This window comes from Malania oleifera, chromosome 7 (assembly GCF_029873635.1).
Source record: "Malania oleifera isolate guangnan ecotype guangnan chromosome 7, ASM2987363v1, whole genome shotgun sequence".
In the NCBI taxonomy this organism is placed as follows: domain Eukaryota; kingdom Viridiplantae; phylum Streptophyta; class Magnoliopsida; order Santalales; family Ximeniaceae; genus Malania; species Malania oleifera.
Window position 1 is genome coordinate 78293654 of NC_080423.1, and position 72089 is coordinate 78365742.

General features: G+C 38.7%; 3 protein-coding genes across 5 annotated transcripts; 2 read left to right on the top strand and 1 right to left on the bottom strand.

Moving 5' to 3' along the window:
* Positions 1-3945: 3945 nt before the first annotated feature.
* On the top strand, positions 3946-12229 carry LOC131159500 (organelle RRM domain-containing protein 2, mitochondrial-like). The gene is made up of 4 exons (XM_058114461.1): positions 3946-4330; positions 4553-4621; positions 11637-11743; positions 11883-12229. The coding sequence occupies exons 1-4, from the start codon at positions 4192-4194 to the stop codon at positions 11988-11990; spliced, it is 423 nt and encodes a 140-aa protein (XP_057970444.1). The 5' UTR covers positions 3946-4191; the 3' UTR covers positions 11991-12229.
* Positions 12230-28071: 15842 nt separating this feature from the next.
* On the bottom strand, positions 28072-31482 carry LOC131160039 (uncharacterized). 3 transcript variants are annotated; one of them, XM_058115326.1, is made up of 5 exons: positions 30921-31482; positions 30123-30270; positions 29784-30007; positions 29486-29662; positions 28072-28326 (listed from the first exon to the last, which is right to left on the bottom strand). In XM_058115326.1, the coding sequence occupies exons 1-5, from the start codon at positions 31110-31112 to the stop codon at positions 28240-28242; spliced, it is 828 nt and encodes a 275-aa protein (XP_057971309.1). In that variant the 5' UTR covers positions 31113-31482; the 3' UTR covers positions 28072-28239. The 3 variants fall into 3 exon arrangements, with proteins under 3 accessions (XP_057971309.1, XP_057971310.1, XP_057971308.1); XM_058115327.1 differs by having other exon boundaries at positions 29784-29992; positions 30921-31467; XM_058115325.1 differs by having other exon boundaries at positions 28072-29662; positions 30921-31467.
* Positions 31483-46274: 14792 nt separating this feature from the next.
* On the top strand, positions 46275-47054 carry LOC131160903 (uncharacterized). The gene has a single exon (XM_058116778.1). The coding sequence runs from the start codon at positions 46275-46277 to the stop codon at positions 47052-47054; it is 780 nt and encodes a 259-aa protein (XP_057972761.1).
* The last annotated feature ends 25035 nt before the right edge of the window (positions 47055-72089 follow it).

Genomic DNA, 72089 nt, shown 5'->3' on the forward strand with positions numbered 1-72089 from the left:
AATTATATTATTGTTTTAACTTTCTTTTCATTTCATTCATTGCCTCAATGCTCTTCACAATATGAGATCTTAGGTGAATGTTTAATCAGGGACCCTTAATATTTTCTTTTTCTTTCTTCGTTTTTCATATTTGAATTCATATTTGCTCGTTGACATAATTAAATTTCAAAATTAACACTAACTCTAAATTGACAAATTATGTAAACAAATAAAAATAAATTTAATAAATTTATAGAAATAATAGATTGAAAAAATACAACCTAATTATTATTATTATTGCAAATCAATCGGCGAGCGAGACTTTAGAGATATCGGATTCTTGTCGGATACAATGCTCTAGCCTCAAAGCTTCCAAAATTTAATAAAAAATAAAAAAAAAAATTTCAGAGTGAAAATAATAGAAAAATAATGCACAAACATTGAAATCAAAATTAGGATTGATGAAAATTACAGAGAATCAGAAGCCCGAAGATGATGAACATAAGAGTCGGAGTAAAAATCATGAAGAGACTGAGAGATGAGAGTGAGAGAGTGTGAGAGATGGAAAGATTTTTTTAGAGAGGTTAAGAAAAAGATATGAGGGCAATAGAAAGTTAGAAACATAATAAAGCTGTTAGTTGGAAAGTCAGTGAAGCTTGAAAAAAAAAAGAATTAAATTGCATTTATTTTATATTTAAAATACAATTTCATTTATTTGTTGGTTGAGAAGTCAATATATGAGAAGAGAGCATAATAAATAATGTTAACATTATTTAATTAAAAAAAATTAAGGTCCCAAAAATATATTATTATATTAAAAAAAATTTGGGGGCGAACACCTCAGCCGCCTAATGATTAGGCCGGCCCTTACCTCAATTCAAAATTAACTTTTTTGCAATACAAAAGCATGAATTTAATTATTGTATCTTGATGATTTTATTGCAGGGAATAATCATTTTTGTCTTGAGTTTTTGAGTTTTTATAGGACATGTTGGTTAGTAAATGCTTACTACAACAACTAAATTATCCATAGTTTTATTAAGCATGGCTAATGGCACACTTTCCTAGATAGTGAGTGAGGCTCATCTGTCCACGGAATTGATTAGAGAATTTCGAGAACAAAATTGTTTTAAGGAAGGGAGAATGTAGTAATCCGAAAAAATAATAATAATCAAATAAATAAATAAATATTAATTATTAATGAATGAATGAATTAAACGTTATTAAGGAAATTAATTAAATGAAGAAATATGAGGGTTATTGTTGCTGGATAAACTCGATGATAACCAATGAGACTGCTCCCCGACCTCTGTTGACCTAAAATGGATAGAAACAAAAAGACTTAGAGGACTCGAGGTGTACTTTGGGGGATCACTCCGATGTCTAAATAAGAGGGATGCTCTAGAGAAGTTAAATGCAATAGTAGAATGGGTTGAATGACTTACCTTGGCCTTTTTCCCACATCCCTTTTTATAGGGGTTAGAGTTGACCCTTGGTTGATCCGTCTTTATTGCGCGAGAGTGTGAATCGCTCTCAAGTCATAAAGTGTCTAAGTGCATCACTCGGCTATTTAAGCTGTTGGCATGAATCTCTTCTCCTCTTTATTGGATTGGAGTTGATTGTTCTCGCCAGTAGGTTTGACTTGGGAGGGTGCGGGTTAGGTGTTGACTCGTTCTTATTGGTTGAGTTATTTTTGGGCATATCAATACTAATTATAAATGCATACTATTTATATGCTTTACAGTTCCAAACTTGTTTTTTTTTTAAGAATGAACAAAAATTATAGAGACAATTAAAGTTATAGAGTAGACTTAGTAAGGCGGATTAATTTGGATAATCTATCGCTGATTTGGTGAATTATCAAGTAAGGAAATTACAACATATATATCCAACTCAATTAAATGACAAATTTATGACAATTTAGATTGGATAATCCATGATAGATGACGAATAATTTGTCATTTCCATCCAAAGTATAATTTTTTTACCAATGAATAATTTATTTCGTAACATAATAATTGAAGTTATTTATAAAATTATAATTTGTTAAATTTTTAAACATTCAATAATCAACACAAAAGTAAAAACTTACATTACCTAATAATTATGACAAATTGTTAAATATGTAATAACCAATCACAAATGTGTGTGTGTGTATTATTTTCACATAATGAATTTGTAAATTTTGTTTTAATTATGAGAATTATATATTTGGACTTGAATTTAAGTAGAGACGTGGGATGGGCCTAGAAGCGCATATAGCATATAGGAGCGCAAAAATTAGGAGTGTGGGATTGGGCCTTAGCCAATTAAACTTATGTTGGCTGGGTTGATACTTGATGAACATGATCATATGAAATTATTTATGGTTTTGGGCATTATTTATTGATGAGTTGGTGGAAATCCATTGTTCAAAACTCAATATCCGCTAACTGTTCTCTTTAGGGACAAATAATTTTTTTAAACAATATCAGATTCATTTAATGTACATATGGTTATGAATCAATTAAGTGGGTCAGATTTAGTTCACATTGATGGATTTTTATTTTTTTTTAGGTCAATTCTAGATATTTTTTAAAATTTAAAATTAAATTCTTTTATTAAATAACTTATATGTACATAGTTAGGAATATTATAATTAAATAATAATTTATTAGATTTAGGACACTATGAGTATTGAGATAGTTGTTCACAAGCATAAATTTTGAAATTTGAATTTAAGCTATGTGAATTTTTTTTTTAAAAAAATAATACAATTATATGTTATATTTTATCTAAATTTGCACAAATTTAAATTTTTATGTTCCTAAAATTGAAATGCAAATAAATCAAAATGTTGTGAAGTCTTAGGGTGAGTTTGCCCTCCTTTTTTGTCTCAACTTCTCTTTTTTAAAAGTAAATGTGAATGTAATGTGTTTGGTAATAAACTTTTTCACCTTTTAAAAACTAACTTTCAATTTTTCTAGGGGCTTTTAAGGCTTTGTTTGGTTCCTTATAACCTTTAGAAAGGAATTAATGAAAAGGAGTGATGAGAAGTTATAGACCTGAAACATTTAAAAGTTAAAAGACATTTTTTAATAAATATTCTATTTCATTGTTGTCGTTAATTTTTAAAATATTTCAAAACTATCAAAGCATTAATTATATTTCCTAAAAGTACATGCCTTTTAGTTATTTTAATTACATGTAGTTACCTTATAATTTTTTAACCAAACACTTAAAGTTAACTTCCTCTTTCTAATAGTTTTTTTTTTTTTTTGTTTTTTTTAATATGGGATCAAATATTTTTAAGATAGTATCAATAAACTCTTTTATTTTTCAACTCATTTCAAAAATGCATCCCTGCGAAGCATGCCAGATGAGGGATCCACACCTATCTTGTTAGGTCTCCTGAGTAGACCTGACAAAATAGATAAAAATTCATTACCCTAAATCGAATCTGACATGCTTAAATTGATTCACAAACCATCTACGCATTAAATGAATTGAATATGATTTAAACTTTTCTTATCCATCTCTAAATCAGTCGATTGAAAATTTTAGGATTTTATCCAATGAATATCCACCTATCCGCTAATAATTAATGTCTAAATTCATTAATAATCTCATATGCCCATGCTAATTAGACATCAGTTCAATTAATATAAGTTTTATTGACGAATACCTACTCCCACACTCCGACTCTCACACTATCCTATGTATTTCTAGGTTTGCTCCATGCCCACATTCAAACTCAAGTCTACATATTCAATTTTCTCATGATCAAAACAAAAGCCCTTAAATTTATTATCTGAAAAATAAAAAAATTATAATTTTGTGATTGGTTCTTAAATATTTAATAATTACTAAATTATAATTTTAAAAATAATTTTACTTATATATGGATTATACTATCATCACCTAATAATTCGCCTAATTCACTATGATCTAACTCATTATAAATTATCCGACCCCTTTGTCATTTCTACTCATGAGATACCATTGTGGGAAAGCCTAGAATTTTCGCAGCCAAGTATTGGGGGTGAAACTGTCATATTTCATACTCGGCGAGGTCAAAAGAAAATTTTCACCAAAATAAGGGGTAAAGATCAAATTTCGCTAAAATTAGGAATCCGCAGTCACCCGAAATCCGAATGAAACTTGCGATTACTAGGCAGTAGGGTTTAAGGGTTTATGTTTTGCCTAAGGCTCTGAGGGACGGAGGGATCAGGCATGGCGATTAGGGCCGGGCTGGTGAGACGATTCCTATCCACGTCAATCTTTTCTTCCGAATTCAAACTGCCTGCTGCTGCAACTGCTGCCTCTGCTGATAAGCCTGAGCCTTCTCCTTCGCCGACCATCTTCGTCTCAGGTATTTGCTCCTGCGCCTGCTTTGTTTAGACTTTCTAATCAGATCTCCTGAACTATAATGCTAATTAAGTATAAGATGCTGAATCGTTGTTCAATCTTCTACATTACATAATTGAAATTTGCCAAGAGGGAAAAAATACGTAATCAAACAATTTATTTACCATTCATGTCAATTTTTTATTTCAAATGATCTAAAGGAATGTTTCGGCCTTTCTGATTTCAGGGCTGAATAAGAGAACCACATCAGAGAAACTTCGTGAAGCATTCTCTAAATTCGGTGACGTTATTAATGGTAATTGCGTTTTTCTTTTTTCTATGTGTCAGCTGCGTTACTTCGTATTATATGTTAGGGAAATACGACTTACTTATGGCTTCCTTTGGACGAAGGATATTGTTTGAGGAAAGGAAAGAAAAAGAACATGAGAAAGAGATCAATTTTTTATTATGTGTAAAATATGAGAAGCTGTATATTAACAAGCTTCAGGAAGAAAAATGGAAGAAAACAAGAATCAATATGTTTCCTTTCTTGAACGATTGAATTACAATGCCATACAATTGATCCACTTATTTAGGAACAATGACCAATTACAACTTGACATTTGGACCACTAAGATTATGAATCAAATAAACTAATTTAACTACCTATAACAGCCATAACAGACTTCAGACTTCTTGTAAACTCTGATTAACACCCCTCCTCAAGATGAGAATGGATATTAATCATTCCCATCTTGTGAATAAGATGATGAAAATTTAGTGAACCACGAGGCTTGGTTAATATGTCAGCTAATTGATGTTTAGAAGGAATATGTATGATTTGAATTAAGCCTTCTTGTAACTTTTCTCGAACCAAATAACAATCTAGTTGAATATGCTTAGTCCTCTCATGGTGCACAGGATTAGAAGTAATTTCAGAGGCTAGTTTACTGTCAGTGTATAACAGGGCAGCTTGAGAATGTTGAACATTTAAATCAGTTAGGAGATAGATAAGTCATTGAATTTCACAGGTGGTTGTAGCTAAAGCCTTGTATTCAGATTCAGCAGATGATCTGCTGATAGTAGCCTGTTTCTTTGATTTCCATGAAATAAGAGTCTCCAATAGAAACCGTGAAGCCAGTTACACTTCTTCTAGTGTCCAAGTAGCCACCCTGGTCACTATCTGAATAAGCTTTCAGGTGAAGAGACGAATTTGCAGACAAGAAAATTCCCTGACCTGGTGTAGCCTTAATATATCTGAGTATCCTTTCGGCAGCTCGAAGATGTATCATGCTTGGATTAGCCATAAACTGGCTTAGTGCCTGAATAGAGTATGCTATGTTTGGTCGAGTGATAGTCAAGTACAACAATCGACCTATGAGTTGTCTATATGATGCAGGATCATGTAGAGATGGTGAAGATTATGTTGCACCGAGTTTCAGATTTGATTCCATAGGAAAAGCTGTTGGTTTACAACCAGAAAACCCACTATCTTGTAAAATATCCAATGCATATTTTCGTTGAGAAAGAGTAATACCTTTAGCTGATCTAGCGATTTCCAAACCCAAAATGTATTTTAGCTCACCAAGATCCTTGATGGTAAAGGAATCATGGAGAAATTGCTTGACTGAATTAATTTGATCAAGGCTGTTAGATGCAAGGATTACATCATCAACATAAATGAGTAATGTAATAAAAGCTGAGGAGGTTTGTTTGATGAATAAAGAAAAATTTGATTTTCCTTGAGTGAAACCAAGTTGCATCAAAGAATGAGAAAGTTTGGAAAACCATTATCTTGATGCTTGTTTCAGTCCATAGAGACTCTTTTTAAGCTTGTAGACACGAGGGTCAGTAACTGAAGAATAGCCTGGTGGCAATTGCATATATACTTCTTCATTAAAATCTCCATGCAAAAAAGCATTATTAACATCTAATTGATGTAAATGCTCCTGTTTGATAGCAACAACAAGAAGTAAAACTCTCATAGTTATCATCTTCGCAACAGGAGAATAAGTATAAAAAAAAATCTAAATCCTCTTGTTGAGTGTAGCCCTTTGCCACTAGTCTTGCTTTATGCCTTGCAATTGTGCCATCAGCATTAAACTTGACACGATAAACCCATTTACAACCAATTGCAGTCTTGTTTGGAGGTAAAATAGCAAGATCCCAAGTTTTGTTTGATTCAAGAGCCTTTATTTCTTTTGCCATGGCATTTTGCCATTGAGGATGAGAAATGGCTTGTTTGAAAGTTTTCGGTTCAAAAGTTGATGTAATAGCAGCAAGAAAAGCTTTATATCTAGGGGATAATTGAGAAGTGGAAAGATAATGAAGAATGGAATGAGGCTCACCTTGAGTAGAAATGGGAGATGATTGATAAAGTGAAGTTGTTTGGGCCATATTACCACAATAGAAATTCTGTAAGTATGCAGGAGGATTTATGATCCTTTGATTTCTTTTGAGATTTTCAGATTGAGTGGTTTTAATTGCAGTGTTTTCTTCTTGAGGATTTGATGTAAGAGGAAGTAAAGAATTATTGGGTTATGAGGATTCAAAAAACTGAGGAAAATTGGGAAAGACAAAAGGTGTATGAATTTTATTTGGTATGGAAGGAAATATAGATTCATGGAAAACGACATTTTTGGAAATAAATGTTTTGAAAGTAACAAGATCCAAAAGTTTGTATCCTTTGATATTTGGTGGATATCCTAAAAAAATGCATTTTGAAGCTCTTGGTTGAAATTTTCCTCTATGAGCTGTAAGTGTGCTAGCAAAACATAAACACCCAAAAACTTTAAGATAATTGTAATCTGGATGTTTTTGGAATAAAAGGAAGTATGTTGTTTGATTATTGAGAATAGAAGAAGGGGTTCAATTTATAAGATGTGTTGCTGTCAGCACACAATCTGTCCAATAAGAGAGTGGCAGTTTTGACTGAAAAAGCAAAGACCTAGCAACGTTAAGAAGGTGTTGATGTTTTCTTTCAGCTCTACCATTCTGTTGGGGTGTTTCAACACAAGACAATTGATGTATTATGCCATGGTTATTATAGAAATCAGGCATGTTAAACTCTTGGCCATTATCAGTCCTTAGAATTTTAATAGTTGTTTGGAATTGAGTATGAACATAAGAAACAAATATTGTGAGAATGGTACAAGTTTCTGTTTTGGTTTTCATGAGGTAAAGCCAAGTAAATCTTGAATAGTCATCTACAATTGTTAAGAAATAATGAAAACCAGAATATGAAACAGTTGAAAAGGACCCCAAATATCACAATGTACTACTGAAATGCTTTATTTGAATAACTATTTGATACATGAAATGCAATCTTCTTTTGTTTTGCTAAAGGACAGACTTCACAGATATGATTCTAAGGTGCTGATACATTGGAATCTATTTCACTAATGATTTTTAATCTGGTAGGAGGAATATGTCCTAGTCGAAGATGCCAATTAATCAATGATCCATGGAGAATTATTTTTGTCAGTAGAGACGATATGACATGATATAATACCTGATGTAGAAGCAGCATTGCTGTGGAATTGGAACTTATGGGTGTATGAGACAAACTAGTTGCAAGTGACAGCAAGTTTTGAATTTGCTCTTGAGATTTATGTTTGAGATGCTTGAATTTGACTCCAAAGAAGAAACAACATTTGCATTGGGTAAATTGATGTTTGTATTTCCTTGTTGAACAGGAAAAATTTTCTTTCCTCGTGATCCTTTCCATCTAGGTGGGTATCCAATTAAGTGGAAGCACTTGTCTGCTAGATGACCAGTATATCCACAATGAGAACAAGTGACATTTCCTTTGGTTTTTGGTTTTGTGAAGCGAATACCACTCGTAGCAACAGGTCTCTGTGTTTGTGCAGCAACCATTGCATGAGAGTCTATGGAAATACCAACAACATTAGATAAAGACCTTTGACTTTCTTCTTGCAATAATAAGGAAAACACTTTGCTCATAGAAGGCAAAGGTGATTGAAGAAGTAACTGACTTCGCATCATAGAATAGGAATCATGCAAGCCAATGAGAAATTTCATCACAAAATCTGATTGCTGTCTGTCTAAAAAATTCTTTAAAAGATTGCAAGAACACTGGTTGAGAATTCCACATCTGCAGCTAGGAATTGGCCTGTAGCTGATATATTCATCCCAGAGGGTCTTGAACTCATTAAAATAGTCAGTAACTGATCTTGATCCTTGAGAAATTGAACTAAGAGACTTTTCTAAAATAAAGACTCTTGGACCATCACTTCAAAGATATCTTGTCTTGAGTTCTTCCCAAATATCATATGCGGTTGTGAAGTGCGGCAAACTCCCACGAATTTCTTTTGCTATAGAATTCATAAGCCAAGATAGAACAAGATTATTGGCTCGCAACCAAGCAATTTGAGTCCGAGAATCACTAAGATTAGATTGAGGCAGAGTACCATATATGAATGCAATCTTGTTTTTAACTGTGAGAGCAATAGAGATTGATCTACTCCATGCAACATAGTTTTCGCCAGTTAAAATTTCTGAAAATAGGAGAGCTCCAGGATTATCCGATGGATGCAAGTAATAAACACTTGAAGAATCATCCGATGAATTTCTTGAAGAATCATCAGCATTTGCCATAGAAACAAAATGTAAAGAAGATTCAGTTTCCACCATAGAGAAAAAAATGCAGAAAATTTGAAGAAGGCAGTAGAAATTGAATTAACCAATCTCTGAGATTCGAAAACCCCTTTGGCTAATCACAGCTGCTCTGTTTGTAATTATTTTTCTCTTCCCTGGTTTTCGGTAAGAGAATTGATGAGCTGTGATTACTTTTCTCTTCCCTGGTTTCCGACAAGAGAATTGATGAAGACGACAAGCTTACTGCCCTTACGCAGTGCTCTGATACCATGTAAAATATGAGAAGCTGTATATTAACAAGCTTCAGGAAGAAAAATGGAAGAAAACAAGAATCAATATATTTCCTTTCTTGAACGATTGAATTACAATGCCATACAATTGATCCTCTTATATAGGAACAATGACCAATTACAACTTGACATTTGGACCACTAAGATTATGAATAAAATAAACTAATTTAGCTACCAATAAGAGCCATAACAGACTTCAAACTTCTTGTAAACCCTAACAATATGTTCTCTATCAAATACTCTCAAGATTCAATAATGAAATTTGTTCCATATAAATAAAAGTTAAGGAAGTTTTGTTCATCAGCCATGGAAAAGTAGCTTCTTTTATATTTTTCTTCCTTTTTTCTACTATCTTTCAAGCTCAAATAGGGCCTATATTTTCATTTACATCCAGAATCCTCTTGGACCCCTCCTTCCTCTTCTCTGTAATAGAATGTGTGTTTTTTTATCTTCCTGAAATATTTGATATGTTGTGAAACTCATACCAATTCTTGTTGGCCTCAAACATACCTTTGAGGATCTCTTTGCTTTGGCAGAATATCAAAAGAAAAAATAAAAGGTAGAAAAAGGGATGAAAATGGAGAAATATAAAAAATCAGACGAGAATGCCTCAATTTTAAAAAGTTTAGTAGGCTTAGCTGAAATTTTTTTTGAATCTTCTCAATGTTGGATGGAACAAGGTTTATTGTGACCTTTCACTTTTCTTTAGAGGTCTACATGGGACAGTAAACTCAATAGAGTATGAAATATAAGTCTGAGATTTTTTTTCTTTGTTTTAAATATTTAGCATATGCTTTTGAACTTAAACCTGTGCATTTTCGTTTCGTGCATTAGCTCTATTTTAAGCTCTATTTGGATTGAGGATATATATTGAGGGAAAAGTAGAAGGGAAAAATAGGACAAATTTTTATTTTTATTTTTATTTTGAAAATGATATTAAAAAAAATAAATAGAAATGATAGTTCATCAAAATATACACAACAAATAACAACAACAGCAAGCCTCAAGTCCCATTGGGTGATGTTGGCTACATGAATACTTTTCTGCCAATTCACCTAACACAGAGCATTTTCCTCTATTAGATTAAGAGCTATTAAATCCTTCTTCACTATCTCATTCAAAGTAATTTTAGACCTACCCCTACCCGTTTTCATGCCAAAAATCATAACTAACTCACTCCTCATAAATGCTCTACTAGGTTTGCATTTTGAATGCCCAAACCATCTAAGTTGCTCTTCCCTTATCTTATTTTCAACCGGTGTTATGCCTAAATTTTGGCTAATATGTTCATTTTTTACTTTATCTTTTAATATTAAATCACTCATCCACCATCGGATACGCATTTCAGTAACTTTCATTCTTTGTATATGTTGTTTCTTAGTTGCCTAGTATTCTGAACCATAAAACATAGTTGGCCTTATAGCCATTTTATAAAACTTTCCTTTTAATTTTAAGGATATTCTACGATTACTCATCACACTTGACGCACTCCATTTTACCCAACCTGTCCTAATTTTATATACTACATCTTCTTCAATTTTCCCTTCACCTTGCATAATAGATCCAAGATATCTAAATCTATCAGTGCTATTAATTTCTTAATTATCCAGTTTGATCTTCTCTCTTTTGCTACTCCTTACATTACTGAAATTACATTTTATATATTTAGTCTTATTCCTACTTATCCTAAACCCTCTATACTCTAATGTGGCTCGTCGAAATTCGAACTTAGATTCTACTCTCCTTCTAATGTCATTAATCAATACGATATCATCTGCAAACAACATACAGCAAGGGATCTCATCCTGGATATTCTTAGTAATTTCATCAATTACTAAAGTAAAAAGATAAGAACTCAAATTTGAACCTTGATGAACATCTATTGAGATTGGGAACTCTACACTTTTCTCCTACGGTCCTAACGCTAGTCAAAATACGATTGAATAATTTTTTCCAAAAAAAATATAAGGTTGATGAATATTGAAAAAAATAATTCATTCATCTATTGGTCTGTTTTTCTCTTAATATTTTTCCCAATCCTGTAAAGAAATGTGGATTTCTTGCCTTTACTTCTTTTTTCCGCATGTTTTCCAAGTGCCAAAAAGAGCCTTATGATGAAGTGTTATAATTAACTAACAACATGGCATTGAATAAAATTGAATGGTTTTTTTTTAAACTGCAAGTTCAGCCAACATCAACTTGTTGGTGCTGTCATTAGATTATGTGTGGGTTATGTGCAGAGTGAACCAAAATACTGAATCTGATTTTAGTTTTTGTTATTCTTGCATTCATTGATTTTCTCAATATTATTGATGAATGAATATTCCTGGTGAAAGAAATGTATTGAAATAGCAAAATATGTGCTGATCTTATATGTATCTGCAAGAAAATTGTGCAATTGTTAACTGCTTGCGTATGTTTCAGCTAAGGTTGTGACAGATCGTGTTTCTGGGTATTCAAAAGGCTTTGGGTTTGTGACTTTTGCCAACTTAGAAGAAGCCATAGAAGGAAAGAAGGAAATGGATGCAAAAGTTGGTTACCTTCCAACTATCAACCGTCTTTTTAAATTTCGGTTCATGTAGTTTTACCTTTATGCAGTTTAGCCACTTCATTCTTTATTAATACGAAATAGCACATTCCACATGCGTTGTGGTTTTCATTTGCATGCAGTTCATCGATGGATGGGTAGTTTTCACAGAGTATGCGCGGCCTAAACCAACCCCAGGGCAGTCGGGACAGTCTGCAGTTCGAGATACTTTTCCATTTAACAGACGATGATGTCAAATTGAACTTAACAAGCAAATTTTAACGTGCTTGTGGTTGCATCTCAGAAAGGTGAAACTGCTCCCTGTTGTGAACATTGATACAGCTTAAAAGGATGCTCTGAATGGTATTGAAATGCCTCTTGTTGTTTCATTTTCTCAATTATACCCCTCTTATTCGTGGAATTCAATATTACATTTATTTGGGAGTAAATCCATTGTGCTATTTTAAATTATAAATTCTGCTTCTGGAAACAATCTTTGCCAACCTTCATGCGCTCTCTCTGGTGCCTGTTTGGTCTGAATGACTGGTTTATTGGATAGTTCTCTTATTAGTTTAGAGTTGCTAAAAGTGGACGTGTTTGGCAATACAATTTAACAATCATAATCCTATATTTGAGAGAGACATTGAATTTAAATTTGTATGAAAGTTACAATGAATTTGTAATCTTCGGATCTACTATGTGGATGACCTCCAACAATCTCTGTAAATATCCTTCCCATGTTCTCATTGTGCTGTTTGATGCAAAATTGGGAGGTGATGGTGTATCCTGCCACTGGGCCCACTAAAATATTGTTTTAAAAAATTTGTCAAAAATTAATTTTATTATATATAAATATTTTATTTATATATAAATATTTTATTTTATTTTTATTATATATAAATATTTAAACATTGTGATTCAACAAGAACTTGGAATATCGCTTTTTTTTTTAAAAAAAAAAGATCTATAGTACATAACAACAAAATCAAGCCGTAATCCCACTAAGTGGGGTGGGGTCGGCTATATGAATCACTTTTCGTCAATTTATGCAATTATGAACCATTTCTTTTGATAGATTTAAGGGTATTAAATCCTTACTCTATTCGGTAAGGATTCTATCTCAGTGATCTGATAAATTTTACGTTAGCTGTCAACTACCTAATGCAATCCTTCTCTTTTACTCGGGTTTGGGATCGGCTGTGTGAAAAAATTAGGACATTAAGTGCATCACAAGCGGAGTTAAAAGGTTCTATAATCTAAATACTATAATAAACCTATTTAGTAAATCGTGCATGGCAAGGTACAGGGTATGCTAATATCTATAGTAGGTGATTATATTATTGTATATGTGATTATTTATATATAATAAAATAATATGTATTATTATATTTATATTATATTACCACAATCATTAAATAACTATAGAATTATTATAAGTTAAACTAATATTTTGACATCATTGGAACTAATTTTAGCCTTTAAGTATATAAAATTATATTAGGAGTTGTTTCCTACTTTTTGTTTTTTGTTTTCATTGTTATATAATGAAATAAATAGGTTATGATAATGCATTTGATAAAAGCTGAAAATCAAATTTTATAATTTTCAGTTGTTGCGGCGATAAGTTATAATAATATTTTTTCATCCAAAATTAACTTTTGTCGATTATAAATCATTCATTTTCAATAAAAAAAACTTCTAATTAAGACCAAAATAAAATGACCATCCAAATTTAAAAATATAACTAAAACCAAATTATTCTAAAATTTTGATAAATATAATAAATCGTTCAAAAAATCAATTTTACCATTTCCAATCATTTTATAACACTAAAAATATTTAAAATATAATAGTTAAATAAAATAATCCTAACGAATTTATATTTATTATAATATTTTTTAAAATTTGTACCCTTTTTTTGTTTTTATTATTTTAATTATATTTAAAAAAAACTATTTAATCCAAGGGCAAAAAAAAAAAAAAAACTTTTGTTCAATTAGATTTTAGTTTTTAGTTTTCAATTTGTAATTCCTATTTTTAATTTTTAATTCCCATTTCTAATTTTCATTTCCATAAATATTAACCATACCAAACAATCCCACACTAGCATGTTTTGATTCAATGCTCGTCGTTCTGCAGCATAATGAAACCAATAAAGCCTCCCTGAGTATCAAATGAAAACCAATAAAACTCTCCAAGCTACTAAAAAGTGATCTAAATATTTTGTACTTCCATAACCTTTTATTTTTTTTGATAATGTCAGGTATTTTGGGCTTGCGCACCAGACTAATCCCACACCTACGCCAACAGTGCCCTCCACCAGCGTAGGAGGTAAATTACGGTTATGCAACACAAGTGATAGGATTCGAATTCAAGATTATACCGAAAGGTGACACTTCCGTAACTATTAAATTTACTTCAATGTTCTACCTTCATTGTTAATTTCCTTTAGCACATTGATTTTGTGCCCAACATGTGAGACAAATGACATTTTTCTTCTATTTTGTGTCAATTTCTTAATTTTCAATTTGTTGGACACATTTTATTTTGCAAGAGGATATATAATAATAATAATAATAATAATAATAATAATAATAATAATAATAATAATAATTGTTAACAATTATTTAGTATTTATCAGTACTACTATGTGTTAAGAGTTTTGTTAGTAATAAGTATGAATTAGTAAGGGTATTATGGTCTTTAGTAGTGTTCTTGACATATATTATAAATGGAGGGAAATACCTATCTTTAAGATTAGGTCTTTCATTTTATCCAATTATTTAACATGGTATCAAAGCATGATTCTGAAACCTAAACCCTAATTGTTACCACCACCATCAAAATAGAAGCCTAAAACCCAAATTTTGCTACATGTCTACAATTATAGAAGAATTTCCAGTAACACTATACTAGAAAATAGTTAGCGGCTATAGAAAGTCAGACAAGTTGCTAGAAATTTCTGGGTGACACTGCTAGTTCAGGAACACAAAATTTACTATAGGTTTTGCAAAAACAACACCATAGTCACCCCCTCCCCCCCCACTAGGATCTCATCTCTAGGAAGCGCCTCAAAGGCAGCCAGGGCCAACCCCATGCACTGGTGCATGAAGCTACTTTTAGGCATGTTTTTTTACCTAAAATCATCCAGTAGTGATCCAATCCCTCTATTATCATGTCGAGAGAGTTTTTTCGTGATGTTTTTTGTCTAAAGGTTTCACCCTTTTTAATTGCTCATGTGCGACACCCAGGTTGTTTGACGCTTCATGAAGCTATTTATCAATGATTATTGAATTTATTGGATCTGAAATAGTGGGATTTGTTGTTTTTTTTTTTTTTGACTCAATGTTCTAATTCCTTCTCTGTGCCAAAATATCAAGTTGTTGGACATGTGTTTTGCTCAAAGATCCAAACTTTGTTTTGACCATGCACTCGTGGTAATTCATTGGTTGTTGTTCGGTGTTAATAAAAGTCATTAATGACTATCTTAGAGCAGTGGGGTAGTGTTCATAAGCTGTTTGTTGCACGACTATGGCAGTCTTATAATAGTTTGTTGGTGATTTGTCCATGGTAGTTTCAATGGTTCATGTTAGTAAAAGTTATTAGTGACTCTCTTGGAGTGTGGTGGTATTTGTAGTAACCCGAAAAAAAAAATAATAAATAAATAAATAAATAAATATATTAATAAATATCTTGGAGGGATATTTTTAGATATTTATATATAAATATCTTGGAGGAAATATTTTAGTTACTTAAGAACTAAGTTATGTATTTTTTTTATATAACTCTCTCTCTCTCTCTCTCTAGAACCCACGCCCACTCTCTCTCTCTCTCTCTCTCTCTCTCTCTCACACACACACACACACACACACACACACACACACACACACTTCTATCTTTCGCTGATCATTGTCTGTTTCAACGATTGGAAGTTACCACGAGGATCAGGGAGTGAATATTTATAAGTCTAGCGGAGCAGATTCTCGAACTAAGGAAAAAGCTAAAGTTTGGTTTTCGAGCATCTCGAGTTGTTTTCAGGAAATAAGTAAGGGGATCAAGTTAAGTCAGTTTTTTTTAATGATTTTGAATCGTACGAAATGTTTATGGAGTAAGTGTATTTATGTTTTCAGTTGAGGTTTCAAAAATGACTGTTCGAAAGGTTATTTTTCAAACCTAGGATATATGGTATCCTACTTTAAGTACAAATGAACGGTGGGAAGGTCGATTTTATGTTTTTAAACCATAAATACTATGTTTTCATGGTTGCCTACGGGTTATGCTTTAAAGTACAAAATATTGTGTGGAAAGTGAATAGTATGTATGTATTATGTTATAACCGAAATGATGAATGTTTGTAAAATATTGAACTATTTGCGAAATATACTGGAACTGCTTGTGAAAATACAGGATGAGGTTTACGGTTGTGAGGGCCAGGTATATGTTTAACGGCTATGAGTCGGGTATGATATGACGGCCGAGGGCCGCAGGTTACATGTCAGGTTTTATATGAAATGATTATGAAATATGGTTTTATTACTTAAATTACACGATATGCTTTAGGAACCCTGATAGACCATTATGTCAGAAGCACGATATCGTTGTTAGGATTTATATATGTGACCATGTGCACCACACTGTACTGCGAGAGTGGTGTGGTGGTCTATGCCGATTAGCCTCGGTAAAGGGTGTACCATACTTTGAAGGTCAGACTTTCAGGACACGATAGGGCAATTGAGGCATGCAAGTACGTTGTAGATGCCTGCGTAGTCGGAGTTATGACTTTGTCTGGGTTGATCACTCTAGGCTTAGTCCAGCCTTTGGGTAGCACAACCCTGACCACGGGAGTTTGTACATGGTGTTAGTCCTAGGAGGTGTCTTTTATGTATATCTATACATTTATGTAAATGATGATATTATGAAATGAATGAAGTGTTTATGTTAGGAAAAAGAAACGAGTATTTCTAACTGTATATGTATGTATGATGTTAAGACATTTATTTTCGGTTATATGAAGAATGAATGTTTTATGTAAGCACAAAAAGCATGCTACCCACACACTGATATTAACTTGATCACCCTTATTGAGAAGTGTCTCACCCCAATATACAAATCATCTTTTTAGGAAACTACAGGTATCGTGCTTAGTAGGATCAGAGGGTGATAGTTAGATTAGTTCGTTTTTTAGAGTGTCTCTAAGAACTCTGGCATATGTAAGTTATGTTGTCAGGCTCAGGGCTTGTATTGTGGTCATATGGACCGAACTAGTTGTCCAGTTTTAGTCAGATTGTAATATGGCTGCATGGAAACCTTATGTATGAGCAAACTTAGAACTCTGGTAATGTATGTATGGAGAATGTTTCATTACTTCAGCTGCATTATTGTTAAATGAGTATTGTATCAAGTATGCAAACATCACTTTGGTAGCACCCCGGGCCCACGTGGTGGGTCGGAGCGTTACAAGTGGTATCAAAGCCTAGGTTTTTTAGGTTCTACAGACTTTGTCAATGATAATTTCCAGAGTACAGGTTGAGATAAGTTAAGGAGAAGATTGGGTAAGTTAGGCTGGGCTTTAGTTTGGGAGTTCTAGGACGATGATCTTTCGACGGTCTTTTGTGCTTTTCTTGGAATGAAGATTTCAGGAAAACCATAGTAAATCCATCGATGGTTTTGGTTCTAAATTGAAGGACTGGGGCTCAGAAATTTAGGTTGGGAACGATAGGATGGAAAAGTATATATGTAGTTTTAGCGTTATGATTAGGGACCCGTACCTTGGCAGTTCTGCAGTTGAAGTGCATAAATGATTTCTTTTAACTACAAAGTCATATGTTATGTTATTTAGTCATTCCATATTTGCATTAACCAAGATAAATGTGGAATTTCTAAGTTGGATTCTATCCTATCTTCAGAATGAATCCCAAGGGAAAAGAAGTTATGACAGGAGAGGACAATCATGTGGATGCCTCCAGCGAAAACAACGTTGAGGCCTTAGCTGTGCTGCGCAGTATAGCACCCCAGGATAAGAAGGAAATTCAAAGGGATTCTCGGGAACAGAGTCATTTAGCGGCTGATAGAGGCTACACATTCTAGTAGTTTTCTCGGATGAACCCGTTGGCATTCTTGGGGGGACCGAACCTGATTGCTGCGGAAGACTGGAATCAAGAAATAGAGGAACTGTTGGATGTGCTGGAATGCACAGAGGAGCTGAAGGTCCGATTTTCCACCTTTAAACTGTTGGGGGAAGCAAAGAGGTGGTGGAGATCGGGTAGGCTGGTGGAGGAGCAGCGTCTAAGGTATGTTTCTGTTACCTAGAGTTGTTTCAAGGAGATCTTCTTCAGCAGATATTTCCCTATTGCCACTCGAGAGATATAGCTAGAGGAGTTCTTACGCCTAACCCAGGGATCCATGACTGTTTAGCAGTATGCGACCCGAATTGTGGAGCTATCCCAATTCACTCTATATATGGTCCCGGATGAGCCGAAAAAAGCTCGGATGTTTGAGAGAGGGTTGAGACAGGTGATACGCGCTTAGGTGGCGGCGTTATTGGTTCAGAGCTTTATTAAGCTAGTGGACATAGCTATCATGGCAAAGGCTAGTATACAAGAAGGGAGAGAGAGGAAAACCAATAAAAGAGGCCCTTGCCCCATAGGTTTTTGGGTAGCATCCAACTACGTAAGTATAGACTGTCGCAGGAAGGATGTGGTATTCAGACCTCCAGGGGAGCAGGACTTTAGATTCATAGGGTCGTGTGTGCGCTCTGCACCACAGATCCTTTCGACGATTCAGGCAAGGAGATTACTTCTGGGGGGTTGTTAAGGGTACCTTGCGTATGTAAAAGAAGCACCAAAGGAAGGACTAAAGCTAGAGGATATTCTAGGGATACGGGAGTTCCCGGATGTTTTTCCCAAAGACTTACTGGGGTCACCTCTTGATCGTGAAGTGGAGTTCACCATTGAGTTGACTCCAGGGACAACGCCAATCTCCAAGGCTCCATACCAAATGGCTTTGACTAAACTAAAAGAGCTAAAGGAGCAACTACAAGAACTTCTGGATAATGGTTTTATCAAACCAAGCGTATCACCCTAGGGAGCGCCGATATTGTTCGTGAAGAAGAAAGATGGGTTGATGAGGATGTGCATCGACTACAGGGAGATTAACAACGTAACCGTAAAGAATAAATACCCATTACCACGTATCAACGACCTGTTTGACCAGCTGTAAGGTACTCAAGTTTTCTCTAAGATTGATCTGCGATCCGGGTATCATTAGTTGAAAGTGAAGTCAGATGAAGTGTCGAAGACATCCTTTCGAACCCGGTATGGCCATTATGAATTTTTGGTTATGTCGTTTGATTTGACGAATGCATCTGCAACATTCATGGACCTGATGGATATTGTGTTCCACGCATACTTAGACCGGCTCGTGGTGGTGTTCATTGTTGACATCTTGATTTATTCGAGGAGTTCTGTAGAGCATGAGACTCATTTAAGGCTAGTACTTTAGGTACTTAGAGAGAAGAGGTTATTTGCTAATTTCAAGAAATGTGAATTCTGGCTAGAATAGGTCGCATTTCTAGGACATGTGGTGTCCAAGGAAGGAATATCAATAGACCCAGGCAAAGTAGAGGCAGTAGTAAACCAGGTGAGACCGAAGAACATACATGAGATTAGAAGTTTCTTGGGTCTAGTAGGGTACTATCGTCGATTTATCGAGGGTTTTTCTAGGCTGTCATGTCCTTTGACACAGTTTACGAAATAGAACAGCAAGTTTGACTAGACTACTAAGTGTGAGCAGAGTTTTTAGGAGTTGAAGCAACGTTTAATCACAGCACCAGTGTTGACCATTCTATCAGGGGATGGTGATTACGTGATTTATAGTGACGCATCTTAGAAAGGGCTCGAGTGTGTTTTGATGCAACAGGGTAAAGTTATCACTTATGCTTCTCGCTAACTCAAGGAGTACGAGAAGAACTACCCTATGCATGACTTAGAGTTAGTAGTTGTGGTTTTTGCATTAAAAATATGGCGGCACTACCTATACAGTGAAAGGTGCGAGATCTTTACGGATCATAAGGGCCTCAAATACTTCTTCTCCTAGAAGGAGTTGAATATGAGGCAACGCAGATGGATTGAATTAATTAAAGACTATGATTGCACCATTAGTTACCACCCAGGAAAAGCTAATGTGGTAGCTGATGGATTGAGTCGAAAGTCAGTGAGTATGTCAATTTCAGTAGTTATGGTACAACATTAGATCATGATGGATCTGGAGAGGTTGGGAGTGGAGTTGGTGGACAAGGATCCACAGGTGTTCATTGCTAGTTTAGTTATTCAACCAACTTTGCAGGAGAGAATCAAAGTTGCTCAGAAGGAAGACGCAGAACTGGTAGAGGTTATGGAAGGGATTTAGGATGGTTTAAAGCTGGATTTCAATATCTCAAATGATGGGGTAATGAGATTCCACATCAATATTTGCGTTCTGAATGAAGCCGATATTAAGAGGATCATTCTAGAGGAGGCACATCGTTCACGCTACACAGTACATCCATGGAGTACGAAGATGTACAAGGATCTCCGAGAATCTTTCTGGTGGTCTAACATGAAATAGAGATTGTGTGTTTCGTAGAGCAGTGTCTGACATGTCAGCAAGTTAAGGTAAAACACCAGAGGCCAGTGGGACCGTTGCAACCACTCCTTATCCCTAAATGGAAGTGGGAGCACATCTTCATGTATTTTGTCATGGGGTTGCCATCAGCACTCCACGAACATAATGCGATTTGGGTTGTGGTTGAAAGATTGACAAAGATAGCCCATTTCATCCAGTGAAAGTCAGTTATTCCATGAATGCCTCCACGGCATCCTGATTTCTATCATTTTAGATCGAAACCCACGATTTACCTCTCGTTTCTGGAAGAGTTTGTAGGATGCTTTGGGATCGCAACTCACATTCAATATTTGCAGTCTGTTGGGCTTTTGTGGAGCCTAGTTATGTTTTGATTTGGATGACGACTCGACCTCTATTTAATTAGAGATTTCTATCCTAAGGCTTAGTCCATGGAGCGAAGGCTTGGGCCGTGAGGCCCAAGCCTTCGCTCCATGGACTAAGCGGTACAAGCCGTACTTGTGGGGGTCCGGGGGCAACGCCCCCAGGGAAAATTTTTTTGGAGCCCATTCGGAACGGAACCCTAGGCGCAACATATAAAATGGTGCTTTCGGGTGATTAGGGTTTTGGTGGTTGTATCCGCGAGAGAGCGAGAGCGAGAGAATTGTATCGCCGCACTCTCTGTGCTTTCTTCCTGATAATATTGAAATCCCTGCAACTCCGTGGACGTAGGCAAAATTGCCGAACCACGTAAATATTGTCTTGTGCGTGTGATTGAATTTTTCTTTGGCGTTATTCTTTCTCTATTTGTTTCTCACAGGTTTCGGGAATTTGTTCGTATATTCCTAACACAGTCCACCCACAAACAGATGGTCAATCAGAGAGGACTATCCAGATATTAAAAGATATGTTACGGGCATGCGTACTGGATTTCGGTAGCAGTTGGATTAAATATCTGCCATTGGTTGAGTTCGCCTACAACATCAGTTATCATGCCAGTATAGAGATGGCACCATATGAGGCTTTGTATGGTCGCCGGTGTCAGTTTCCGTTATACTGGGATGAGGTGGGCGAGCGGCAGATTTTGGGACCGTAACTGATTCAGCAGACCTCTACAAAGGTCGAGCTTATCAGGGAAAGGATCAGAGCAGCTCAGAATCGGCAGAAGAGCTACGCAAATACACGCCGGCGGGAGTTAGAGTTTGAGGTAGGTGATGTTATATTCTTGAGAATTTCTCTGATGAAAGGAGTAAGGAGGTTTGGTAGGAAGGGCAAACTGAGCCCTAGGTACGTCAAGCCATTTGAGATTTTGGAAAGCGTCGGTTCGGTGGCGTACAGGATAGTCTTACCTCCCCCATTGTCTAGGATTCACAACGTGTTCCATGTGTCCATGCTTAGGAGGTATATACCGGATCCTTCATATGTGATCAGTTACGAGTCATTGGAACTCGGGGACATGTTAGTATATGAGGAGATAGCAGTTCAAGTCCTAGATCATAGAGAGCAAGAGTTACGTACGAAAAATATTCCTCTAGTAAAAGTATTATGGCGTAATCACGTAGTAGAAGAGGCCTCATGGGAGTTAGAATCAGAGATACATCAGAAGTATTCTCATCTTTTTAGAGACACTCAGAGCTAGTCAGATAAGTAGAGCAGTAGGTAAGTGCTTTTATGTATGTATGTTTTGTTCATGTTTAGAGTATGTATGGTCTCCAGGAGAGTTTTGTATGAATATTATAATCTCCTGAGACATGGTATGTAACCACAGTATTCTTTCGCCATAAGTGAGGGTAGGTAACAAACTTGGGACGGGGCTACTATGTGGGTGGCCACCGACTCTTGCTAAAGTCGGCCTAGCAGATCAGTAGTAATCTAGTGGATGTAATAGGAGTTAGTCGGCAAATTTCGAGGACGAAATTTTTTATAAAGAGAGGAGAATGTAGTAACCCGAACAAAAAAATAAAATAATAAATAAATAAATATAATAATAAATATATTGGAGGAGATATTTTTAGATATTTATATATAAATATCTTAGAGGAGATATTTTAGCTGCTTAAGAGTTAAGTTATGTATTTTTTTTATATAACTCTCTCTCTCTCTCTCTCTCTCTCTCTCTTCGATCTTTCGTCGATCATTGCCTATTTCAATGATCGGAAATTACCATGAGGATCAGGGAGTTAATATCTACAAGTCTAGCGGAGCGGATTCTCGAACTCGGAAAAAAGTTAGGGTTCGATTTTCGAGCGTCTTGAGTTATTTTTCAGGAAATAGGTAAGAGGATCTAGTTAAGTAAGCTTTTTAATGATTTTGAATCATGTGAAATGTTTATGGAGTAAGTGTACTTATGTTTTCAATTGAGGTTTCAAAAATCGACCGTTCAAAAGGTCATTTTTCAAACCTAGGATATATGGTATCCTACTTTAAGTACAAATGAATGGTGGGAAGGGTGGTTTTATGTTTTTAAACCATAAATACTATGTTTTCATGGTTGCCTATAGGTTATGCTTTAAAGTATAGGAGATTGTGTGGTAGGTGAATAGTATGTATGTATTATGTTATAACCGAAATGATGAATATTTGTGAAATACTAAACTGTTTGCAAAATATACTAGAACTACTTGTGAAAATATAGGATGAGGTTTATGGTCATGAAGGCCAGGTATATGTTTAACGGCTGTGAGCCGAGTATGATATGACGGCCGAAGGCCACAAGTTACATGTCAGGTTTTATATGAAATGATTATGAATTATGGTTTTATTACTTAAATTATACGATATGCTTTAGGAACCCTGATGGACCATTATGTCAGGAGCACGGTACCGTTGCTAGGATTTATATATGTGACCATGTGCGCCACACTGTACTGCGAGAGTGGTGTGGTGGTCTATGCCAATTAGCATCGGTAGAGGGTGTACCATACCTGGAAGGCCAGACTTTCAGGAGACGGTAGGGCAATCGAGGCACGCAAGTACGTTGCGGATGCCTGCGTAGTCAGAGTTATGATGCAGATGAATGTTGACTTTGTCTGGGTTGATCACCCTAGGCTTAGTCCAGCCTTCGGATAGCACAACCCTAGCCATGAGGGTTTGTACATGGCGTTAGTCACAGGAGGTGTCTTTTATGCATATATGTACATTTATATAAATGATGATGTTATGAAATGAATGAAGTGTTTATGTCAGGAAAACGAAACGAGTATTTCCAACTGTATATGTATGTATGATGTTTAAACAACTATTTTCGGTTATATGAAGAATGAATGTTTTCTGTAAGCACTAAAAGCATGCTACCCACACACTGATATTAACTTGATCACTCTTACTCAGAAGTGTCTCACCCCAATATACAAATCATATTTTCAGGAAATTACAGGTATCGTGCGTAGCAGGATCAGAGGGTGAAAGTTAGATTAGTTCTTTTTTGAGAGTGTCTGTAAGAACTCTGGCGTATGTAAGTTATGTTGTTAGGCTCAGGGCTTGTATTATGGTCGTATGGACCAAACTAGTTGTCCAGTTTTGGTCAGATTGTAATATGGATGCATGGAAACCTTTATGTATGAACGAACTTAGAACTCTGGTAACGTATGTATGGAGAATGTTTCATTACGTTCGCTGTGTTATTGTTAAAGATTATGGTATCAGGTATGCAAACATCACTTTAGTAGCACCCCGAGCCCACGTGGCAGGTCGGGGTGTTTCACTATTCATAAGCTGTTTTTTGCATGGTTATGGGTGTGTTATATAAGTTTGTTGGTGATTTGTCCATGGTAATTTTGGTGGTTCACCTCTCCAATTGTTCCAGTGTTGTGTGTTGCTTTCTTAGGGTTGTGCTTGAGTTTCTTGGTGTTATGGTAGTCTTATACTGATTTATTTGTGACTTGTCCATGGTGGTTCACCTTGTTCGTGATTGTTCTAATTATTCTAGCAATTAATATCGTTATCATTGGTCTGAGTTTGTAAGTGTTAGGATGAAGTTTACGAATCTCAAAAGTATGGTCCCTCATTAGTCACTTGTTTGAGTGAATTACATACTATGACTATATTACAGGAGGATTATTCAAGATTTTTACAATATCAATTGATCCAACAAGCATCTTATCACATTGCATCTTTTTCCCAAAAAAGTAATTTTATAGTTTGTATGTCATCTGGTAATTTTTCCGCTAGTTCTTAGATTATTGATTCTGCTACCATTGACCATATAACATGTGCAACCAACTTCTTTTTTAACCTCCACAAGTTACCTTTGTTAATGGACCCATTATTGCTATTAAAGGGATTAGAACAGTAAATCATACTCCTTCTATCTCTCTTTCTTCTACTATATATATATTCTTAAATCTCTTTTCAATCTCATGACAGTTAGTAAGCTTACAAAGTCACTAAATTATTTTGTCGCTTTCTTTCCTGATTCTATGGTTATTCAGGATCTGAAGACAAGAAAGACAATTGGCATAGGATGTGAGGCTTGTAGACTTTACTAATTTAAGTTGCCTTCTTCTCCCATTGCCTGTACAATCGCAACTACACCACTTCAAATCCATTGTCACCTTAGTCATCCGTCCTTGGACAAGTTGAAACAGCTAGTTCTTAGATTGAATTATGTGTCTAATCTTAAGTGTGAGTCTTGTCAATTGGGAAGACATCATCACCTTCCATTTGCTTCCAGGGGTCAACAAACAAGTGGTTAGTCCTTTCATGCGAGTCAATTCCGATATTTGGTAATCTAGTCGTGTTACATTGAAGTTGGGGTTTCGGTACTCCATTTCGATATTTAGGGTTCTAGTCGTGTCACATCAAAGTTAGGGTTTCACTACTTTGTTACATTTGTTGATGACTACTCTAGGATGACATGATTATATTTAATGAAAGACCGTTCCGAGTTTAATATCTTTTGTGTCTTCTATTCCCAAATAAAGACTCAATTGATATGCTAGTTAGGATACTTCATATTGATAATGCTAAGGAGTACTTTAGTACCCAATTTAGTACCTATATGACTAATTCTTGTACGATCAATTAGTTCTCTTGTGCCCAAACTCCACAACAATATAAAGTTGTATAGCAAAAAAATAAACATATTCTTGAAGTCACATCTACCTTATTATATAAAATAAATTTCTCAAAAGTTTTGGGAGTGATGTTTTGCTCACAACTTGCTCTCTCATCAATAAAAATGTGATCCTCTGTCTTTGGTGGTGAAATCCCATATTCAGTTATCTTCCCTAAAGCTCTTTTGTTCTCCCTTCCTGAGGGTATATTCGGTTGCATGTCCTTTGTCCATAAGTTAACTCCAGGAATGGGTTGGTTCCTCGTGCTATAAAATGTATTTTTTTAGGTTATTCCTATTCTCAAAAGGGACATAGATGTTATAGTCCTACTTTACATTGATTCTTTGTCTTTACTAATGTCGCGTTTTTTGAGTCTACACCTTACTACTTTGATTCCTTGAGTTTTGTTGACCTTGATAAGCCCCTTCCTTTGCCTTGCCTTCCAGATCAATCCTATTATCTATGCCTAATCCTCCTACATCTTCATCCAGTTTGAGTCCTTCTTATCGCTTATATCATCCTAATTTGCAAGTATATACATGGTGACTCAAGGGAGGAGAGTCTCCTCTAACTTCTACTATTGAGCCTCTAGTTCCCTTGTTAGATGATCTTATTTCCCATGATGTTGATCTTCCTATATTGTACCCAACATCCAATCTCTAATTTTGGTTGTTATGATTTCTTATCACCCTCGTATTACTGTTTTGTTAGTACTCTATCTTATATTTCTCTTCCAAAATCTATTTTTGAAGCCCTATTGCATGGTGGAGGATTGTAGTGGTTAAAAAAATGCATGCACTACGTGATAATGATACTTAGGATTTGGTACCTTTTTTTCCTAATAAATCTATGGTTGGTTGTCGTTGGGTGTACAATGTGAAAGTCAATCCTGATGGTTCTATGGCTCATTTGAAGGCTCACTTTGTTGCTAAGAGATATACTCAGGTGTATGGTTTGGATTATTCAAGCATATTCTCTCCATTCGCTAACTTGTCTCAGTACATTTGTTCATCTCTTTAGCCACCACTTGTCATGGGCCCCTACATTAGATAGATGTGAAGAATGCTTTCCTACTTGGTGATCTTAATGTGGAAGTATATATGGAGCAACCACCTAGGGTTTTTGCTCAAGGGGAGTCAGAGTCAGTATATTGACTTAAGAAATGATTATATGGGTAAAACAATCTCCAAAAGCATGGTTTGGTTGTTTTAGTGTTGTAGTACTTGAGTTTGGCCTCCATTGGAGTGCAGTAGAACACTTTGTATTTTATTGTCATACTCCATCTGATAGGATTTTGCTTATTATGTATGTGGGTGACATTGTGATCATTGGTGATTATGATTGAAGCATCCAAGACCTAAAGCTTTTCCTACATAGTAAATTTTAGACCGAACTTGAGACCATTGAAGTACTTATTGGGTATAAAAGTATCAAAATCTCGTACAAGAACTGTCTTGTCACAAAGGAAACACGTTTTAAATCTTTTAGATAAGATGGGGTTGTTGGGATCCAAACCTATTAATACACCTATGGATCCCAATAGTAAGTTAGTGCTAGATATGGGTGGGTGATTTGTTGCCTAACTCAACTTGGAGCCGGAGACTTCTTGGAAAGTTGAATTATCTCAGTCACTCGGCTAGATATATCCCTTGCAACAAATGTTGTAAGTTAGTTTCTCGATTCCTTAAGAATAAATCACTAAGATGCAGTAATTCACATTTTGAGATATCTCAAAGGTGAACTAGGAAGATGTCTCTTATATTAGGATTAGAGTCACACTCATATTCAGGGAGATACAGATCCAAATTGGCCTAGGTCGCCTTTCGACCAAAGTTCCACAACCGAGTATTGTATCTTTGTTAGTGGTAATTTGATGTCTTAAAAAAGTAAAAAACAAACTATGGTGACCAAGTCAAGTGCTAGTCAGAGTATAAAATTATGACACACACTATTTGTGAACTTGTTTGGTTGAAAAACATGTTGAAAGAAATAGGTTTTCTACATTATGTGTGTGATAATGGAGTTGTTATTCATATTTCATTCAAATTGGTCTTCCATAAGCGGACAAAACACATTGAAGTTGATTGTCACTTTATTTTAAGAGAAACTTGTATAGAAGTTCATTATAACTACTCATGAAGTCTTGAGTTCCAACTTGCTGATTTATTCACTAAAATCTTGGGAGTTGCTTATGTAAAATTCATTTGTAACAAGCTAGGAGCATATGATGCTCCAGCTTGAAGGAGAGTGTTAATGATTATTTAGGCATTTAGCATTATTATTAAGTATTAAAGTTTTGTTAGTAATAAGTGTGAGCTAGTAAGAGTATTATAGTCTTAGTATTGTACTTGACATATATTGTAAATAAAGGGAGAGACCTATCATTGAGGTTAGGTCTTGCATTTTACCCAATTATTCAATATAATAATAATAATAATAATTAATTAATTATGAATAATTAAACATCACAGCACAACACATTTGCCTATTGAAATCTCTTACCATAGCAGAAGCTGCAGTTTTGCTCCAATTCTTCACCAGTAGGGCTTAAATCCACATAAATCAGCTGCTTAACCAAATTTACATCATTCACACACTGGAAATTGCAACAGTTAATAAGAATGCATTCAAAAAAGGTAATTGTCATGGGCGAGCGGGTGGACAGTGGCCTGAGAAGAGATTTTTCTGGGAAGTTTTTTAAGTGCATTAGCTTGCTTTATCAAGCAATTGTCAATATTGTACAATACTGTCTTTTAACTGATATTGGTCATTACTCATTGCAATTTAAACAAATAAATGGTAAATCGCGTTTTGAGAACCAAATGAAGTGATGGAACTCAAAATGAGCTCAAAATATATCGGGGTGAAATTGCCCAGGAATGCAGCTGCTCTCTTGCGCCCGCTGGAGATGGAGCTTTAGCGTGTAGTTGCTCAGCTGCATCAAAAACAAGAATAAAAAGTCAAGAACGGGCATTGTTCATTTTTCAAGTTTCATTATTGTTATTGTGGAGCTACAGAACTTAGAACCTGTAACTAATCCACAGCAAAACAGGCATCCTAAACTAGGAGACACAATAATTAAACCATATTCAGTCAGATGGTAAATGTCGTGGAAGAATGGTTTGTGAATGGCACACACCATTGCAATGCTAAAAACCAAGTAGTTTGGTATGAATATCCTCTCGTTATATTTTCCATTCACTGTATTGCAAGTTGCAACTGTACAATACCAAACAGAGTTTGTACTATACAGCACCTAGGAGAGGAAGAAAACCTCCAGACACTAGCCTTTGTACACTAGATTTTACTTTTTAATCTTCTTGATTTGTTTTGGGTGCTCTTTCAATGAATGGAAAACTAAACACAATGGCTATGTGTTACTAGATTATCATAGAAATGGACATTCAAGCAGTTTGAGAAGAGCTTCAGACAAACCAACAAAAGAACCCCTAGACTGCCTGGTGCACAAGGTTCACACCACTAAATACCCCAACTCACCTTGACTCTCATCCTCCAGCTTCACTGTATCATACTGGCAAAAAGACCATGGAATGTTTGGAAGCCCTTCTGAGATATTTAAGTTAGTAGTTTGGGTCTTCCTCTTACACAAGTCCTGCAGGATATGCCTGATTTTCTTTGAATGCTCAGACTGGAACCCAAACCAGCATTTTTCGGGTTACTTGGGAAAAAATTGCATTCACTGAAACTCATTCCAAAGTTCCCTTGTTTTCCAATTACAATTACATGGTTATTGCGTAGAAAAGGTCCAGTCTCCAATTCCAAAACCATCTAATCAAGTAGATCATATTCATGCCCTCCAAGAACAGAAATGTGCACCCAAAACACACATCAACCCCTTGGTTACCAATTTGAAGTACAGCAGGAGGCACAAAAGTGAAATGCCTACTTAAGCCACAAGCACAAGTAAATATTATTAGAGCACAGGTTGGCAATGGTTAGGGACTTGCCTGAACAAATAAATACATAAAAAAAAAAAACAGAAATATAACACATCCATTGTACCAATGTTCCACAGCTTCTTTAAAATATAGCCAAAAACAATAATAAAAACCACAACAAAGCAAAGACATTACCTCTAAATTTCGGAGTTGTTCTTGATATTGGCAGAGCATATGCTTTAATTGTTGTACTTCCTTCGTCTTCTCCTCTTGCTCCAAATTGCGCTCATGCTGGATGGCAACTGCTCTCTTTAAAATCTGGTTGTCTCTTAACAAGCTCTGCAGATGCTCCCTCAGAGAAACATGCTCCAGCTGCTCCATTCACATCATACATTAAGCAAACTGTTGATTGGATGATTAAGATAATGCAAGTCTCCACTTAGTAATTTCTCAGCCATGAGATATGAATTAGAAAAAGTAAATGTTTGATTACCTCCTTTGATGCCCTTGAGTTGGCAGTTACACTCCTTTCAAAAGCTTCTAACATCCTAGCAGCCCGTCCCCTAGCATCATCAAGATCTGCTGCATTCATCATCTCTTGTACGAAAATATCTACCCATTTTGACCCATCCATTATATCAGAATCAATGGTTGATTTACTGTCCTCTTCATCTCCAATTTGCGGCTGTGACATTTGACCACCTGGTTGGCACAAATCTGAAGGAAAGTGAAAAACCCAAACATATCATCAAACAGTGACATTTCTTAGCTTCTACACTAGGAACTAATGACAAAATTAAAAGCACCCAAATACATCCAAATTCCCTCTGACCTGGAACAGTAGCACAGTTTCCCATCATTGTAGAATCAAAGCTTTGTGACTCATTTCTTAAATTGCCATCACCAATGCAAAGTGCTTTGAGACTCCGAATTGCATCTTCAATATTGTCCTTATGAGTTCTAAGAACTGTTTCCACCAACTAAACACGAAAAGATCCTAAATCAGAAGATTGAAAAGACAAACAACCAGAATTTTCTATCATCCATAGTGAATATGCAGCATAATTCAAATTCAACATTCACGACATCTTACAATGTGTTACAGAAGATGCCACAAACACTCGTAATATTTTGTTTCATTGTTGAACTTGCAGTCGGCGCATCCTTCTTTTACATTATGCATGACATTCAACTAAGTTACTAGTTATATGCTATGCCTTTTATTTTTTATAAGATAAATTCAATTTCAATATTTCAATGTACAACATATAATTTTAACGACACATACCAATCATGTGACGAATTGAGCATAAAATTCCCAATAAAATTCAGATATAAATGAATCACAATTTAGGAGTATTGTTTAAATTGTGTTTTCTTTGAAGGAAAAGAGAAAAGAGAATTGGATGAAAAATTGCCCCCTGCACACACAAAATAAATCAAATAGCAAGATTTTCAAGATGGGATTATTTCCCAAGAACTTCAAAATTCAAGAAAAAATCAACTTCATGAAAATTAAAATTCTGATAATATCATAAATATTTGTATATAAGTTTTGAACTACAACTACATTGCGAAATCAAGAAGTTCACCGTATACAACAGAAACAAGAACCGCTACAGAAACGAACCTCACGATCCAAGGCAGGGAACATTTGAAGCAAGGTCAAGACCCTGTCCTCCGACCCGCAACCCAATTCGGAAGAACGGATCGGCGACCCGAAACTCGAATACCTGGATCTCTTCGCTGCCGAGCACGGCGTCGAAGAAGATCCGAAGATTTCTTCGAAACCCACCCGCTTCCCACAAACCCCAGCAGACATCGCCTCCAAAAACCCTAGGCTTTGATTTTTCAAATCCGATTTACGCCTTCAAAAATTCCGATTTGTTTTTTTGAAAAAAAAAAAAGAAAAAAGGTATGATATGATGAAACTGGAGCTATGAATTAATGGGTTTGCTGGTTTTTCACCAGTTTCTACGTATTTTAATTTTGAATAATTTTTAAAATTATTGCGAGTGTTTAATGTAGTTTGGATTAAACAGAGCCATATTGGGGTTTTGATGGAGACGACCTCTTGCTCTTGCTACTGTGGGGGGTTTTGGAATCTGAGATTTATCTACCATAGAAGTTAACAGTTACTGTAGAAGGAAGAAAACTGCGAGACATGCAGTTGGTCTTCCTTTTGGGCGCCAATCCACTGTGTCTCTTCCTACTTTTACACTCTGGATCTCACGATCGACGGCTGTGATTTACTTATTGGATACAGTGCAGAGCAAATTATTTTTCCAAAAGCAGGGTATGCAGCGTGTTTATTTATTTATTTTAATATTATTTAATTATTTTATATTCTTATTTATTTTCATACGCAATTAATTTAGCTTTTTTTTTTTTGTCTTTAATATTGGTTATTTTATCCCCTTATAAATTATTATTATTATTATTATTATTATTATTATTAATTATTGGGTAAAATATAATCAAGCCAAAACATTAATTTTTTAATAAGAAAAATTTAAAGTGTTGAAACATAAGTGTTAAAAGAAAGAATTGTAGTTAAGAACTAATAATAAATTCCACAAATTATAAATAAACGGGCTAACTTTATATTTTCTTACATCTTACAATTTAACATATATTTATATAGATTATTTTAAAAATAAAAAGTGAGAATTAAATTTTAAAAAAAAGACAAAAATTGAGCTAAAAGGAATTCTCTTTATATGCACGTTTATGTGTTATGTGTTTTTGAAGTTAAAAAATAATGTAAATCTCCTATGACGTTTGAGTTTAGTTACCCTTATATTTTTTTTCTATTATTTCATTACCTGCCCGGAAAAGAAAATTTATTGATAAATCAAAATTGACATTCTTTAATCTTTTTTTTTTTTTTTAACACCTTTAACACCATTTTTGGAGTGAGGGTTCTTCAATTTAGGAAAAAAAAAATAGAGCAAAAACTATTATTATAAATATCTTGCACTGTAACAAGAGTCATTATTTTTTATCATCATTCATGCATGACATAGAGGTTCAAGATCATTTAAAATTTAAAATATTTTTAATTTCTAAGATTTTTATTAAAAAAAATAATCCACAAAAAATCTTCATCATTTTCAATTTTATGCAAAATAGGATGATTGTTGTCTGGAATATTAATTAGTGAGTAATGAATGTGCTAATTACTGATGAAATATAAAATAAAGTTAAATTCTATCAAACTAGATGAATAGAATTTAAGATTTATTGGAATATAGATATTATGATAACACTTTTAATGAGATTAAATTCATCTTTTATAACTTGCATGTTGGGAATCGCTTGGATGACCAGATTTTTATGTCACAAAATGAATAATTAGTTCCTTCGTGATCGCCTATAATTAATTTTGCTGAACAGATATATTAATAAGATATCTTGTGATTGGTATAATTCTTTTTTCCAATTGATTTATAGACTCTAATGTTTAGGGTTTGGGGTTTTGTATTATGCAAAGATATTCTTAGGTTTGTTTCAGCCAAATTCAATTAATTAACCGAAATTTTCAGCTAACAATAGTTTCTAACCGAAATAGGTGTTGTAACCGAACCATACCCCGACCAAATCAACTTTTAGGGTAATTCCATTAACCGAATTTGACTGAAATAATTTAAAATTAATTATACAAATAAAATATGATTGCAAACTATAAAATTAATGTTTACCCTTTCTTTTAATTGTAAGAGCTGAATTAGAAAAATGACATCGATTTAATAAATAAATTAAGAAAATCGAACAATTATATAATATATAATATATCAGTTATATTTAATATTACTAATTCACATTTAATTTTTAATTAATTAGTAATTTGAGTAATTTCGGTTAACCCAATTAAAATTCACCATACTAAAACCAAAAACTGAAAATCCAAAATTATCCAAATCTGTAACCGAATCAAACCGAACCTCTATATTAACCGAACCAAATCGACCAAACTCGATCGATTAATTTAGTTAAACTCGAACTATGCTCATCCCTAGATATTCTCAAAATTAAAGATTAAGATTTCTATAATCAATATTTTGGGTTCGAATTTTTAAGAAAATAGAAAGAGAAATCAGATGAGAGATGGTTATGTTTGGTTGTATAGTCACGAAACCGATGCAGAGTTCCATTGAGTTCAGTGGTCGGAAGGGTTTGCTCATTCCATGCCCTATGCTTCCTTTGCCTTTCGTAGAAGCAAGCTACTCCTTTCTGAATACTTGGGTAAAATTTTTGATAATATTTTTAAATTTATTTAAATATGACACTTCACCTATTATATTTTTAAAAATTATTAAATCTTTTTTTTGAGATTTAAATGTATTAATAATATAAACCTTTCTCTGAACAATTTACTGGTCCGATCGCTTTGCATCAATTAATTGACATAAGCATGACAAAATAATTTTAATATTATTTTTTTTAAAAAAAATATTAAAATAAAAATTACTAATAAATCATAAAAAAATCATAGTAATTGTAGTATTACAAAATATTTATTAGATGTAATTTCATAAAAAATTAATTACTAAACACGTCATAGAACAAATAAAACATAATTCAATATTTTTAAATTCAAGTAACCTACCAAACATAACGCTAAAAAAAATATAAACTAAAATTTCAAAATTCATACTTCATAAATTAAAATTATAAAATTGAATGTTAGTTATTATTCTTCATGTGACATAAGAGTGCTGAGTACATAAAAACACCAAAATTTATAATAATTTGTTGACATTTGATTTAACCAATTTACCATTCTTTTAAAATTTTATCAAAGTTGTTATGTTATTAAATATGAAATTCAACTAAACTCAGAAAACAAGTGACAATTCGACCAATCAGTTGATATGAGTCAATTTTTAAACTATATTTTAATTTTAAAGATGTATTTAGTCATATAATTTGCATGTAAATTGTATAAAACAAATTTTCGAACAATAAAATTATTTAAAATATTTTTTCTGAATTATTAAATTATTTATTTTACATATATTTTAAATATTTTTAAAATAATACTTTAATTATGTTATCATACTTATTTCAACTGGTTGATCCGAACTAGTCAAGCAGTTAATTCAAGAAATAGGTGTCTAGTTTATTTACAAATTCAATTTTTAAAACATATTCTAAATGATTGAATAATTTTTTCAACTTAATTTATTAAATTAATGTCATTTTCTTAAGTTATTAGATCACAAGTGAATAAAAATGGACAAAATTATCATTTTATTCATTTTTTCACATATACTTAACAGTTGACTAACAGTTAACTAATAGAAAGTTCAGTTGTCACTAAATTTAAATCTTAATGGGTTTTTTTTTTTTTTTTTTTGTAGTTTTAAAAGCATAGGGGGTGGAGTGTCATTTTCAAAAAATTTAGGTGTGTCGCTAGATTTTTCCCTTCAAATTTAAAACTTTGGGTAAAAGTAAAACCTAGAGATATTTCTATATTTTATGGAGTGATAAATATAAAAGAAAAAATTAAAAAAAATATTGTTATCAAAGATTTTGCTTGAGGAAAAATATTTATTATTTTATATTTTTCTTTTACATTAAATACTATTAGAATTTATTTTAATAAGATTAAAAACTAAAAAAATTATATGCTCAAAACTTTTGTTCATTGATTTGATATAATTTTTTTATTTTTTTATGATCAAATATAAAAAATAGATTTCTTCATATTTTATTTTCTTTTTCTTAATACTTTTCAATTCTTAAATAGGCCAGAATGATGTGTAGTATGAAAGATTAAGTTGGAGATTATTTTGGCAAATATAAAATTCTATATAAGGTTTCTTTTTTTTTTTTTTTTGGTATTTTAAAAAACTCAAGTTCTTTTGTACGGGTGTGGGTTTAGAGTTTATTGTTAAACTTCAAAAGGTATGTTTAATTATTTTATAATTATATTTTTAAAATATCGTAAAATTTACTTTATTTTTTAATGTATATGATTTTTTTTAAAAAAATAAAAATTATAGAAACACTATTTCTAGTTTTATAATTATTTAGAATTTTAAAAATATTAGTGTTGCATTTGCGAGCATGGATTTCAAATCTTGAATTTAGATTTGAGTGAATTTGAACAAATTTTAATATAATTTTGTATTACACCTTATCCAAATCCAATAATACAACTTTAAATCTAATACTTCTCCAAACATAGGGTAAGGAAAATAAGAAAGAATCCATACTTTTTGGTTGACATGAAAAGTAAAAAATAAAAATAAAAAATAAAAAATATATCAAATCAATAAACAAAATTTTAATTTTACACAACATCAACATTTCTTTTTTATTAATATATATTTAAAAAAATTTAATAGTATTTAACGCAGAGAAAAAATATAATAATTTTTTTATTTTTTTCCTTTTTTTTATAAAAATTTTCAAACAAAATATTAGATCCCAGTGATCCTAAAATAATAATAAAAAAAATATTTTTGACAACTACTATGCTCTAGGTCTTGATTTAAATGAGGGGCAAATTTCTTAGGCTCTTTAAATCATGTATTAGGTTTTCTTTGCGTCAAAAGATAATCTTAAGATCGTGCTTTGTTCTCTTATAAACATATTTTGAGGCGAAAAGACAAATGATTAACTACAAATAAAGATTACCTATGTGCATGAAATTTTTTATTTTTAGTTATTTATAGTTCACATGTGTCATTTATTAAGACGTTTATAATTGTAACCTCATGGTTAAAAATGAAGGGATAACCGTGTTTTTTATAAGTTCATTTTCTCAAACTTTTGATTTGAATGATATTGTTAAATTTTTATTAATTATATTCTTTCTAAGATACATAATAAATTGAATAGTATTATCGTGATTAGCTTTCCGTTTTAGTAACTTTGTGATTTATGAAAGTGTGTGAAAAGAATCAACATAGGAATAAAATTAAGGTGAGGATAAAATTGTTTTAGGAATGTATCTATTCTTTTTAGTTACTAATATAATTATAGGGATCATTGTTTCTATTTCTTCTTTTAGTATATATTATTTTCAATAATGACTATAGTAAAAGCAAAATAAATCATTTTTAAAAAATACCCCTTGTTGCGGGATAAAATCAGTGATGACCAATAAGACTGCTCCTAATCTTTGGGGAGGCCTGAAAAAGATGGAAACCAAAAGACTTAGAGGACCAGGGGTGTACTCCGAGGGATCACTCCGATGCCTAAGTGAGAGGAATGCTCTGTAGAGACAAAATGCAATAATAGAATAAGTTGAATGACTTACCTTGGCTTCTTCCCCACATCCCTTCTTATAGGGGTTCGAGTTGACCCTTGGTTGATTCGTCTTTATTGCGTGGGGGCGTGAATCGCTCTCAGGTCATAAAGTGTTTGCGCCCATCACTCGGCTATTTAAGCTGCTAGCGTGGATCTCTCCTCCTCTTTATTGGGTTGAAGTTGATTACTCTCATCAGAATGTTTGACTTGGGGGGAGGCGCAGGTTAGGTGTTGACTTGCTCTTATTGGCTAGTTTATTTTGGGCATATTAGTTGTCCCCCCCTCCCTCAGTTTCAAATTTCTAGATAGAATTTGAAAAATTGGTGTATCTGCACTTTCCCCCTTGTCTCCAGAATATATAATGCTCCTTTTTTTTCTTTTTTTTTTTCCAAGCCGGTGTTCCAAGCTGGGTAGATCTTGTTGAGCCAATGTTCTGGGCTGCTTCATGGAACACTTTTCCCGAGCTGATGTTCCGAGCCGAGCTGATTTTCCAAGCTGACTGGTAGAGCACTTTTGTCAAGCTGGTGTTTCGAGCCGGGCAGATCTTGCCGAGCTGATGTTCCCAGCTGCGTCGTGGAGCAATTTTCCCCGAGCTGATGTTCCGAGTTGAGCTGATTTGCCGAGCTAACTGGTGGAGCACTTTTGCCGAGCTGGTGTTTGAGTCGGGCAGATCTTGCCGAGCTAATGTTCCGAGCTGCTCCGTGGAGCACTTTTCCCGAGTTTATGTTCCGAGCTGCTTCATGGAGTGCTTTTGTCGAACTGCTCTGAGCCAAGCAATCTTACCGAGATGATTCATTGGGCAATTTCGGGCAAGCAGATCTTGCCGAACTGCCCTAAGGAACCACTTTGCTGAGCTATCTCATTGAGCCCCTGTTGCCAAGAATTTTTTGCTAAGCTGTTTTTTTGAGCAATTTTGGCCAGGCATATCTTGCCAAATTGCCTCAAGGAACCAATTTATCGAGCTGTCTCATTAAGCCCCTATGGCCGAGCATATTTTGTCGAACTATTTCATTGAGCAATTTTGGCTGAGCAGATTTTTCCGAACTGCCTCAAGGAACCAATTTGCCGAACTGTCTCCTTAAGCCCTTGTGGTCGAGCATATTTTGCTGAGCTGTTTCCTTGAGCAATTTTGGTCGAGCAGATCTTGCCGAACTGCCATAAGGAACCAATTTTTCGGGCTGTCTCATTAAGTCCCTGTGGCCGAGCATATTTTGCTGAGCTATTTCCTTAAGCAATTTTGGCTGGGCAGATCTTGCTTAACTGCCTCAAGGAACCAATTTGCTAGGCTGTATCATTAAGCCCCTGTGGCCGCGCATATTTTGCCAAACTATTTCATTGAGCAATTTTGGTCGAGTAGATTTTGCCAAACTGCCTCAAGGAACCAATTTGCTGAGTCGGTCTTACTGCCTTTGGCTTTATGAGTCGTGCTCGTCGGTTGGGTCTGTTTTTCCTATTGAGTCGTGCTCATCTTCTGGATTGTTGTTGGCCTCACGAGTTGTGCTCGTCATTTGGGCCGGTACTGCCTAATGAGTCGTGCTTATTTTTGGGCAATTTTTGGCCTCACGAGTTGTGCTTTTCAGTTGGGCAGATTTTGCCTAATGACTCGTGCTCATTTTTGGGCAGTTTTTGGCCTTACGAGCTGTGCTTGTCAGTTGAGTCGATTCTGCCTAATGAGTCGTGCTCATTTTTGGGCGGCTCTTGGCCTCACGAGTCGTGCTCGTCAATTGGGCCGATTCAGCCCAATGAGTCGTGCTTATTTTTGGGCGGTTTTTGGCCTCATGAGCCGTACTCGTTAGTTAGGCATGTTCAGTCAAAATGATCTTCCCCTCTGATGAGACATTCTCATTTATGGTGAGTGTCAGGCGCTCTTTCGAAGGTGATATCACCCTCTTTTCGAGGTGTCATTCTTCCTGCAAAAGTCTAATGAATGCATGTTTATATTAAGCGTACCTTGGGAAGCCGCAAATTCTTGGTTTCGGTGCCATGTCAGGGTGAGTGAATGGATTTTCATACGTACGAGGGATTTCTTGTGTCCTTTCTCTCGAGACGTAACCCCCTTTCTGCATCCGGGCTCTTTCAAGATTCTCACACTCTCGGGGATTTGTGCAGCCTTTTCTCTATAAAGGCAGTGACCTCCTTTCTTCGCTTTCTCATCCCATTCCAAGGGGTTCCTACTTTTCATTAGGTACGCTCTCCCTCGGCCCCTCTCCTTGCTTTTTCCCATCTTTGTGTTGAATTGCATGTTTGTTTGTTGTTTGTTCTTCATGTTCTTCACTGTTCTTGCTAGAACGTTGCCTGTTTCATCTTCTTTTGTATGGTTGCTTTGCTGTTTTCACGCAAAATTTATCCGCTTGAATATATTTTGGCATCTTGTCTTCCTTATTTGTGGGAGGCTTTATCTGTTTGATCTGTTTTGGCCTTTTATATTCCTTGTTTTTGTATGGAGTCTTCCTCGTAGCCTTTGCTAGCTCCGACTATAGTGAGGAGCGCTCGTTGTGACCTGACCCCGTCCGATTTACAAAAATGTTCGGTACTTTTTTGCCATCCCCTATAATATTACTATTAGGTTGCCAGCCGGCTCAGAAACAGTCCTTGATCCAGGCTCCGAGGAGCTCTGCCTATATACCGATTACTTGGACCTAGGTTTTAGACTCCCTTTTCCCCACTTTATCTCTAGCGTACTGCGCTTTTACCGAATAGCCCCATCACAATTGGTTCTGAACTCCTACCTTTCACTTACCTATTTTGCCGTCCTCCTACTTCGTCTGGGCCATCAGCCTACAATGCCTCTCTTTCGGAGTTGCTTCCAGATGCGAACGCACTCTATAGAGAATGAGCTGTATTATTTCAACTCTTTGTTAGGTTATAATCTTTTTACGCTGGGTAGCTCTTCCATACACAATTGGAAGTTCCTGTACTTCTTTGCTTCGGGAGAGTTGAACTATGCAAGCTCTCTTGTTTGGTCTGCTCCTCTGTATGGTAAAGTTATTTATCCCTATCTCTCCCTTTTTACGCAGAGCTGCATGCAGGTTATCTGTTGACTTACTTGTTTCCCTCTCTCTTTTTTACAGTACGGGTGCGCTACATTCTTCCGAGACTCTCTCCCGATGAGCAGGCCATCTTAAAAGAATTGTGAGCCCTTGGCAAGCAGGGGATTGTCCCTCACGAGGAGCTGCTCTAGGAGCAAGTCCTCATGCAGTGGGGGATCAGTCCCATTTCCCCAAGTCTTATCTTGCCTTTGATTTCTATATATGTGCTCGGCTATTCCCGCTATTGTTGGTGTTTTTATCCTTTCTCTATATCTTTGTAGATATGAATTTTAACATATACCAATCTCTCATGGGAGAAGCTAAGAAGTAGAGGGCAAGTAGAAGCAGGAAGAATAGAATGGAGCTCGAAGGGGAATTCTCTCAAAGGACGCGCCTGCTATAGGCGATGGCGAAGCCCCTGCTAGTGAGAACGTCACGGCTCCTCCTTCCCTCCGCTCTACGTTGGGCGGTCCATGTGGAGGACTATGTGTAGGCTCAATGTTCTCTTCCTAATGTTCTTTCGGCGAAGATCCGCCACACCTCCTACTAGGTATCGATTTAGTTTATGCTTTTCTAGGTTATTCTTCCTCCTAAGGTGGAGTTTTACTAATCCGTTCTCCTCTGTTTCTCTCTTCAGCTGGTGATAATGGCCTTGGTACAGGAAGAAAAGGTGGTCGAGATGTACCTCCAGACCTTGGATGCAAGGAAAAAATACATAATTTCAACGAACTTCATGCCGAGAATAGGGAACGGGCCCTCTAGGTGGAAATCAATTGGATCCGCAGAGAGGAAATTCCTGCGGCTACCACGGCTGCTGCTGCTGACGCTACCTGAGCCGCAGTAAGGAAGTATAAAGACTCTTCAAAGTTCATCCTGGACATCGCAAAGACCTATCGAGTAGGGTTTAGGAGGTGCCGGGAACAAGTGAGAACTAAATACCCGGATCTTCCTCTAAAGGGCGTGTGTTCGCACGGTTATGGAGGTGAGAGTCCAAACTCTGTAGAGGAGATAGACGAGGAGGAAAAGGGGGAAGAGGAGGAAGTGGGAGAGGGGAGCAAAGCGAGCTAGACCGCTGAAATTTCGTTTGTAGCTTTGCTTAACTTTATTGAAGTAATACAATTGCTGTAATTGAAAATTTATTACTACGTGGTATGAAACACTTATGAATAATATTTTTTCAACATATTAGAGTTCCACGTATTATGAATCTTCTTTCCTCATATCTCCTCCAATTTGTATGTCCTCGATTTTATCTCTGCTGTAACTCGGTATGGACCTTCCTAGTTTGGCTTTAGCTTGTGCGAGCCTAACTCTTGTGTGCCAGTTCAGTTCTTCCTAAGGACCAAGTCTCTAGGCTGGTAGTTGCGCATTCTTACTCGAGTGTTGTAGTATTTCACCATCCTTTGTTGGTAAGCGGCGATTTTTATGCTAGCCTGATCCTGTCTCTCCTCCAGCAAGTCTATTTCCGCCCTGAGTCCTTTGTTGTTGTCTTGCTCATTGAAGTATTGCCTCCTTCAAGAGGGAATCCCCACCTCTGCAGGGATGACTTCTTCTACACCAAAGGTGAGCATGAAAGGGGTTTCCCCTGTCGCGGCTCGCTGGGTTGTGTGGTATGCCCAGATGACGGAGGGGAGTTCTTCTGCCCACCTGCCCTTCATAGATTCGAGCCTTGTCCTTAAGCCATATAGTATGGTACGATTCATATTTTCTACCTGTCCATTGCTTTGGGGGTTTGCTACTAACGCAAAGAGTAGTTTAATGGATAAGTCCGAACAGAATTTTCTAAACCACTCGTTGTCGAACTGTCTCCCGTGATCGGTGACTATGGCCCATGGAATTCCGAACTGGCAGACCACTGACGTCCAGACAAATCGCGTGATGTTTCACTCAGTTATGTGGGTTTGGGCTTCGACCTCTATCCATTTAGTGAAGTAATCGATCGCCACTAGCAAGAATTTCTTTTGACCAGTTGCTGGAGGCAGAGGTCCCAAGATATCTATTCCCCATTAGGCAAAGGCACAGGGGCTGCCAAGAGGAGAGAGGGGATTGGAGGGTGAGTGTGGTATTCCCCTGCAACGCTGGCAGCTGTCACATCGTTTAACGAGCTCGATCGTGTCCTTCCTCATCGTGGGCCAGTAAAACCCTTGCCATAAGGTTTTGTGAGCCAAGGCCCTGCCTGCTAAATGGTTTCCACATATCCCTTCGTGGATTTCTCTTAGCACGTAGTCTCCCTCTTCTTTACTCAAGCAACAAAGGTACGACAACGATAAAGATCATCGGTATAGCTCCTGGTTTATCTGTGTGTATCTCGCCGCCTTCCTTCTTACCTTAAGAGACTCTTTGTTATCCCCTGGTAGGGATCCTTCGCAGAGGTATTGCAATAGAGGTGTCCTTCAATCCTCCTATTTGACTTTAGAACGCAACGAGTTAATACCGTATTCCTCGTATGAGGGTTTTACAATCCGCTCTAGGTAAATTGCATCCCTCCACTCCGAGCTGGTTGTTGAGGCCAATTTTGCCAGCGCGTCAGCCTTTGTATTCTCGATTCTTGGCACGCGCTCTATATTGAAGTGGATGAAGGCCCTTGTGTATTCTTGGGCCTTGGCCAGGTACTTCTTCATTTTCTGATCCCTCGCTTCAAATTCTCTTTTCAGCTGCTCTACTACCAACTGGGAATCACTCGACACCTTCATCTGTGCTACCCCCAATGCTTCTGCTAGGCGTAGACCTGCTAACGAAGCTTCGTACTCGGTGTCATTATTCGTTGCTGAGAATTCTAGTTTTAGGGCATAAAGTGTCTTGGTACCATTCGGTGCTGTGAGGATAAATCATGCGCCTCCTCCGGCTGCGTTTGATGACCCATCAACGTGTAGCACCCATACATCTGATCTTCCCGTTACTTTGGGGGGTCTCTCTGCTATGAAATCAGCGAACACAACACCTAGGCCTTGACAGTAGGCCTTGGAAGGTACTGTATGTTGAACTCACCTAGTTCGATGGACCACTTCGTCATCCTCCCCGAACTTTCTAGCCGTTGGAGGATCTATCTCAGCGGCAGGTTGGTCAGCACAATTATCTTGTGAGCCTAAAAGTAGGGCCTTAATTTTTGTGCAGCACAGATGATGGAGAAGGCTGCCTTTTCAGTTGTGCTATAATTCTTTTCGACTCCACTCAACACCTTGCTAGTGTAATATATGGGTTGGTGCTGCCTGCCTTCTTCTCGGATTAGGACTGAACTGACTGCATTTTCTGTGGAGGCTATGTACAAGTATAGATCTTCTCTTGTCTTTGCCTTCTTTAAAAAAAGGTGGGGAGCCGAGGTACTGCTTAAGCTGTTTGAAGGCTTTGCTCTGCTCCTCCCCCCCTATTCGAATCCTTCTTTCTTCCTTAGCGCTTTGAAGAAGGGTAAGCCTTTGTCTCCTGAGCAGGAGACAAACCTGCTAAGTGAGGCTATCCTCCCTGTTAAGACTTGGATCTCCTTTTTCTTCCACGGAGCCTTCATTTCTAGAAGTGCTCTTATTTTGTTTGGGTTGGCCTCTATGCCTCGGTGTGTCACCATGAAACCAAGGAACTTTCTTGTCGAAACACCAAACACGCATTTTGATGGGTTTAGTTTCATGTGGTAACTGCGTAATAGTTCAAATGTCTCTCTTAGATCCTCGCAATGCTTATCTGCTCTTAAGATTTTTACCAGCATGTTGTCTACATATGCATCCATAGTTTTTCCGAGCTGATCTTTAGATATCTTGTTCACCAACCTTTGATACATGGCTCATGCATTTTTTAATCCGAAGGGCATCACTCGGTAACAGTATAACCCCCTTTCCGTGATAAAAGACGTTTTCTCTTTGTCAGCTCGATGCATGGGGATTTGATTGTATCCCAAATATGCGTCCATAAAGCAGAGAAGTTCGTGACCGAAAGTTGAATCTACCAATTGACCGATTCAGGGGAAAGGGAAGCTATCCTTCAGACACACCTTATTCAGATCTATGAAGTTTATGCAGGTGCGCCATTTTCCGTTAGGTTTCCTTACCAGAACCATATTGCTCAGCCACTTCGGGTAGTTCACCTCCCCGATGAAGTTGCCTTGCACCAGCTTTGTTGCATCCTCATCAATTACCTTTATTCACTCCATCGTGAAACTCCTTTTCTTCTGCTTCGTAGGTCGGTGGCTAGGGTCAACCTGCAACCTATGTTCTTTGATGGTAGGATCAATACCCGGCATGTCGTCAGAAAACCAAGCGAACACGTCCGCGAATTCGTTCAATAGCTAGCTTAGCTATGCTCTCAGGGTGACAGGTAGGTGACTCCCGATCTGCACAGATCTCTTTTGGTGGCCATTTAGAGGTATGCGGGCAATATCTTCATCTACTGTACTGATTTGGGGATATTTCCCCCTTACTTCTAAATCTTCCAAGGTTAGGGTTTCTTTTGCCTCCATTTTCCCTTTTAGGGCCATAACCTAGCAGTTTCGAGCTGCTGCTGGTGTTAGGGTTAAAAAGGCGCACAAAGCAAATTGAGAAATTGAGAAATTTTTCTCAATGGAGACAAAAAAAATATCTATAAATAATAATATATAAATATTTTTTTTTCATATTTCCCAAAATAAGTATAAAAATAATACACATACATTTAATTCAACACTACTAATGATTATTTTAAATAACATTCATTTACCAAAAAATCTTGGTATTTCATATTTTTGTTACTTTGAGAGTGAAGGAACATGAGTATTTTAAATCGGACATCCCCCAAAGGGGGTTTTGGTGAATTAAGGGGACACACATAGGTCTCGCACCTTTTGGAAAGATGAAATTAGCAAGATTTCACTCTTTGATAACAATATCTTCACAAATGTTAGCATGATAGTTTTGGCTACCCTATATATTGTCCCAATCCAAGAGGGGGTGGATTGGATTTAATTAAACTTAAGTACTTGATTAACAAATTTCAAATCAAATAACACAAGCAAGTTCATACAAATATTAAAACAATTAAATACAAAGAGTAAAGAAGATATCATATGCAAACATAGTCTTTATAGTTGTTCAATTATCATTAGGCTATGTCCACTCTCTCAAAACCGAAGCACCTTGAGGTTCTACTAATATATGACTTAATTTTTTACAATAGCAAGGTACTATCAATGGTCATTTTGATTGAGTGACAGAAATCAAGATTGGCAAAGTGTAATTCCCACTATTTAGTCTTTTCTATTACTTTTCTGCTTTTTTTTTTTTGTCATTTTTTGGCCCTCCCTAGTGATACGAGACAATCTAACATAGTAAGGAAAGGTCTAATAGAGCTTTAAACCTTGTGGATGAAAAATGACACAAAACCTTGAGTGTTTTTACATGTTCAACTCTCTTTTCACTTTTTTTTTTTTTTTAATCTGTAAAAGTGAATTTATAAATCTACTCCTTTTTTTTTTTTTTTTTTTACATTTTCTACTCTTTTTTTTTTGGGTCATTTTGACTATTCTACATTATCCAAGACAATATGAAAAATGATAAGAAGATGTATGATACTATTTTTGACCTCATGCACAAAAACCAAGGCAAAAACCAATCTTTTTTGCTTATTCTGCTCTTTTTATCATTTTTTGCTATATTAGGTGATTTGAGATTGATACGCCCAAAATAACCTTACCAATGAGGGCGGGTCAACGCCCATCTTGCACCTTCTCCGGGTTTGACATCCAGACGAGTAATCAGCTCCAACCCAATAAAGAGGAGGAGAGATCCACGCCAGTGGCTTTAATAGCCGAGTAATAGGTGCATGCACTTATGGTTGGAGAGTGATTCACGCCCCCGTGCAGTAAATTCGAGCCAACCTACGGTCAACTCGAGCCCCTATAAGAAGAGATTCAGAGAAAAGGCCAAGATAAGTCATTGAATACCATTCTACTGTTGCATTCAGCCTCTCCAAAAGCGTTCCTCTTACTTAGGCATCGGAGTGATCCCCCGGAGTACACCCCGGGTCCTCCAAGCCTTTCTTTTCTTCCCCTTTCAGGTCAACGAAATTCGAAGGAGAATCCTAGCAAATTTTACCCCGCAACAGTTGGTGCTGTCTGTGGGAACCAGCTTTTAAGAGGCGATCATATCTTGCTCTCGACTTTCGACATTCCAACAATGCCGACCTCACTCAGTTCTACCTCCCTCCCTGCTGCAAAAGAATCATCCCAATCCATTCATTCCGCGCTTGCGGAGTCACCTGGTGTCAATAGGGAGGAGTTCCTCGCTTTCCAAAAGGAAATGAAGGGCATGCTTAATCGACTCTTACAACAAAAGAGTCAAGAAGGGCACGTCCTCCACCAGCCGCAAGAGAACCCCAGCACAGACAAACAGGCTAACAAACCAGTGGAGAATAAGGAGAAAACCTACCTCAACAAGAAGGTAGAAGATGCAAACAGTGTGGGCGTCAACCAACAAAGATCTACGGAACTCGAAGAAAGAATCAAAAAGATAGATCATATAGAGAAGATGATGAAAGAGGGCAGAACCAAACCCTACTACGGGGAAGCATCCCTGAGGTCTTCAGAGCTACCATTCAATAAAGAAATCATGGAGGCTCCATTGCCGAGTAGGTTCAAGATGCCCAGCTTTGACAGGTACAAAGGTTTATCTGACCCAATTGATTATCTGGATAATTTTAAAATGTTGATGTAGTTGCAAGGGGCTCTAGACGCAATCATGTGTCGAGCTTTTGCAACTACCCTTAAGGGTACTGCTAGAGATTGGTACCGAACACTGCGACCCGGATCCATTGGTTCCTTCTCAGACATGGAACAACTCTTCACCGGTCACTTCCTTAGCAGCAGGAGAATTGCTAAAACAACCGACCATCTCATGAGTATGGCGCAAGGAGAGCAGGAGACTCTAAAAGATTTTATGCATCGCTTCAACACGGTAACCCTAGAAATCCGCAACTTAGACATGGGGGTGGCCTTAGCAGCCCTGACAACGGCTCTCCAGCCTGGAAGCTTCTTATACTCGCTGGGGAAAAAGTCACCGGTAGATATGGGGGAGCTGATGGTCCGAGTGCAGAAATACATCAATCTGGAGGAGATGATGGATACGAGAGGAAGTCGCATAGAGCGGAAAAGGAAAAACAGTAGCAGGGAAACAAGAGATTCCTATAGATCTGCAAAAAGACACGAGACTAGTGCGCTGCACGTGGGTCAAAAGATGAGAGGACAGCACAATAAGTTCTCCACCTACACACCCCTGAACATACCGCGCTCGGAATTACTGATGCAAATCAGAAAGAAAGATTACATCTTGTGGCCTGATCCCATGCGAATGCCTCTTCATAAGTGGGACATGTCCAAGTTCTGCGCATTCCACGGGGATCACGGCCACGACACAAAAGAATGCATTCAATTAAAGAAAGAAATCGAAGTCCTAATAAGAAGAGAACACCTGTCAAAGTTTGTAAAGAGAGAAGATCCCTCGCGGGAACCTCTCGAGTAGAGGAGGCATGGCACAAAAGAAAAAGAAGAGCAGGTCATAAGGAAGATCGTGGTGATCTTCGAAGGATCCACTAATGGAGGAGATAGCGGGAGTGCCCGCAAAAGATATGCTAAACAGGTGCTATCAATGGAGAATGGGGAAACCAGTAGCAAACGAAACAAAAAAGATGACATCATAACCTTTGACAGCGGAGACGAAGAAGGGATGCAGCAGTCACATGATGACACCCTGGTGCTATCCCTACTTGTGGCCAATTACATGGTTAGACGCATATTGATAGACAATGGGAGCTCGGCTAACATCATGTTCTGGTCGGTCCTGGTCGGGATGAAGATCGGCAAGGAACGACTCAAATCGATCTCGACCCCCCTAGTAGGATTCGAGGGAGACATTGTTCACCCCTTGGGAACAATCACGTTACTGATGATAACAGGGACGAACCCGCAGCAAGTCACGACGTTGACGGAATTCCTTGTGGTTGACCGACCTACAGTGTACAATGTCATCTTGGGTCACCCTTTCCTTAATGCAGTTCGCGCTATAACGTCAACATACCACCTCAAAATCAAATTCCCTACACCACAAGGGATAAGATTTGCCAAGGGAGATCAGGCCGCTGCTCGGAGCTGCTATGTAATGGCCTTGAAAGGGAAGATGGAGGCTAAAGAAACTCTAACGGTGGAAGATCTAGAAGTAAGGGGAGAATATCCCCAAATTAGTACAGTAGATGAAGACATCAGGCATATACCCTTGAAAGACCACTAGGAGAGAAGTGTACAAATTGGTAGTCACCTGCCCGACACCTTGAAAGCAAAGCTGAGCGAATTGTTGGATGAATTTGCTGATTTGTTCGCCTGGTCGGCCGCAGATATACCCGACATTGACCCTACAGTCATAGAGCACAGGCTGCAGGTTGACCCCAATCGCTGACCTGTGAAACAGAAAAAAAAAGGAGCTTCGCGATGGAGCGGATCAAAATAATCGATAAGGAAGTGACGAAACTGGTGCAGGCCAACTTCATCTGGGAGGTAGACTACCCGGAGTGGCTGAGCAATGTGGTTCTAGTAAGGAAGCCGAACGGAAAATGGCGCACTTGCATAGACTTCACAGACCTGAATAAGGCGTGCCTGAAGGACAGCTTCTCTCTTCCTCGAATTGACCAGCTAGTGGACTCAACCTCGAGGCACGAGCTCCTCAGTTTCATGGATGCCTACTCAAGGTACAACCAAATCCTTATGAGTCGAGCTGAAGAGGAAAAAACTTCTTTTATCACTGAAAGGGGTTTATATTGTTATTGGGTGATGCCCTTCAGCTTAAAAAATGCAGGGGCCACATATCAGAGATTGGTGAACAAGATCTTTAAAGATCAGCTCGGAAAAACAATGGAGGCGTACGTAGACGATATGTTAGTAAAAAGCATGGAAGCAGGGCAACATTGTAAAGACTTGAGGGAAACGTTCGAGCTCCTTCACCGGTACCACATGAAGCTGAACCTATTGAAGTGTGTATTCGGCGTTTCTGCAGGAAAATTCTTGGGCTTTACGGTGACTCATAGAGGTATACAAGCAAACCCGGATAAAATACGAGAACTGCTAGAAATGGAAGCTCCGAGGACTAAAAAGGAGATCTAAGTTTTGACTAGGAGGATAGCCTCCCTCAGCAGGTTTGTCTCCTACTAAGGGGACAAAGGCTTACCTTTCTTCAGAGCACTACGGAAGAAGGGAGGATTCAAATGGGGGGAGGAGCAGGCTAAAGCCTTCGAACAGCTTAAGCAATACCTCGGATCTCCTCCTCTCTTGACGAAGGCAAAGAATGGGGAAGACCTCTATCTATATATAGCATTCACAGAAAATGCCGTCAGCTCGGTCTTGGTCCGGGAAGAAGGCAGGAAGCATCAGCCCATATATTACACTAGCAAGGTGTTGAGTGGAGCCGAAAAGAACTATTGCACGGTGGAAAAAGCCGCCTTCTCCATCATCTGTGCAGCACGAAAATTAAGGCCCTATTTTCAAGCCCACAAGGTAGTTGTGTTAACAAACCTACAAATGAGACAAATTCTGCAGCGGCCGGAGAGTTCGGGAAGGATGACGAAGTGGTCAATCGAATTAAGTGAGTTCAACATACAGTATCAACCAAGGCCCGCTGTCAAGGCCCAGGTACTCGCTGATTTTAGAGCAAAAAGGCTTTCGAGTCATCCACTAAGTCGGACGTATGGACACTGCATGTTGATGGGTCCTTTAACGCTGCTGGAGGGGAAGCTGGATTCATCCTTTCAGCCCCGGACGGCAGTAAAACTCTTTTCGCACTAAAGCTGGAGTTCACAGAAACCAACAACGAGGCGGAGTATAAAGCTTTGTTAGCAGACCTACGCCTGGCAGAAGCATTAGGGGTGGCACAGATCAAAGTATTGAGTGATTCCCAGCTGGTGGTAGAGCAGCTGAAAGGAAATTTGAGGCTAGGTGTCAAAGAATGAAGAAATATCTCGTTAAGGCCCGAGAATACACAAAAGCGTTCGTTCAGTTCGACATAGAACATGTACCAAGGGAAGAGAACAAAAAGGCCGACGCACTCGAGAAATTGGCCTCAGCAACTAGTTCGAAATGGAAAGATGCTATTTATCTTGAACGAATAGGGAAATCCTCATACGAGGAGGACTGAATTAACTTAGTAGAGTTCGAAATCAGCAAGGACGACTGGAGAGCGTCTCTATTCCTATACCTTCAGGACGGATCCCTACTAGAGGACAATAAGGAAACTCTAAAGGTGAGGAGGAAAGCTGCAAGATATACGTTGACTGGCCGGAAGCTCTACAGGCGATCCCTAACACTGTCCTACCTTCGGTGTCTAAGCAACGAGGAAGGGAAGTACATACTACAGGAAATCCACGAAGGAGTTTGCGGAAACCACCTTACCAGTAGGGCTCTAGCCCACAAGGCCATGCGGCAGGGATTTTACTGGCCCACAATGAAGAAGGACGCGGTCGAGCTCGTCAAACGATGTGACAGATGTCAAAGATGCGCAGTAGTAACGCACGTACCCTCTAATCTACTCTCCCCTTTAACCAGTCCCTGCCCTTTCGCGCAGTTGGGGATAGACATCCTCGGACCTCTACCACAGACGACTGGCCAAAAAAAGTTTTTGTTGGTAGCCATAGATTATTTCATTAAGTGGGTAGAGGTCAAACCTCTAGCCACCATAACAGAGCGAAACATTATGCTCTTTGTGTGGACAGCAGTGGTTTGCCATTTCGAAATCCCTTGGGCAATAGTTACGGACCACGGGAGGCAGTTCAACAACAAACGCTTCAAAAAGTTCTGTTCGGACTTATCTATTAAGCTCTTCTTCGCATCAGTGGCGCGCCCCCAGGGCAATGGACAGGTAGAGAACATGAACCAGACGATACTGCATGGGTTGAGGATGCGACTCGAATCTATGCAAGGTAGATGGGTAGAGGAACTCCCTTCACTCATATGGGCATACCACACCACCAAGAGGGCGGCAATAGGGGAAACTCCTTTTATGCTCGCCTTTGGCACAAAAGTGGTCATCCCAGCAGAGGTAGGGATACCCTCTTGGAGAAGGCAGTACTTCAGTGAGCAGACCAACAACGAAGAGCTCAGATCAGAAATAAACCTACTGGAAGAAAGACAGGACCAGGCGAGTCTAAAAGTTGCAGCATACCAGCAAAAAGTAGCTAGGTACTACAACAAATGCGTCAAACTACAAAATTTCCAGCTGGGAGACTTAGTCCTAAGGAAGACGCGGAACAACCCATCCGAGTCAAGGTCGCACAAGTTGAAACCCAACTAGGAGGGCCCATACAGAGTCACAACCGAGATAAAGTTAGGGACATACAAGTTGGAAGATGTAGGGGGGAAAGAGATTAAGAACACATGGAACTCGAAAATGTTAAAAAAATACTATTCTTAAAAAGCGCTTCCTGCAGTGCTGTAATAAAAGTATCAATTACAATAGTTGTACTACATCAATAAAGTTTGAAAAATTACAAGTTCAGTTCCTATAGACTAGTTTGCTTTACTTCCCTCTCCAGCTTCCTCCTCCTCTCCCTCCTTATCCTCGTCCATATCTTCTGCGAATTCAGGACTCTCATTTCCATAACCATATGAGCTCACACCATCCAGCTGAAGCTCAGGGTGTTTGATTTTGACTTGGTCCCAGCACCTCCTAAATCCCACCTGATATGCTTTGGAAGTATCAATGACGAACTGGTTGGAGTCCTTGTACTCCTTTACTATAGTTTGGGAGGCAGTAGCAATAGCAGCAACTTCCCTGGCAAGTAACTCCTCCCTACGAAGGCGCGTAACCTCGACTTGCAGAGCCCACTTATGGACCTCGGCCTTGTGCGGTTCGTTCTGAGCAATAACGTACTTCTCCCTAGTGTCCAAGGTCTGCCGGTACATCTCGGCAACCTTCTCCTCCTGGGCCAGAGCCATCGTCGCCAGCTGAGGAAGAACACAAAAACACAGAACAGTCAACAAAACTATGTATAAGGGGAGAAGAATAAAGCCAGTTGAAGAATATACACCTGGTATGAGGTGTGGCGGATCTTCATGGAAAGAGTGTCAGGAAGAGTGCACTGGGCCTGCACAAAATCCTCAGCGTGTACCGCTCGACGAAGAGCAGAGGCAGAACGGGTCGGCTTGTGAAAAATCGCTTCAGTAAGAGGCTGAGGGATCGGAGGAGAAGCAGCGTGGATCTCTTCTTGATGGACACCTGAATCACCTGTAGCGGGTGCATCCCTTTGGGAAGATTCCCCCTCAATCTCCCTTCTCTTCTTCCTACTCCTGCTCATCCTTTGCTTTCTGGTTTCCCCCATGAGAGATTCATATCTGGAGAAGTCCATATCTGCAAGGATAGAGAGAAAAAGAGTTAACACTAACAATAGAGATAATATCCGAACACATACATATAGAAATCAGAGGCGAGGAAAGACTTGAGGAAATGAGGCTGATCCCCCACTGAACGAGGACACGCTCTTGGAGCAGCTCCTCATGAGGGACAATACCCTGCTCGCCAAGGGCTCGAAGCTCTTTCAAGATGGCCTGCTCATCGGGTGAAAGCCTTGGAAGAAGGTGGCGCACCCGAACTACAAAGGAAAAGGGACGAAAGGAAAAGTTGAGTCAGTGGATAACCTACTGGTAGCCCTGCAGAAGAAGGTGGAGAAGGGAGAGACCACGTTACCATCAAGAGGAGAAGACCAGACCAAAGAGCCCTTGTAGTTCAACTCCCCCGAAGCAAAGAAGTAACAAGACTTCTAATTATGTATGGAAGGGCTGCCCGACGAAAAAAGTTTATAGCCTGGTAGAGAGTTAAAATAGTATAGCTCATTCTCTACAGAATTTGTTCGCATTTGGAAACAACTCCTAAAGAGAGGAACTATTGGCTGGTGGCCGAGGTGGAGCATAAGGACGGCAAAACAGGTGAGCGAGAGATAGGAGTTTGGAACAAGTTGGGAAGGCTCTATCTGATAGAAACGTAATACACTAGAGACAAAGGGGGGAAGAGGAAGCCTGAGACCCAAATCTAAATAATCTGTATAGAGGTAGAGCTGTTCGGAACCTGGATTAAGGGCTGACTCGGAAACGGAGGGTAACCCTAATATAATACCTGTGTATACAATAAGTAACGAACATTCTGTAGTCGGAAGGGGTGAGGCACCCGGGTGTTCCTCACGGTCTAAGAACATTCCCCAGGTTGTGAGAAGAACTCCATGAGGGGAAACAAGCGTGAAGAGACCCATACCCTTACCAACGGTCAGGGGCAAGCACCCAACAAAAACAAGAAGAAAAGGATGCCCCACATATCAAAACAGTAAATTCGCACACAAACATCAGCCATACTTACAAAAAGACAAACACACAAAGTTAACGCAGATCGGGGAAGAATATGAAACAACAAAACAAACATATAGTAAGAAGGGGGAGTATACCTTAAAGACGATGGGGAGACCCTGGATTGAAGAAGAGAAAAGAAGAAGGAGCCCTCTACTCGGAAAATGTGTGCAGATGAAGGAATCTCCTGGTCTTTAATAAATAGATGAAGCAACACGAATCCTGAGCGGGAATCTCAAATTTCCTCATCGCAAAAAAGGTTGGTGCTCGAATATAAGAGGACACAAGAATCCCTTACCCCAGAAGAATCTCTGACATAGCACACTTGCACTTTCCGAGGACAACGTTGCTCGAAAAGACTACATCGCCTCGGACACAACGTCAAACAAGGGACCATAAATGAGAACATTTCATCGACCCACTTCCCAAGTTATGGTGCAAATTTAAAACATGCATTATCAATCTTCGTAGGGGGGGGGGGAAAAAAAAAAAAGAAAAAAAGGGATTCGACGAACGCCCTCAGGAAAATGAGTAGATGAACACTAATAAAAGGAGCACGACTCACTAATTATGACACACCCTGGGTAAGGCGATGGCTGCCAAGCGTGGTTCCAAAATGGCCTAACATATTAGCACGACTCATCAGGCTTATAGACACAAACGACACACGTTGACTCGTAAGCCAAAAACGGCCATACAGATGAGCACGACTCATCCGGCATAGAGGCCCCAAATGGACGAACACGACTCGAAAGGGCAAAAATGTCAAGCAATTAGCACGACTAACCATGCCAAAAACAGCCAATAGACGACATGATGGAACGCCAGAACCCCCAGCACATAAGCGCGACTCAGACAACTCATCCTAATTTTCCTCCATGGGACGGTCGAACAACTTTGTATGGCATGGAACAGCTCATTGGCCAAATACCCTCATGGAGGTCGGATAATTTCCCTCCATGAAGCAAGGTCGAGCATGTGGGCAAAATTCCCTTAATGGACAATCTATCAAAATACTCTCATGGAGGTCGGATATCTCCCTCCAGGGAGTAGGTCAGACTGGTCGGCAAAAATTTCCGTCCTATTGGACGATCTGCCAAATTCCCTGGAGCAAGTCGGCCAATTCCCCCTCCCTGGAGCAGGTCCTGACTGGTCGGTCAAATTTCCCTCTATGGGACAATCTGCCAATTCCCTTCTGGATGTCAGTCGGCCAATTCCCCTTCATGGAGTATGTCCAAAAAGGTTGAAAAAATTCCCTCCACTTGACAGGTCTACACAATTCCCTTCATGGATTAAGTCGTCCAATTCCCTCATGGAGCAGGTCTGCAAAAAATTCCCTCCCTCCATGGACAGGCTTCCAAATTCGCCTTCATGGAGCAAGGCGCCAGTTCCCCTAATAGCAGGGTCGGACGCTCCGGCAAATTCCCTCCATGGGACATCTTTGCCCAATTTTATCCATGGAACAGGTCGGATAGGTCAGCGGCCGCTACCCCTTCATGAAGCAAAGTTTGGACATGTCGCCCAACATCCCTCTGGTACAATCTCTTAAGTAACTGGACAAAACAACTCAGCAAATAGCTAGGCCCCAGCAGCTTTTCAAGTCATTCAGAAAAAGAGCTCGGCACGGACAGCTCGGCAAATAGCTCTGCCTGAGCAGGTCAGACAAATAGCTCTCAAAAAAAGATCGTGTCCCGGCAGCTTTCAACCTCGGACAAATAAGCTCGGCAGAGACAACTCGGTCAAACACTGTTAGAGCAGCTAGGACAAACACTCGACCAAGACAGCTCTAAAAAAAAACAGGCGCCATATGCTCTCAGCACCTCTTCGGTAAACCTGCAAAAAAAAAAAAAGGGAGAAAGAGAAGAGAGAAGAATAGAGTAAGAAGCAGAAGAAGAAGAAGAGGAACAAATATATATGAGGAACATTAAACCAGATGCACGACAAAACAATTATTCAAATTCTTTCTCTTAGAAAATTTTGAAACTGAGGGAGGGACAACTGATACGCCAAAATAACCTAACCAATACGGGCAGGTCAACGCCCATCTTGCACCTTCTTCGATTTGACATCCAGACGATTAATCACAGCTCCAACGCCAATAAAGAGGAGGAGAGAGCCACGCCAGCGGCTTTAAATAGCCAATTATAGGTGCACGCACTTGATGGTGGAGAGTGATTCCGCCCCCGCACATAATTCGAACCACCTACGGTCAACTCGAGCCCCTATAAGAAGAGATTCGAGAAAAGGCCAGGCAAAGTCCCTTGGGGGGAATTATAATACCATTCTACTGGTTGCATTCAACCTCTCTACAGCGGTTCCTCTTACTTATGCATCCGGAGTGATCCCCCGGAGTAACAATACAAAAAACCCCGGGTTCCTCCAAGCCTCTCTTTTCCTTCCCCTTTCAGTCAAACGAAGTCGAAGGAATCATCCTAGAAAATTTACCTCCTCAACAGCGATAATTTAACATTATAAGACAAGTTTTGACCAAAATTTTTGACACTGTTGCCACAAAATTAAGGTATTAACCATACCTTTATTAACTTTTCTGCTCTTTTTTTTTTTTTTGGTCATTTTCGACTGTTTTGATGACCATAAAGATAATTTAAAATGGTATAGAGGGTCCCACAAGTTTTGGACCTTGCTCATTGAACAAGGAAGCAAAACCCAATCTTTTTCTACAATATTTTTATAATATTCTAGAAATCCTCCTAAATTTTTTGCTATTTTTGTGGGCCATAATGATTTTTCTTTATTTTTTTTATAAAAGTTCAAAAATATAATATTATAGATAATAGACACAAGTTAAAAAATCAATTTCAAAATTTTTTAAAAAAATCCCTAAGCTAACACAACTTGCTACATTTGCCTGTGCGTGAAAATCCCAACCTCATGCATGTGGCCGTGCAGGTGCTATTAAAAAAACATGTCATTTTGAAATTCGAAATACTTAAAATAAAAAAGTCGGCACGTGCAATGCAGATGCTCATGGTGTGAAGCCCACCCATAGCATGGCGCACATAGTGCCCACCTTAAGTTAAATAGTGTCATTTTGGTTGATTAATTTTAAATTATATATATGTGAGGGGGACAAACAAAGACACACCACCACCATTGGTGGCCCCACCTTTGATTGTCTTCCCCACGAAGTTTGATAACATTTTCAAACACCATTTTTTTTGTTGCAAAACGTGATTCCCTCCCTTTTTCCACCCACCTAATCCTCCTACATTCTTTAGATAAGCCTCTCAATCAATCCCTAAGCTCCCCCCCCCCCCCCCAAAAATCCTCCTAGCCCTTCTTTCCCTATGGCACCCATGCCTTTTCCTCCTCCGTCCTTTTTCTCTCTCATTAGCCTATAAACCCTAAAAACAACAAAAAAAAAAGCAAAAAATTAGAAGCAAGGGGGGGCAGCTCAAGGCTCCTTTAGCTCTCTCTCTCTTTCCGACACACCCACACACCCACACACACACTCCTCTCATCTCACGGCCCCAAGTTCAACTCCCCCCTAGAGGTAATCTCTCCTCTCTCTCTCTCTCTCTCTCCTCCCAATCCTCCCTCCTCTCTCTCTCTGCTCCTCTCTTCTCCCAGAGTACAAACGAAACAAAAAAGATGACATCATAAACCTTGACAAGCGGGAGCCGAAGAAGGGACGCAGCAGCACATGATGACACCCTGGTGCTTGCTATCCCTACTTGGGCCACTTACATGGTTAGACGCATATTGATAGACAATGGGAGCTCGGCTAACATCATGTTCTGGTCGGTCTGGTCGGGATGAAGATCGGCAAGGAACGACTCAAATCGATCTCGCCCCCCTAGAGAGGATTCGAAGGGAGGACATTGTTCACCCCTTGGACAATACGTTACTGATGATAACAGGGACGAAACCCGCAGCAAGTCACGACGTTGACGGACTTCCTTGTGGTTGACCGACCTTACAGTGTTACAATGTCATCTTGGGTCACCCTTCCTGAATGCAGTTCGCCGCTTATAACGTCAACATCCACCTCAAAATCAAATTCCCTACACCACAGGATAAGATTTGCCAAGGGAGATCAGGCCGCTGCTCGAGCTGCTATGTTGTATGGCCTTGAAAGCGGAAGAGGGAGGCTACTAAAGAACTCCTAACGGTGGAAGATCTCGAAGTAAGGAGAATTCCCCAAATTCGTACAGGAGATGAAGACATCAGGCATATACCTGAAAGACAATGGAGAGAAGTGTACAATTGTAGTTCACCTGCCGACACTGAAAGCAAAGCTGAGCAATGTGGATGAATTTGAAGGTCTGATTTGTATCGCCTGAGGTCGGGCAGCAGATTATACCCGACATTGAACCTACAGTCAAGAGCACAGGCTGCAGGTTGACCCCAATCGCTGACCTGTGAAACAGAAAAAAAAAGGAGCTTCGCCGATGAGCGGATATCAAAATAACGATAAGGAAGAGTGACGAAACTGGTTGCAGGCCAACTTCATCTGGGAGGTAGAATTACCCGGAGTGGCTGAGCCAATGGTTCTAGTAAGGAAGCCGAAAGGAAAATGGCCGCACTTGCATAGACTTCACAGACTGAATTAGGCGGTGCCTGAAGGACAGCTTCCTCTTCCCTAATTGACCAGCTAGTGGACTCAACCTCGAGGCACGAGCCTCTCAGTTTCATGGATGCCTACTCAAGGTACAACCAAATCCTTAGAGTCGCGCTGAAGAGGAAAGGAAAAAAAAAACTTCTTTATTCACTGAAAGGGGTTTTATGTTATGGGTTGATGCCCTTCAGCTTAAAAAATGAGGGGCCACATATAAGAGATTGGTGAACAAGATCTTTTTAAGCATCAGCTCGGAAAAACAAGGGAGGCGTACGAGACGATATGTAGTAAAAAGCATGGAAAGCAGGGAAAACATTTAAAGTGACTGAGGGGAAACGTTTGAGATCCTTGCACCGGTACACATGAAGCTGGAACCTATTGGATGAAGTGGTTTGGTATTCGCGTTTTTCGCAGGAAAAATTCTGGGCTTTACGGGACTCATAGAGGTTTATTACAGCAAACCCGGGATATAAAAACGAGAACTGCTAGATAGAAATGGAAGCTCCGAGGACTAAAAAGGAGATATAAGTTTTGACTGGAGGATAGCCTCCCTCAGCAGGTTGTCCCTACTAAGGGACAAAGGCTTACCTTTCTCAGAGCACACGGAAGAAGGGGGATTTTCAAATGGGGGGAGGAGCAGGCTAACGCCTTCGAACAGCTTAGCAATACCTCGGATTCTCTCCTCTCGTGACGAAGGCAAAGAAGAGAAGAGGGGGGGGGACTGAAAGAATGGGAAGACCGCTATCTAATATAGCATTCCACAGAAAAATGCCGTCGCTCGGTCTTGGCCGGGAAGACGGACAGGAAGCATCAGCCCATTATATTACAATAGCAAGGTGTTGAGTTGGAGCCGAAAAAAAGAACTATTGCACGGTGGGAAAAGCCGCCTTCTCCATCATCTGTGCAGCACGAAAATGAAGGCCCTATTTTCAAGCCCCAAGGTAGTTGTGTTAACAAACCTACAAATGAGACAAATCTGCAGGGCCGGAGGCGTTCGGGAAGGATGACGAAGTGGTCATCGAATAAGTATGAGTTCAACATACAGTCTCAACCAAGGCCCGCTGTCAAGGCCCCGGTACTCGCTGATTGTAGAGCAAAAAGGCTTCGAGTATCCACTAAGTAGGACGTATGGACACTGCATGTTGCATGGGTCCTTTAACGCTGCGGAGGGGAAGTGGATTATCTTTCAGCCCCGGACGGCAGTGAAACTCTGTTCGCACTAAGATGGAGTTCACAGAAACCAACAACGATTGCGGGTATGTGAAGCTGTTAGCGGGCCTACGCCTGGCAGACAGAAGCATTAGGGCGTGGCACGATCAAAGGTATTGAGTGATTCCCAGATGGTGGTTTTAGAGCAGCTGAAAGGAAATTTGAGGCTAGGTGTCAAAGAATGAAGAAATATCTCGTTAGGCCCGAGAATAAACAAAGCGTTCGTCAGCTCGACATAGAACATGTACCAAGGAAGCGAACAAACCGGCCGACGCACTCGGAAAATTGCCTCAGCAACTAGTTCGAATGGAAAGATGTTTATGCTTGAACCGAATAGGGAAATCCTTATACGAGGAGACTGATGAATAACTTGTAGAGTTCGAAAATCACGCAAGGGACGGACTGGAGAGGTCGCTATTATATCCTTCAGGACGATCCTACTAGACAGGACAATAAGGAACTCTAAGGTGAGGAGGAAAAGCTGAAGATTCTACGTTGATGGCCGGAAGCTCTACAGGCGATTCCCTAACACTGTCCTACCTCCGGTTGTCTAAGCAAACGGAGGGAAGGGAAGTACATACTACAGGAAATCCAAGAAGGAGGCCCCCCCGAGGTTGCGGAGGAACCAACCTTACCAGTAAGGGGGGGGGGGGGCCTCTTTTAAAAAAAAAAAAAAGGCCCCCCCCCCCCCCCCCCCCCCCCCACCAAAAAAAAAAAAAGGGCCATGCGGCAGGGGCTTTATGGCCAACAATGAAGGAAGGAGCGGTCGGCTCGTCAAACGATGTGACAGATGTCAAAGATGCGCGTAGTTAACGCAACGTACCCTCTAATCTACTCTCCCCTTTAACCAGTCCTCCCTTTCTGCCGCAGTTCAGTGGGGATAGACATCCTCGGACCTCTACCACAGACGATGCCAAAAAAAGTTTTTGTTGGTAGCAATAGATTATTTCATTAAGGGGTAGAGGTCAAACTCTATGCCACCATAACAGAGCGAAAACATTAGCTCGTTTGTGTGACAGCCAGTGGTTTGCCATTTCGAAATCCCTTTGGGCAACAGTTAAGGGACCACGGGAGCAGTTCCTTCAACCAACAAACGCTTCAAAACGTTCTGTCGGACTTATCTTATTAAGCTCTTATTCGCATCAGTGGCGCGGCCCCCAGGGCAATGGACAGGTAGAGGGTAGAGAACATGAAACCAGACGATTACTCATGGGTGAGATGCAGACTCGAATATATGCAAGGTAGATGGGTAGAGGAACTCCCTTCACTCATATGGGAATACACACCACAAGCGGGCGGCGGCAATAGGGGAGCGCAACTCCTTTATGCTCGCCTTTGGCACAAAGTGGTCATCCCAGCCAGAGGTAGGATACCCTCTTGGAGAAGAAGGCAGTACTTCAGTGAGCAGACCAAACAATCGAGAGCTCAGATCAGATAAACCTACTGGAAGAAAGACAGGACCAGGCGAGTCTAAAAGTTGCCAGCGCATACCAGCAAAAAGTAGCTAGGTACTACAACAAATGCGTTCAAACTACAAAATTCCAGCTGGGAGAACTTGTCCTAAGGAAGAAGCGGAACAAACCCATCCGAGTCAAGTCGCAACAAGTTGAAACCCAAACCGGAGGGCCTACAGAGTCACAACCGAGATAAAGTTAGGGACATACAAGTTGAGAAAGGATGTAGGGGGGAGGAAAGAGATTAAGAACACATGGAACTCGAAAATGTTAAAAAAATACTATTATTAAAAAGCGCTTCTGCAGTTGCTGTAATAAAAGTATCAATACAAATAGTGTAATAATCAATAAAGTTTGAAAAATTACAAGTTCAGTCCTATAGACTAGTTGGCTTACTTCCCTCTTCCAGCTTCCTCCTCCTATCCCTCCTATCCTCGTCCTTATCTTTGCGAATTCAGGACTCTCATTTCCATACCTATGAGGCTCAACCAATTCCCGCTGAAGATCAGGGGTTTGATTGTGACCTTGGTCCAAGACCTCCTAAATCCACCTGATATGCTTAGGAAGTATCAATGGACGAAATTGGTTGGAGCCTTGTACTTCCTTTACTAGTTGGGAGGACCAGTAGCAATAGCAGCAACTTCCCTGGCAAGTAACTCATCCCTACGAAGGCGCGTAACTCGACTTGCAGAGCCCACTTATGGACCTTCGGGCCTTGTGCGGTTCGTTCTGAGAAATAACGTACTTCTCCTAGTGTCCAAGGTCTGCCGGTACAGCTCGGCAACCTTCTCCTACGGGGCCAGAGCCATCGTCGCCAGATGAGGAAGAAAACACAAAAACACAGAAACAGTCAACAAAAAATGTGTATAAGGGGAAGAAGAATAAAAGGCCAGTTGTGAAAGAATATACCACCTGGTCTGAGGGTGTGGCGGATCTTCATGGAAAGAGTGTCAGGAAGAGTGCCACGGGGCCTGCACAAAATCCTCAGCGTTGTACCGCTCGACGACGAGCAGAGAGGGGAGAACGGGTCGCGGCTTGTGAAAAAATCGCATTCAGTAAGAGGCTGAGGGATCGGAGGAGAGCACGATGGCTCTCTTCTTGATGGACACCGGAATCACTTAGCGGGTGCATCCCTTGGGAAGATTCCCCCTCAATTCTACCTTCTCTTCTTCCTACTCCTGCTACAATCCTTTGCTTCTGCGTTTCCCCCATGAGAGATTCATTCTGGAGAAAGTCCATATCTGCAAGGAATAGAGAGAAAAAGAGTTACACTAACAATAAGAGATAATATACGAACACATACATATAGAAATCAGAGGCGAGGAAAGACTTGAGGAAATGAGGGCTGATCCCCCCACTGAACGAGGACACGCTCTGGAGAGCAGCTCATCATGAGGGGACCAATTACCCTGCTCGCCAAGGGCTCGAAGCTATTTCCGATGGCCTGCGCATCGGGTGGTGGAAAGCATTGGAAGAAGGTGGCGCACCTCGAACTACAAAGGAAAAGGGACGAAAGAAAAGTGAGTCAGTGGATAAACCTATGGTTAGCCCTGCAGAAGAAGGTGGAGAAGGAGAGGAGAGGACCAACGTACCATCAAGGAGGAGAAGACCAGACCAAGAGCCCTTTGTAGTTCAAACTCCCCCGAAGCAAAGAAGTAACCAAGGACTTTCTAATTATGTATGGAAGGGCTGCCGCCGAAAAAAAAGTTTATAGCCTGGTTAGAGAGTTTAAATAGTATAGCTCATTCTCTACAGATTTGTTCGCATTGGGAAACAAAACTCCTAAAGAGAGGAACTATGGCTGGTGGCCGAGGCGGAAGCATAAGGACGGCCAAACAGTGAGCGCGAGAAGAGATAGGAGTTTGGAACAAGTTGGGAAGGCTCTATCTGATAGAAACGTAATACACTAGAGACAAAGGGGGGAAGAGGAAGCCTGAGACCCAAATCTAAATAATCTGTATAGAGGTAGAGCTGTTCGGAACCTGGATTAAGGGCTGACTCGGAAACGGAGGGTAACCTAATAGTAATACCTTGTGGTATAGCAAATAAGTAACGAACATTCTGTAAGTCGGAAGGGGTGAGGCCACAACGGGTGTTCCTCACCGTAGTAAGAACCTTCAAAGGTTGTGAAGAAGACTCCATGAGGGGAAACAAAGCGTGAAAGAGACAATACCCTTACCAACGGATCAAATGGGCAAGCACCCAACAAAAACAAAGAAGAAAAGATGCCCAAGCAGATCAAAACAGTAAAATTCCGCACACAAACATCAAGGCCATCTTACAAAAAAAGATCAAACACACAAAGTTAACGCAAGAATCGTGAAGAATATGAAGAACAACAAAACAAACATATAGTAGAAAGGGGGAGTATACCTAAAGACAGATGGGAGACCCCATGGATTGAAGAAGAGAAAAGAATAAAGGAGCCCTCTACTCGGAAGATGTGTGCAGAATGAAGGAATCTCCTGGTCTTTATAAAGAGAGGAAGGCACGAATCCCTGAGGCGGGAATCTCAAATTTCTCATCTGCAAAAAAGGATTGTGTCTCGAAGAGAAGAAAGGACACAGAGAATCCCTTAAACCCACAGAAGATCTCTGACATATGCACACTGCGACTTTCCGAGGACAAACAGTGCCTCGAAAAGACTACATCGCCTCGGACACAACGTCAAACAAGGGACCATAAATGAGAACATTTCATTCGACCCACTTCCCAAGGTATGGTGCATTTAAAACATGCATTTATCAATCTTTCGTAGGAAAAGAAGGATGCGACGACGCCTCAGGAAAATGAGTAGATGAAACACCTAATAAAGGAGCACGACTCACTAAGTATGACACACCCGTGGGTAAGGCGATGCTGCCAAGCGTGGTTCCAAAAATGGCCTAACATATGAGCACGACTCATCAGGCTTATAGACACAAACGACGAGCACGACTCGTAAGGCCAAAAACGGCCTAACAGATGAGCACGACTCATCAGGCATAGAGGCCCAAATGACGAACACGACTCGAAAGGCCAAAAATAGTCAAGCAGATGAGCACGACTAACCAGGCCAAAAACAGCCAAATAGACGGACATGAAATGGAACGCCAAGAACAGCCCAGCACATAAGCGCGACTCAGACAACTCATCTAATTTTCCTCCATGGGACAGGTCGAACAACTTGTATGCATGGAACAGCTCAGGTTGGCCAAATACCCTTCATGGAGGTCGGATAATTTCCCTCCATGAAGCAGGTCGAGCATGTGGGCAAAATTCCCTTAATGGGACAAGTCTATCAAATACTCTTCATGGAGGTCGGATAATCTCCCTCCAGGGAGTAGGTCAGACTGGTCGGCAAAATTTCCCTCTATTGGACAGATCTGCCAAATTCCCTGGAGCAAGTCGGCCAATTCCCCCTCCATGGAGCAGGTCGGACTGGTCGGTAAAATTTCCCTCTATGGGACAAGTCTGCCAAATTCCCTTCATGGAGTAAGTCGGCCAATTCCCCTTCATGGAGTAGGTCAGAAAGGTTGGAAAAAATTCCCTCCACGGGACAGGTCTACCAAATTCCCTTCATGGAGTAAGTCGGCCAATTTCCCCTCATGGAGCAGGTCGGCAAAAATTCCCTCCATGGGACAGGTCTTCCAAATTCCCTTCATGGAGCAAGTCGGCCAATTTCCCCTAATGAAGCAGGTCGGACAGGTCGGCAAAAATTCCCTCCATGGGACATATTTGCCAAATTTTATCCATGGAACAGGTCGGATAGGTCAGCCGAATACCCTTCATGAAGCAAGTTGGACAGGTCGCCCAACATCCCTCTGTGACAGCTCTTAAGTAACTTGGACAAAACAACTCAGCAAAATAGCTAGGCCCGAGCAGCTTTTCAAGCAGTTCAGACAAAAGAGCTCGGCACGGACAGCTCGGCAAATAGCTCGGCCTGAGCAGCTCAGACAAAATAGCTCATCAAAACAGATCGGCCCGAGCAGCTTTTCAAACAGCTCGGACAAAATAGCTCGGCAGAGACAACTCGGCAAACAGCTGTTAGAGCAGCTCGGACAAACAGCTCGACAAGACAGCTCTGAAAAACAGCTCGACATATGCTGCTCAGCACCTCGTTCGGTAAACCATGCAAAAAAAAAAAAAGGGAGAGAAAGAGAAGAGAGAAGAAGAAGAAGAAGAAGAAGAAGAAGAAGAAGAGGAAACAAATATAGATTAGGAACATTAAACCAAGATGCAGACAAAACAATTATTCAAAATTCTTTCTAGAAATTTGAAACTGAGGGAGGGACAACTGATACGCCCAAAATAACCTAACCAATACGGGCAGGTCAACGCCCATCTTGCACCTTCTTCGGATTTGACATCCAGACGAGTAATCAGCTCCAACCCAATAAAGAGGAGGAGAGATCCACGCCAGCGGCTTTAATAGCCAAGTAATAGGTGCACGCACTTATGGCTGGAGAGTGATTCACGCCCCCGCACAATAAAGTCGAACCAACCTACGGTCAACTCGAGCCCCTATAAGAAGAGATTCGGAGAAAAGGCCAAGGTAAGTCATTGAATACCATTCTACTGTTGCATTCAACCTCTCTAAAAGCGTTCCTCTTACTTAGGCATCGGAGTGATCCCCCGGAGTACACCCCGGGTCCTCCAAGCCTCTCTTTTCTTCCCCTTTCAGGTCAACGGAAGTCGAAGGAGCATCCTAGAAAATTTTACCCCGCAACAGAGATAATTTAACATGATAAGACAAGTTTTGACAAAATTTTTGACCTTGTGCACACAAAAATTAAGGTAATTAACCATACCTTTATTAACTTTTCTGCTCTTTTTTTTTTTTTGGTCATTTTCGACTGTTTTGATGACCTAAGATAATTTAAAATGGTAGAGAGGGTCCAACGAAGTTTTTGACCTTGCTCATGAACAATGAAGCAAAACCCAATCTTTTTCTACAATATTTTTATATTTCTAGAAATCTTCCTAAATTTTTTGCTATTTTTGGGGGGCCATAATTATTTTTCTTTATTTTTATAAAAATTTTCAAAAAATATAATATTATAATAAATAGACAAAATATTAAAAAATAAATTCAAAATTTTAAAAAAAATCCTAACTAACACATTGCTACATTTGCCTGTGCGTAGAATCCCACGCGCATGCATGTGGCACGTGCATGTGCTATTAAAAAACAATGTCATTTTGAATTCGAAATAAATTAAAATAAAAAAGTAGGCACGTGCATGCAGATGCTCATGTGTGAAGCCCACCCATAGGCATGCGCACATAGGTGCCCACCTGTAAGTTAAATAGTGTCATTTTGGTTGATTATTTTAAATTATATATATGTGAGGGGGACAAAAAAGACACCATTTTGGCCCCCAACCTTTGATTGTCTTCCCCACGAAGTTTGATAACATTTTCACCATTTTTTGTTGCAAAAACGTGGATTCCTCCCTTTTTCACCCACCTAATCCTCCTAACATTCTTTAGATAGCCTCTCAATCATCCCTAGAGCTCCCCCCCCCCCCCAAAATCCTCCTAGCCATTCTTTCCCATATGCACCCATGCCTTTTTCTCCTCCTCCTTTTTCTCTCTCATTAGCCTATAAACCCTAAAAACACAAAAAAAAAGCAAAAAATAGAAGCAAGGGGGGGCAGCTCAAGCTCCTTTGATCTCTCTCTCTCTTTCACACACACACACACACACACACACTCCTCTCTCTCAAGCCCCAAGGTCAAATCCCCCCTAGAGGTAATCTCTCTCTCTCTCTCTCTCTCTCTCTCTCTCTCTCTCTCTCTCTCTCTCTCTTCCTTTTCCCCAAACATATGTGTGTGACTTTGTAAACACAATGAGTGTGCATGCATGTATAGTGTGTGTTTTCATGCATGTATGTGTATAGGTGTGTGCATATGCATGTGCTTGTGTAATAGTCTTGGGCCCAACTCTGGTGAGACATTATCTACTTTGGCACATTAGCCTCAAGGGTTTGTTCTATAAAAGGAACCTCATATAGTTTGAACATAAACCATTCTTAAAAGGTTAAGATCTGCCTAGTACATATTTGATGTGGGATTGTAACATGCTCTTCCATTCGATATCTAACGCCCTCGTCAAAGTGATTTGCACTTCTATGTAGGATTTATCCACATAATAGTACACCCAAAATGGCTTTGATGCCAAATGTAATGGTCTTGGGGCCCAACTTTGGTAAGCAAACACCATCTTTATAAGCCTAAGATATCCTTAGTACACATATGATATGGGACCATGATATGCGCTCCTATCTAATTTACGACGTCTTTGTCAAAGTGAGTTACACCTTTGTGTAGAATCTACCCACATGATAATACTTTCATGGTGGTTCTGTTACCAAATGTATCAGTCTTACGCCTAACTCTAGTAAAGTATTGTCTTTTTGACTCATTGGTCTCATGGGGTTGTCTTGTAAAAGCACCTTGCAAAGTTAGAGCCCAAACCATTCTTATAAGTTTAAGATCTCCCTAGTACACATCCAATGTGGGACCATGACAGTTTGCATACATGCATGTGAGTATTTTTGTGCGTGAGTGGTTGTTTCATGCATGTGTGTGTGTGTGTGCATACATGTGCATAATTAGTTGCATTGTAGTAACCCGAAAAATAGAATAATAATAATAATAAAATGAGAAAAATGGATTTTTGGCTAAGGCAAGAGAAAACCGGCGACGGTTTTCTGAAGGAGCTAGAAAATCGGTGATAGTTTAGGGTATTTACCACGGTCGGGTAAAAGGTAAACGATAATTTTGGGCCGGTTAATAGAAAATTGGTGACGGTTTTCTGAGAAGTTAGGAAAATCGTCAACAGTTTTGGTTGTAGAGCTGAATTTATAAAAATGCCGAGAGCTCATTTGGGAAATCAAAATTTAATATCTCTCTCTCTCTCTCTCCTCTCTAAACCCACAAAACCCCTTATCTTCCACCTTCAATTTCAGCTTCGTTAACCCTCGTTTCAATGATCAGGAACAACCATAGGGTTCCTAGAAAAATTCTCTACAACTTAAGCGGAGTAGAATTTCAGTTTAGGGTTTTCCATTCTTCAATTGGCCGAAAATTGGGGAAGAAATTGAGGAGAGAGAGAGAGAGAGAGAGAGAGTTGGCGTGATGGGGAGAGTTCTCTGGATGGTTGAAATCCTAAAGCTTGCTTTAGGTTGAAATATATATAATATTATAATATTATATTATATTAATATATTATTATATTATATTATATTATATTATTTAATTAAAATTTATTATTTAATTAATTTTAATTTTAATTTTAATTTTTAAATTTTGAAACCACTACACAACGGTTGCCATGTTTGTGTGGTATGACCTACAAGACAAGTAAAAAATCGGGTTTAAGGTACCTAAAACTTGGAACATATAAGTTTTTGTCACAACCGAACTACCACCACTGTACTCGTAAGTCAAATGTCCCATGGGAACTAGTCCTGCATCAAACAAGCCAACAATTCCCAAGTTTGAGCCAATCAAGTGTCCAAAAATGTGAAATAGGCATGTTTTTGTCATAAACAACTACCACCACCATAGTCGTAAGTAAAATGACCTGAAGGCACTTAGGTATCCAAGTCGGGCATACAAGTTCCAAAACGAGTGAGGTTAGTCCCAAAATGTCCGTGATGTTGAGGTGGATGTGTCGGAGTTGACGGTATTAAAAGACTCCTTCTCCATTAAAAATTATGCACTTAGAAACAAATCTAGCAGCCTTAGTTAATTTTAAGTAATATGGTGTCCAAGTCGGGCATAGGAGGTCTAAACCGAGTGGGGTTAGTCCTGACAAGTCCGTGACGTTAAGCTGGATGTGCTAGAGCTGATGGTACCCAAAAACTCCTCTCTAGTTGAAAATTATATGCTTAATTAGAAGCAAACATACCAAACTTACTTTATTTAAGCACTCCTGAGACAACCTAAATAAAAGTGGTATTTAAAATAATAAAAAGAAAGGGGAATTATCAGAGGCCTCGTCGACAAACACAGAGGATTCGTCGACGAGGGCATAAGAGGGCCTTGTTGACGAAGCCAAATGTCGTCGACAAGGAAATACCAAGAGATGTTTTTTAGCAGAATGAATTTTGTCGACGAGGTGTGGATTTCGTTGATGAAATTATTGAAGGACTCATCGATGAGATGACGTGACTCATTGATGAATCCAACCCTATAAATATCAAAAATTCGAATTTTAACTTCAAAATTAAGCAAACTCTCTCCTCCCTTTGGCTCCCTCTCCTTCTTTCTTCGATTTTGGGCCGGATTTATGCCGGTTCAACAATCTAAAGCCACCACGACGCTCCTGGGGAAGTTCTCTCCAAATCTTCCGGAGCGGATCGTTGGTGAAAGTAAGTTGGAATTCATCCTTGAGTTGAGATAAGACTTTTTAAGCCAAATTTGGTCTTGCGGTAGTTATAGGAAATGATATATACGTGGAAATACTGAAGTTTAATACTGGGAGTTTACATTTTCAGGGTATTGATCAGGGAATCCTACGAGTGTTAGACCAGGATATTTTAGGGGCTTACTCAGTAGCTAGTTAAGTAAATAAACTAAAGAAGTTATTTTCCATGCAAATTATTATTATTTATGAGTAAATTTATTTTTAGAAAAGCATATGTTATATCTGTATATTACAAATGAATTGCACATTTGGGAAAATACTGCTAATATGTTGAAATGAATATATATGTATGAGATGTCAAAAACTATGATTTTGGAATACAATGTATGGTTTTATACAAAAAATGTGTGGCATGAATATTATTTTACATGGAAAAATATCCTGATATGATACTGATATGAATAAAGTATGTTTTGAGAAATTATGAAAGAATACAGTACATTATGATGTTGAAAATATATGAAAGATTGATTATTTTTAGAATGATATACATTTATGTATGATTTCGGCGTGAGGCCGTATTTATGTATGATTTCGGCACGAGGCCGTATTTATGAAATGATCGGCACGAGGCTGTATTTATGAAATGTTCGGCGCGAGACTGTATTTATGAAATTATGAAAGATACTATATTATATGTTATTAGAACCCGGATGTTAGTTTAGTTCAGTTCAGGAGCTCGGTACCGTAGCTTATAGATCAGATACCTATGACTTTCAGTAGAGTGTGGACGTCCACCTAGCAATCCGGACCAGGGTGTCGTGGGTCCATTGTACTTATAGACATTTTTGACTCGGCAGTGGTCGACTAGCCATTGTCGGGTCTCGCCTTCGGGTTGCACAACCTGTCATGGGGGGTAATACATGACATCAGCTAGCTATTCATCCTAGGTATGTTTTCAGTGTTATCAGATATAATAGACGATTTATGAATGATATGAGTTACTAAAAAATATGAAAGTATATGATGATTCAGTATGTTATGATGAATGTTTACAGATATATGAAATGAACTGTATATGTATAATTGCCTTAAATGTTCATGTTGTCACACAGCTGTATTTAGTTTATTTTCCCTTACTGAAATGTGTCTCACCCCCCAAACCTAATTAATTTTTCAGGAGACCCTGAGGGACCGGCGGGTTGTGGCCGCTGTTGAGCTTAGTGAATTACCCCACTAGGAGGGTAAGATTTTGATGTAGGATCAGGAGATTTTTGTTGTATGATCCTAGAGTTATTTTGATATTTTGAAAGTTGTGTATAAATACGGTATTTTAATGATGTAGTAAACTCTGGTATTATGTTTTATGGTTAGATGTTTGAGATTTTATACTTACTGTTGCTTAGGTTTCCGATGTGATTGAAAGGTGTCCCCGTTACCCACGGGTTCGAGTTGACTTTTCTATTTATTATGTTTCATTTTATATTAAGGAATTTGAGGTCATTACAACTCCGATGTTTAGGTTGGGCATATGAGGTCCAAACTGAGTGGGGACAATCCAACACATCCATGATGTTGAGCTAGATATTCCAAAGCTAACGGTACCCAAAAACTCCTCCCTAATTAAAAATTATGCGCTTAGAAGCAAACATAGCAAACATAGTTTATTTAAGCACTCCAATATCTAATCTAGGCATATGAGGTCCAAACCAAGTGGAATCAGTCCTTATACGTTCGTGACATTGAGATGGACTTGCTGGAGCTGGAGGTATCCAAAAAATCCTCCTCGGTTGAAAATTATGCACTTAGAAGCAAACTTGACAAACTTAGTTAATTTTAAGCACTCTGGCATCCAAGTCGGGTATATGAGATCTAAACCGAGTGGGGTTAGTCTCGACATGTCCATGACATTGAGTTGGACATGTCGAAGCTAACGGTACCCAAAAACTCCTCCCAGTTGAAAATTATGCACTTAAAAGAAAACCTATGAAACTTAGTTGATTTTAAGCACTCCGGTGTCCAAGTTAGGCATAAGAGGTGGTCCAAATCAAGTAGGGTCAGTCCCGACACATCCATGATGTTGAGCTAGATATGTCGAAAATGATGGTACTCAAAAACTCCTCTGTTAGCTTTACCGTGATCCCAAGAGGGAGGGGGGGTGAATTGGTATTTTTAAAATCTATCCCCTAGGTATTCTTCCTAACAATAGTATGTTCACAATCCTACGGTCAATCTAATGCAAGTAACATCATAAATTAAATAAAACAGTTTAATCAATTACACAAGCACCAGAAAGCAGTAAAGAGAAAGGTGACACACAGATATGTTATCGAGATTCGGCCAACTACCTACGTCCCCGCCTTGGCTAACCAGCACAAGGATTATCACAATAACTTGCTCACTTAAACGGGTGGAGCGGCACCTATACAAACCAGGTCAAATTATCACAGGGCTGACCTACAACCTTTACCAATCCTTACCGAGCTGGATTACAACCCCCTCAGGCCACGCCTGGAATCTTTCAGATATACAATCAAAAGGTACAATGTATGGGTGCTTTCATGTAAAGCAAATTTGTACCACAGATGCGCACAATATCACATACACCACAGATGATTTAATAATGTAAGCTCAGTGTGGTCTTAGTAGTTCAACTCTCAAGGATGTTTTCTATCAGTGTAGTGAGTACGTGAGATTCTTAATAATAATCTGTGTATTTCAAAATATTCAATCAAACGTGTTCACACTGAATATCAAACAAGCTTAAAGAATATCAATCAATAGAATATCTCAATCATATGAATATGTATATGCTTGGATTGCAAGATATATGTAATCTTTGTATTTCAGCAAATGGTATAGACTTGAATGGATATTGCCACAAAGATTACTATAACACACACAAATATCTTTTCACAAACATATCAATATGAATACCACAAGATATTGGAGTACTTTTGAAAATATTTTTGCAAGCCAAAACTAATTCAACCTTCCTAAGTTATTGCAATGAGAATGCAACACTTAGAAGTTTAACAAGTCTTCTTAGGATAGGCTTATTAGAAAAGCCTCCTAAGAATACTTAGGTTATGCTTTAGTTAGAAAAATCGATTCACACACTCACCAAATGAGAGAGCAAACCTCTAACCAATAACACTCAAATACACTTACAAATGATACTGAGATGAAGTAGGTAAGTTTGAGTGGATTTGGAAGTAGTATAAGCAGTAGGGAGTATTTAGCTTGAGAGAGAAATATGATTTTTGATTTTTGCTAATCCTATCTTAATTCTCCCAAATGAAACAGTATATATAGACATACCAAAATATTTGACCGTTGGGGACCTATTAGGGATTGTTTGAAAAGTTTAATGATACTTAAACCATTTTAACCCTGTTTAAAAATTATTTATCCGTGGTAAAAATTATGACAACCCGAGAGGTCCGGTCGACCAGATCAGTTTCAGTCGACCAAGACTCATATGGTTCGGTCAACCAGGGGACTTTTGAACTAAGAGTTGGTCGACCAGAAGAGGGCGATTTCTCAATTTTTCGAGGTTCGATCAACTAGATCATTCTGAACTGGC

Coding starts and splice junctions, on each gene's coding strand:
- LOC131159500 (XM_058114461.1), top strand. CDS start 4,192: ATGGCGATTAGGGCCGGGCTGGTGAGACGATTCCTATCCACGTCAATC. Junction 4,331..4,552: donor GCCGACCATCTTCGTCTCAG/GTATTTGCTCCT, acceptor TTCTGATTTCAG/GGCTGAATAAGAGAACCACA. Junction 11,744..11,882: donor AGAAGGAAATGGATGCAAAA/GTTGGTTACCTT, acceptor ATTTGCATGCAG/TTCATCGATGGATGGGTAGT.
- LOC131160039 (XM_058115325.1), bottom strand. CDS start 31,112: ATGTCTGCTGGGGTTTGTGGGAAGCGGGTGGGTTTCGAAGAAATCTTC. Junction 30,271..30,920: donor TCCCTGCCTTGGATCGTGAG/GTTCGTTTCTGT, acceptor TTTCGTGTTTAG/TTGGTGGAAACAGTTCTTAG. Junction 29,663..29,783: donor ACTCAAGGGCATCAAAGGAG/GTAATCAAACAT, acceptor TGAATGGAGCAG/CTGGAGCATGTTTCTCTGAG.
- LOC131160903 (XM_058116778.1), top strand. CDS start 46,275: ATGTGTCGAGCTTTTGCAACTACCCTTAAGGGTACTGCTAGAGATTGG.